This window comes from Lemur catta, chromosome 6 (assembly GCF_020740605.2).
Source record: "Lemur catta isolate mLemCat1 chromosome 6, mLemCat1.pri, whole genome shotgun sequence".
In the NCBI taxonomy this organism is placed as follows: domain Eukaryota; kingdom Metazoa; phylum Chordata; class Mammalia; order Primates; family Lemuridae; genus Lemur; species Lemur catta.
In genome coordinates this window covers 44,466,451-44,538,539 of record NC_059133.1, presented here as the reverse complement: position 1 = coordinate 44,538,539, position 72,089 = coordinate 44,466,451, and the positions used below count along the sequence as shown (strand labels likewise).

General features: G+C 39.2%; 1 protein-coding gene across 3 annotated transcripts; it reads right to left on the bottom strand.

Annotated features, from left to right (window-relative positions):
- Positions 1 to 18,511: 18,511 nt before the first annotated feature.
- Positions 18,512 to 47,214, bottom strand: MDM1 (Mdm1 nuclear protein). Of its 3 annotated transcripts, XM_045553410.1 has the most exons (15): positions 47,058 to 47,214; positions 45,957 to 46,071; positions 42,205 to 42,575; positions 41,016 to 41,150; positions 38,615 to 38,782; positions 37,382 to 37,485; positions 37,201 to 37,300; positions 32,454 to 32,483; positions 31,946 to 32,121; positions 30,644 to 30,943; positions 29,599 to 29,711; positions 29,095 to 29,204; positions 22,387 to 22,636; positions 20,711 to 20,770; positions 18,512 to 19,310 (listed from the first exon to the last, which is right to left on the bottom strand). In XM_045553410.1, exons 1-15 carry the CDS (start codon positions 47,073 to 47,075, stop codon positions 19,198 to 19,200), a joined length of 2,163 nt encoding a protein of 720 aa, XP_045409366.1. In that variant the 5' UTR covers positions 47,076 to 47,214; the 3' UTR covers positions 18,512 to 19,197. The 3 variants fall into 3 exon arrangements, with proteins under 3 accessions (XP_045409366.1, XP_045409367.1, XP_045409368.1); XM_045553411.1 differs by lacking the exon at positions 32,454 to 32,483 and having other exon boundaries at positions 47,058 to 47,189; XM_045553412.1 differs by lacking the exons at positions 18,512 to 19,310; positions 20,711 to 20,770; positions 22,387 to 22,636; ... (7 more) ...; positions 38,615 to 38,782; positions 41,016 to 41,150 and having other exon boundaries at positions 41,185 to 43,063; positions 47,058 to 47,189.
- Positions 47,215 to 72,089: the final 24,875 nt, after the last annotated feature.

The following is a 72,089-nucleotide window of genomic DNA, read 5'->3' as shown; positions in this document are numbered from 1 at the left end:
CACATATTTTAAATCACTACATCTTCCACGTTTTGTTTTCCTCATGGCATTCATTACAACCTGACACAACATATTTTACTTATTTGCTATTGCCTGTCTTAGACCACAGAAATGTGGTCTAAAATTCCAAGGGAATTTTGTCTGTTTCGATTACTGTTGTGTATATCCAGTTCTCAACAAAGTACCTGGTACACAGTAAGTGCTCAGTTTGGATTTTGCCCTGAGAAGATGGGAAGCCGTCAAAGAGTTTTAAACTGGTCTCTGGCTTGCACTGGTTGGGCATTTGAACTCCTTTCCTCTGAGGTCACTTCTGGCTTACAGTGTGGCCCCAGTGGCAATGGCACAAGCCCTCATCTGCTTCACTGCTGGAGGTGCCCTCCCACCCCCACCCCAGAGTTCCACGCCTTATCGAAGTTGTCTTACAACTTGGAAATTACTTGCTGTAAGTAATTGGCAAATTTTAGCGTTTTGGGAAATCATTATTCAGAATTATAAAGATCTAAGACTTTTACAGTATAATCATATTATTAGAGAATAACATAGCCCCAAATATTTAAACAAAAGATACATGCCAGACTCAGCTATGAACTGAGGATGGTACACAGTTTCTTTTGTAAGAATTGGTAACATTTGCATGGAGAAAGGACCAAGCTTGAAGATAGTCTTCTTGGTATCAGGGCAGCAACAGTGATTAGCCAAATTGTTAGTTGATTGTTTTAGACAGCATTTCCACTCTGAGGATGAAGAGAAGGAAAATAGCCCCAGAGATAAACCTATAAATAAAAACTTTAACCAGTGTTTTCTGCGCATTTTTTGCGTAGCAAAACCAGAAATAAGTAATGTTAAAAGTGAAGGTCCCCTGTAATCCTGCCCTCCAGGCAAAAACTCTTTAAAAACCAAGTGCATATTCTTCTACTTTTTTCTAAAATATGCTAACAAGATTATTCATATTTTTAAAAATGGGGTCATGCTATACATATTATTTTGTATTTTTATTTTTGTATTTTATTTTTCAAGTTCTGCTTAAATCATCATTTTTTTTTTTAAAAAAAACATCCTGTTTAAACCTGCTTATAACCATTTCAAAAAATATTCTACCATGGGAAAGAAATGTTTTTTTCCTTAGTGGCTTCAGATTATTACCAAAGGGCACTGGGCATTTGAGTTCTCCAACCCTGTGGTTAGCGTCACCAGGAGGAAAGAAGAATAGATAGGAATTTGTCTATGGCCATACCACCCTGAACATGCCTGATCTCATCTGATCTTGGAAGCTAAGGAGGGTTGGGCCTGGTTAATACTTGGATGGAAGAAATTAAAACATAAGCAAGTCAAAAATAACATAGCAACCAGTAAGCACATCATATTTTCATGAAAAAAAATTAGTGACATAGAAACACTTTGCATTATGCAAAAGGTCATTTGTTGCCTGCTTTGAAGCTATTTGGAATTTTCTTCAATGCTGAGGATGGTTGTTATCACTGAAACTCAGAGGATGAGAGGAAGCGTGGCTGAGATTATACATGTCTCTGAAGGCACAACGGACAGTATCAATAAGATTCTAGGGATGTGGTTTTTCCAGGGAATGCAGAACTGGTTACTGGGATGACTTGCGATCCTGTCCATTGGTCAATCAAATACATACTAGGTCGACAGTGCCATGGTCAATACCTTCAGAAGCAGTTCATTCCTTAATTCAGCCTGTACCTCCTCACCTCCTCCATGCTGGCCCCTGGGCTATGCTCTAAGGATGATACACAGTTCCTACCTGTAAGGTGTTTAAAGTGCGCAATGTGCAAAGTCAGAGGCAGAGCTCTCTGGAAATAGAGGAGACACTCCAAACTAGAGATCCTCCGAGCCAAGTCATGAAAAAAAAACACAATTCATACAGCCCAAGAGGAATCAACATGCACAAACCCCCTTTGAAGAACTGTGAGTAGTTAGATGAGGCTGAAAGACTTATATGAGGGAGAGAAGCAGAGAGAGACAAGGCTGGAGATGAAACCGTGCAGGACTCTGTAACGTTTCTGAGCTTACACCTTATCCGGCAGGCCATGGAGTGACTGGTGAGATCCCATTTGTTCCTCAGAAATAGCACTCGGTTGAGAATGGACAACTGTTTTGGCAAGAGTGGAGGTAGAGAAACAAGTTAGGAGGATGGTACTATTATGGGGTGATCTGAAATGGCTGATTGGAGTGGAGAGAAAGGTGATGGGAGCAAAACATATTAATAGGATAGGCCTAGAATAAATAAAATTTAAAGATAGACAGGATATAAAGATAGAATTGGGGAGGAAGTTGACAACTCCAAACTTTTTGGCTTGAGGAGCATACAGATAGGGTTTCATTCACTGAGCATCTAGAGGAAAAGCAAATTAGAGAAAAATATGATCAATTAGGTTTGGGCCCTTCTGGTACAGAGGTCCAGCAAATGGTTAGATACAAGGATATGGGGCTGAACAAAGGCAGCCGAGCTACAGTACTGACTAGGGACTCACCATCTTATCCACAGTCATAGAATTCACGGGCAAGGAGAGCTCACCCAGGGAGAGGAGGGTGATTGTAAAGAGAAGAGTATACACAGGGAAAGATGTCTAAACAGCAAATGTGGTAAAGCGATGCTACAATAGAAGTTTCTGCAGAGTATAGTGAGAATAGGAAAAAGGGTGTGGCCAGCTCTACTTAGAAAGTTCTGGAAGTTTTATTAAAGCCAGTTTGATGAAGCTGAGTGTGGTGGTTGAGTAGATTCTTATCATATAGACAAGAAAAGAAAGATCACGACACGCCAAGGGCATAGATAAAGAAGGGCATGGATGTGGAGCGACACAAAATGTTTGGGAACCACAAGTAGTTTGAAATTGCTGGAGGGTAGGGGGCACAGAGAGGTACGTCTGGAGTCCTTTCTAGCAGAGAAGAGATTGTCTTGGAGAATGTGTAGACTCAGAAGAGCAGTGAGACCAGAACAGGGTCCCAGGGAATGACAACATCTAAGAAATGGTAGGGAAAGAGGAGCTGGGTTTCCCAGTATGTTGATTCTCATTCTTTGTGGCAGTTATGTTCTCTGAAATCATTGTGAACACTGAATTAGCAAATACCGAACCATTTCTCCTAGGGGAAATACAGAGTCAGGTTCCCACAAGCCTCTGGTCACAATATTTTTATCAACTTATCAGTCATAACTTTGTTTTATGTGTGTTTATGTTTAAAGACACCTTATTTAGTCTGCATCATTTATTAACTCAGAGCCAACGGCACTATAACTCATGCCTGAGCTCATCTAACACATGTATTCTCTCCGTAAGGCCCAGCACGGCTTTCTGTTGGGAGCACTGAATGGCACTTCAGCACTAGGATTTGGGGCCTTTTTAAACAGTAAAGTCACCAATAAAAATCACAAAAATGTGATTTTCACTAAATAGATTTTGCTAAGCAAACTCGTTTAAAATATGGGAGCTGAAACAAGAAGGCAGAGTGTCACCTTGTTCAACCTCAGCTGAGAACGTGCATATAGGGCAACTCAAACTTTTAGCTACTCTGCACGTGTTTGTGAATGATCTCAAAAGCCCCATCAGTATCGATTTTGGGGTTACAAATAAATTTTAGCATAGGCAAAGTTGCAAATACAGAATCCACAAATAATGAGGGTTGACTGTATATATATTCAGAGGAAGGAATGTTCATTCTCAAGAGAAATCAGTTCCAAAGGAGACTATTAGTAAAAAAGAGAAAACAAATAATAGTGTCACATCCCACATAGAGCTCAAGTATGAAGACTGGGTGTTGTGAATGGGAGGTAATTGCTGGCATTTGCTAGAGCACTTTCATGGGAGTGGTTGAAGCAACGGCTTAGTTGTTATGGGTTGGAGGATAATTGGGAAGTGAAGAAATGGAGGGAGAGTAGACGGTTGTTTTAGGAAGCTTGGTTGTGCTATTCAGAGGAGGGTATATTCGACATTGAAATGGAAGGTCTGGAAGGTAGGGGTTTTCTTCTCTTGTGCTCATTGCTGTTCTCTCAGTACCTAAAACAGTGCCTGGAACACAGTTGGTGCTCAATACGTATCTGTTCCTCGGTAACAGATACGTGTTGAGCACCTACTATGGGTGCTGGTCTTGACAGAGCACCTACAGTGGCCTGGTCTGATAGAGCTAGGAGGGGCTTTCAAACCCATGCGCCCAACCAACCTTTCAACTTTACAAAGAAGAAAACTGAGGCCAAAGAGGTTGAACACTCTGTCTACAGTCCCACAGTTAGCTTGTGCAGAATTACCCCAGAAACCCAAGACTCCTCACTCTCACTTCAGTGCATGTTGTTTCTATAGCATGAGGCCAAAGATAGGAGATAAATGGAAATGGGTGGGAGCAAAACTATTTTGCCTCACCATGACAACGGGATTTCCACATGCGGAGAGGCCGGATAGGGTTCCTAAGTGAAGAAAGAAAACTGCAAAACAGTGTGTACGCTGTGAGTATCCCACGTTTGTAAAGTAAGAGTAATCTAGCTGGCATACCTAATTAAAATATTGGGGATCTCAAGACTGTTAAAGTGGTTTTCTCTGCAGGGTAGAATACAAGGGACCTTCGCTTTTGATTGTACATATTTCTGCAGTGTTTAAATTTTATTTAACATACATATTTTTTTTGTTGACCAAAATAAATAAAAGAAACATTTAAAACACCTATAGAGAAAAGTCCATTGCTACTTGAACTTGATTGCCTGATGTTGTCTACATAGGAGAGTAGTGGATCTTTGGCCAACATGTAGAACAAGTTTTGTGAGGAGGCCGACCACACCCCGGAACAGCTGTTGAAGGTTTCTTCCAACACCAGAGGGATTTAGAAGGCACATGGGAGGAGATGGACTTGCTACTGCAAAGGAGAGAGAGGTGATGGGAAGAAATAGGGAGGAATTCCCACCGTGGGGGGTCCAGATGCACTGAAAACAAACCACAGATAATCTAGAGATTCATAACAAAGTCACCTACTGAGGAAAAACATGACTCAGAGATTTGTAGTATCTAGAATAGAGGGTTTCCTGCCCACTCCTACTCCCACCTCCGTGCCCAACTCACATTTGCACAGACACGCACAGAGAGCTCTGCCATGCTCCTGCTGGGTGCAGTTTGTAAGTTGCTAAACTGCTGGGAGCCAACTCTAGCAGGGCTGTTGGAGGCTTCAGGGAAGTGATGCACACCAATAGTTAAGTACAGAGGCAGGTTCAGAACAGGTTATTATGGCAGTCGAATGAAAAGACACCCTCAGATTGCACACATCTTAGAGAAATTCGCAGATTTATTTTATGCCACACATACGTTTTCTCTTAAACATTGTTCTATAGCATTGTTTGAAGTGGGAATAGTTGGGTGTACACGTGTTCTGCCTGAAGACAATGCCAGAGAGCTTCCCACACAGTGGTTATGTTTTTTGAACATGGAGAACAAGAGATGGGTTAGGGGCTTGGTAGCCAAAGTAAAAGGGGCATCTTTTCTTTCCCCCAAGATCTAAATTAATAGTATCTTTTTAAAAGTCAGTAAGCAAAATGTTTAGAACTCCAAGAGACAGGCATCGAGCATAAGGCTTTCAACCTAAATAGCATTTGGTAGTGATTAGATATTCCCAGTATTGGTTTCTCAGTGCTCTTCTAATGAGGTTTCTTTCCTGGAATTGTTTCAAACATGCAAGTAGAACAAAGACCACCCTACCCACACCTCGAACCCCACACGCTCCTCATGCCCTCCGGCAAATTAGGAGGGGAAAAAGAACACAGACTGTCACCCGCTCCAGGCATGTAAGCGCCCACTGCTGCTTCCCTTGCAGGCTGATTCGTGGTGGAGGCACCTGGTACTAATATGTACTGATGTGTACAAAGGTGAGACTTTCATACTCAAGGTAATTCATAGGGGCGACTTTGTTTCTCATTGCAAGCACTAAGAGTTCCACTTCTGTCTTTCCTAAAAGAATTATCACAAATTATAAAAATATGCTAAGAAGTTTCAATAATTAAAATAATGTGATGCTATTAATACTAGGTGAATTCACAAATAGACCATTGGAAAAGAATAGAAAGTCAGAATTAGAACCAAAGGCCTATGGGGATTTGGTATATGTTAAAGGCAGAATCTCAAATCAGTAAAGACGGACTTTTAAATAAAACTGTGTGATGCAATCAGGTGCTCAGGTGCAAAAAGACAAAGTCGGACCCATAACTAACATGATACTTATCAGAGTAAACTCCAAATAAAGATTTAAACATGGGGGAGAAAAGAAACTCAAAATACGATAAAGGTGAATCCCTTTGTAACATCAGAGTACATAAAACTACATAAACAAACAAAAGCCCTTGGAAGACAAAATAATAGTAATAACAATAATATACCAAGAGCAAAGTCAAAAGATAAATGGCGGGCTAGGTGTGCTGGATCACGCCTGTAATTCTAGCACTCTGGGAGGCCGAGGCGGGTGGATGGTTTGAGCTCAGGAGTTCGAGACCAGCCTGAGCAAGAGTGAGACCCCATCCCTACTAAAAATAGAAAGAAATTAGCTCGACAGCTAAAAATGTATATAGAAAAAATTAGCTGGACATGGTGGCACATGCCTGTAGTCCCAGCTACTTGGGAGGCTGAGGCAGGAGGATTGCTTGAGCCCAGGAGTTTGAGGTTGCTGTGAGCTAGGCTGACGCCACGGCACTCTAGCCCGGGCAACACAGGGAGACTCTGTCTCAAAAATAAATAAATAAATAAAAATAAAAATAAAAGATAAATGGCAAATGGGCAAAAATATTTGTCACTCATCTCAGGCAACATAAACTCCCAGCAAATATTTTTCACAGAATGAAAATACAAATGCCCTTAAACATCTGAAAAGATTCTCAATCTCAGTCATAAAAAAACTACTGTAAGTCAGAACTATACTAGGAAACCATTTCTCGCCTATCAGATTGGCAGAAATCCAAGTGTGACACACACTCTTGGCAGGGCAGTGGAGAGAAAGGCTGTCTTACCTAATGCTGGCAGGAGAGTCCTGTGAGGGACAATTTGGCGGTGACCATCAAAAGTGCATTTACTCTTCGACCTAGCAATGTCACCTCTGGGAATTTATACTACAGATACAGCTGCATAAGAAAAAATATCATTTGTACAGGTTTATTCATTGTGCTGCTTTTTGTAATTTCAGGACTGCAAACAACCTAAATGCCCCTTTAATGGAGACTGGTTGGGTAAACTGTGGTGCAGCCATATAGTGGAACACTATGCAGATGGAAAGAGTAAACCGTGGATGCTCTTTATGCATTGATATGGAAAGATCACCACGATATATTGTTAAGTAAAAAAGCGGGGGAAGGGTTTGCAGCTTTTGTGTAAGAAAGGAGGAGAATACATATATAGTTACATTTGCCTATATTTGCATTTAAAAAGCATATGATGAATATGCAAAAGACTAATAAAAATTTTTACGAATTTGGAGGGAGAGAGAATCAGAGTGGATGGGGACAAGGGTGGAAATAAAACAACTATATATCTATGTATAATCACTTTATATTGTTTTGATTTTGAACCATATGAATATATTACCTATTCAAAAAATAAGTTAAAATTTTAAAGAAATATAATGGCTTAGAATAAGATGTAAAGACTGAAAAAAAAAAAAGCTCCATGCTTCTGCCTCCTCCTTTTACTGTAACATGTAAATCACATGCTCAGGTAAAGATTCACCTTGCAGAACCATGCTTTCCTGGGGACAGACTATGGAGTCCCTCTTTCTCCCACAGACGGAAGGTTTATAACATGACAGATGGACAGGAGTCTCTACTTACAGAATGGGTTTGTTTAAGGAGCACTGAGCACAGGAATGGGATCAAAGACAGACTTCATGTTTGAAGGCAGGACGTTGCGTGCGTGGCTGGGGACAAACACCCATGGTAACCCCTGACCCGAGAGAGGGCAGGACTCACAGTCAAGGGACTGCAGCTTGCAGATTCAGTCTGGCTGCGTCCTGGTTACATTTTCTACAAGAGGCAGTAGACCATGGTGCTCAAGACGGAGGCCTCCAAAGTCAGCTAGGCACAGGTTCCAGCCCCAAGTATACCATTTATACTGGATGTGAGCTTGACAAAGTTACTCAGTTTCCTCATCTGTAAAATACAGGTAATAATAGGAAAAATTGCATAAGACACATAGTAAGTGCTTAGTAAATAGTAGCCATTAATGTTATTCGGCCTGTATTAAAGGAGGCCTGTTGCTCTGTATCTCATCAGGCTGCACAGCCATTGCAGTTTTGAAGGAAGGAAATCAAATTATCTTCACTGTCTCCCTCATCTTATTTTTCATTTCAGCTGATATTTTACATTAAAGAGAGCAAAGCCCTCATTTTCACAGCTCCTGTTGGAGCACGTGTGTGAAGGTGTGCACGTGAGGGTGGCCCGTGTTCCGAGGGAGCCTCCTTTTCATGTGCATGCCTGGAGGGGGACCCCTCATAGCAGCAAACGGGTCACTTGGAGCAATTTAACCATGTGTGGGAGAAAAGCTAAACTAAGGTTGGACATCTTTGATCAAACTCAGCAAATCCTTTACAACCAGTTAAATCATCTGGCTTCAGAAAATCTTTTCAATACAAGCACCAAATAGCCAGTTTGGCTTTAGCTTGTTTTATAATCACCTTGGTTCCTCAATTTTCTCATCCCGTTGTTCATGATAACAGTAACATCTGTACCCTGGGGAAGACTCAGAAAATACTGTGCATGGTGACTAAGAATTGAGCCACCACCCAGAGAAATCATTTCACTGCCACGTCAGTGCAGGGGCGTTTATCTGTTATCTTCTGAGACATCGCACGCTCTAAGAGGCTAATGCTTATCTGAGAATCTGATTTAGGGAAATCAAGCATACTTGACTCTAGTGGCATTTCTATGGCCATTTCACAATTTTACAAAGGGGGAATCAAATTTAGTAAGACCTGTATTGGAATCAATACACTTGATTGGCCTAGTTTCACAAGCACTTTGACAATGCTACAGTCTCAAAAATCAGCGACAACTGCAATTGATGTGCATGCAGGATGTTTATCAAGGACTCAGTGAGACTGGTTAAATTAGCAGAGAAGATGGAGGGAGGCTGCTTTGGTTTGGAAAGGCAGGATGGAAAAAGCATAGTACGAAAGAGAGTAACTTCATAGTTATGCACTGAGGCCCAGAAGTGGACCAATCTCGTTTTAAATTCCTCTTCTGCCCCCTGTTAGTTTTGTGAACCTCAGAAAATTTCTAAAGCTCTCACTTCAAGGTCCTTCTCCAAAGAATGAAGAAAGCAGTAGTGTGTATCTCATAGGTAATGAGATCATTTGTGTAGAGCATTTAGTACAACGCTCAATAAATAGCAAGCACCCAAAACTACAAATACTTTTATGACTTAATAAAGCTGCCATATGTAACGTGATAAATCTGTCAAATAGAAATAATAATAATTTTTACTTCATATGGCTATTGTGGTGCTAAATGTGCATAAACACTTAGACTAGAACCGAGAGCATCGTAGGAGCTCAGTAAGTACAAGGGCTACAATAACAAACACTCCTCTTATTTCTATTAATGTAACTATTATCCAGTCCTACTTTGGGGAAGAAGAAAAATTAACCTGGAATTGAAGTTTTAATTTAATCAATAGTTTGAACCACATCAATTGCTAATATTTAACCATTTTATTAATAGTAACTGCAAAAATGTCAATTTCTCGTGGTTTAATCAAGTTTAATTTAAGCCTCATTTAATGTAAAACCTGCTGTGCCGGAGAAGCAAGTGGAACGTTGCCCAAGTACAACCCAATCTCCTATGTGATGTCATAGGTCGTGCTCTTAAGTACAAGCCACTTAGACTGGGTATTTCCATTGAGGTCACCACTTCGGATATTTACGTAGCTGCCACCAGGTGAGCAGCGGTGCCTCAGCCTCAGGCTCCATGGGACACCCAGCTGAGCTTTCCCAGGCATGCCTAAAACACAACTTTATTAAATTCCCAGTACCAAGCTCTAATTGCTTAGTGAAAACAAAATAATACACAATTTAGATTAAGGTATTTGTTTTAAATAAAAATAAATACCTGGGTCCACTGTAGCACCATTCTTGTACAAAAATGGTTGAATGCCTCTTTGCCTATTTAGAATAAACTTGGTTTTCTTTCTTCTTCTCTAATGAAAACCTTTTCATTTTTTGTTCTCGATCTTAGAGTCAGATCTCTTGCCATCAGTTGAACCCCAGCATCTAATTCTCAGTTTGTCTCTGATTTGAGAGGATGCTGGAGGTGTCCCTCATCCTTCTCTTCACAGCAGTGGAAAGGAACGTACGTGGCTTTGAAGGCCAAAGACCTGAGTTTGGATTCCAATAGACAGTCTTCACAATATCATTCAGAAAATTGAATTAAATAATGTAGGCAATGGGCAAGTCACCTAATATGCATGGATTACGGTTACTTCCCTTCTGATAATAGCGAATGTTTACTGAGTGTTTGCTGTGTATAGGCGACTATGTAAGAATCCCACCTGGATCTCATTTACTCCTTATGGGAGAAACTAAACACAGGCTTGGTGATGCCCAATAACTTGCCTAAGACGACAAGGTACACATGTCAAAGCAGAGATCTGAACCCAGTGATGGTCCACAGCCCATGCACTTAAACACCACTCCACCCATGGAGGTGTTTTTGGGGGAAGAAATCACAAGTGGATTAATACTTTGTTGCTTTCACCTGTCAGATGTTTAGAACTTGTACAGCTAAAGTGCTTGGAGAAGTGGTTCTCAACTAGTTCTTACAGAGACACCCCAAATGGCGTTATGACTTTCTGAAGAGTTAAGGTGTTTACAGAGTGTAGGCTACAATACAAGCTCATGTGTACAAGAAACACAATTTCATTTCTTTTTCTCTATAATGGTACTTAACCTCTCTTGAAAGTCCCATTCAGGTGGGTGGCAGTTTGGAGATAAGTCCCATTAATTGTATCAGTTAAGAATCTCTCTCACTTCTCTATCTTCTCTGTTTTCCTCTACTTTTCTGCCCACCAGTGAAGGAAAGGAGGAACCTGGCCCTGTCCACTCTCTTACCTGCTGAGAGGAGCATTTTACTGAGTGCTCTTTGTCAATGCCCACAGGTATGGCTCCATTTCAATCACTTCTGAGCTCCTCTCAAAAGTACAGGACAAATTTGAATGCTCTTCCATGCCCCTCTGTGGCCATGGAAAATTCCAGAATGCTGTCTTACAACCTTTCTGCAGAGATAGACCACAGACCACACAGCCATTTCTACTTTTTGCCAGATGTAGGACAAGGGGGAGACAGATTTCCAAAACTTTGCCATCTTTCTGGACTATACCCAGGAAGTGGGACAGAGGTCCTTTTTCTTCTCAGTAGCTCCCAGACCAGTGATGTGCTGGTAAATGCTTAACAACCAGCTCTCCAGAGGGAAAAGCTCTGATTCATAGCAGTTGCCAATTTCTGTGGTGTAAATACACCCACCATGGCCAATTTCGAGCTACCAACATGAGAACACTGAATGTGAAATTGGGAAGCGATACCACAATTGGCTCCCCTGAGGTTCAAGTTGGCTCCAGCACACCATTGCCCCAGACTAAGTGAAATGTCTATACTCCTCACTCAATTAACCCACAGCTCCATTTAGGAGAGTCTCAAGGAATAGCCCCGCCTAGAAACCCACCCACGTCTACCCTTTCTCTTTCCTATTTTCACCCCCAGTCTGGCCACTTTTAGTCTGGTGGGGGCTAGAAACATCGGCTTTGCCCGACTACATCCAATTTTTATCTTTTGAAAACAAAATCCTATAGCTTGACTTTCTACTTCTACAGTTAAGCAATGACAACTCTCCTATTGTAATGACTTACGTAGTAGGTAATAATGGCTTCTGGCCTAGTGCTGAATTGGGAGAGAAAAATAGCATAACAGAAACTATTGTATTGGGGATAGGGGTGGGAAGAATCTATATTTATTGTATCAGAATAATATCTCACTACATTGCCGAGAATTTACTCCCTCTCTTATCTCCCAAAGCCCTGCCAACACCGTCTGCAAAGATTAGACCACTTGGCCCCAGCGCTTCCCCACCAGCCAGGAGGTGAAGGCACAGCGTGTGCTGCCGTGGGCACCTCGAGAGTGGGCATGGGGTCTGGACGAAAAGATGCCAATGCACTGCAGATCGCCTGTTAGGCCTCCCTCCTGGCCCTTAGGCCACAGCCCTAATCTCACTTGCTAGTTACAGTTTTTTTAAATACTAAGTTAAAAAATATTTATTCCTCCTGACTTCCTGTAAAATAGAGCTATTTGTAGGAAATAAAATATAAAACAACAATAATAGTAACAATTATTGAGGTCTAAGTGCCAGGATTATATACTTCACAGGCATGAAACGGTTTACTTCTCACAACAACCATTTGAGACAATTTATGATCATTATTCCTATTTAACATACTCAGCACGTGGAGCTCAGAGAAGTTAGGTAACTTGCCCAGGATCACACAGCTAGCAAGTGACAGAATAATGTCTTCTTGTCTTCCCCAAGAGTGCAAGCTCCGTTTAAAAGGAATATTTGTGGCTGTTTTTTTTTTCCCAGCCCCTTTGTGGTCTTGTTAAGACTATTAAAGAAAATCTATTGTAGGAATATTTGTGGAGCTTGAATTATTCACCCAGAGAAAAATATGATAAGTGAATATATTCTAAACACATTTGACTTTGTGTCACTACCGTATCTGGATTTGAGCTGCTCTACGGAGGCCAAGGAAAAGGTGAGTTCTGGAATCCTTGAGTAACAAGTGCCTTGGACGCAGAAGACAATGTTCTCCATGTTTCCCATGGAAAACCAGAAGGGCAAAGACAGGGCAAATGTTCTTTAAAGCATGTTGGTTTGGAAGAGGGATACATGTACAAGATATGTTATATTTTTATCTTACTCTTAGTGCACACAAAGGAATTGCAGTAAAGGACACACGGCAGTGTGTTGTTGTCATTCCTCATTAACACACATGCAAACATGTACTTACGCGCACGCGCAAGCCACATATCTCGTATATTTACTGTGTCTTAGGCAGACTTCATTGCTAGCAACTAAGAAAGACGTTTAACGACAGCAACCTGACATGGGAAAAAGTGACACTTGCCGGCTATGCTGTCCTTCAGAGAGAAGAAGGAAATGGAAACTGCTTGTCACAGAATATCTGAAAATCCATGAAGCATAAATGGAAAATGATTCTTCTTTTTGAATTAACAACAAAAAAAAATAGTTAGATGTCTAGTAAATTATTTTGTAACTTGCACCTGTGACTTTTTAAGATTAAGTGGATTACTACTCAAAGAGATACTAAGATTAACGTGTAGTACATAGTAGGAAATGTCTGTGGAATTTGTGCATGCAGTTTGACTAAGTGAATGAAAATAACCACTATATCTGTATAAGAGGGGTCTTCAGATATTTTTCTAGGAGTTTTTCCAATCAAAAATATTCACTGTTTCTAAATTTTATTTTTATTGTTATTGAATTAGGTAGTGACTGAAGCTATATTGGTCTCTGCTATTCTGTATTTTTATATTCCTTCTTCAAATTATATAAATAAATTTGAACAAAATTTATTTTCTTCGTCCTCACATTTTGATTCTGACTGATAAAAGAAGCTGACATGTTCTTAGAACGTTGATTCATAATGTTTTTAAATTCTTGGCATCTGCAGTTCATGGGAATTAAGTGATCACGCTAGGGCAGGGGTGGGGAAGCTTTTCATGTTAAAGACCACATTAATTTAGCTGTAATCAAAGAAGCCCACATTCAAGAAACTTCCATTAGATATACTTAAAAAATGCATATTATTTTGTAAAAATCTAACTACTATGTACTTAATAATTTCAAAAAGTGAAAACTATTTGTTAATTTTAAAGTGAACTAATCTTTCAATGACTTTGTTGTATCTGCTTTTTGCTGGAAAGCATTTGAATATTTGGTTGCAACATGGAGGTCCGAGTTTCAGTGGATCCTCTAGATGGGTATCAATTATTTGTGACCTTAAGGGCATCTTGATTTGAGTTAGGTAAGACAATGTAGATTGGAAGCAATAAGTAGTTGAAAAGCAAGAAAGCATTTTGGGGCATGTTGCCAAAGGCCTGGGTATTCTACTTCAATTTTCCGTATTTCGACTAGATCTTTCTTAGCATCAAACAATGACTTTAAAATGTCCTCTACTGAGAACTCAATCAATTCTATCTGTAGTTCTTTAGGTGCCTTGGTGGTATCAACTAGGTGAGGCTGAAATGCTAATTTGAGTTTGATGTCATGATTCTCAGAGTCAGTGAAACTTTCATTGTATTCTCCAATTAATAGGTCTATAACAGCTGTGTATCCTTCAGATGATTTTCATATATCATCCTGCTCCTCAATGACCTTTTCTAACTGGGAAAAATATCCATCTGAAATTTCCTGCTGAAGAAATGTTTTGAAAAAAGTTAGCCTTTTTCAAAATGCTTGGATTTTTTGCCACATATCATATGTAGACTTAGTTTTACCTTGCAAAGAAATATTCAAGTCCTTTCAATTTGGCATGATATCACACAGAAATGCTGCATTCCTGCAGAAATCTTGTTTCAATAATTCATGTTGCTGATTCTGTTCTTCATAAAATTTAACTATCTGTTCTCACAGAGATAAAATTTTGGCTAACACCTGTCCATGCGATAGCCAATGCACTTTAGAATGATATGGCAAATCCACACTGAATACCTTATCATTCAACTTTAGCATGTTACGCAACTGGGGATGCTGTTGCCCTGTTGCATTTTCAAGAATATAATTAATAATACTTATAGCTTGTTGCAAAGTGTCACTTAAAATAGTAGCTTTAGCCCAGAGATTTTGCTGATCCAAGATACAATGAAAGAAATGAGAGCATCTGGATCTGTTAATATTTTTTTTATCTGTGCAATAAACCCTTCATGTTTTCCTGTCATGGAAGATCCACCATTTGTACATACACTCACTAAATTTATCAAATTCAGTCCAACTTTATGACATTTATCTTGAAAGTTTTTGAAGATATCTATTTCCAGTGTTCTGTTCACAGGAGTGCCCCAAACGAGTAACTCTTCATAGCAAAGAAAATCTTCTGTTATGACCCAAATGAAGTACAAAACCTGCACCAAGTAAGTAGTTTCAGTTGATTCATCCAAATCCATTAAATAATATATATTTTCCTTTTGAACAGTATTTCATGAAGTTGTTCTGTGAGGTTGAAGGCTAATTCATGTGGCCGATCAGTTATAGTTCTCCTTGAAAGAGGTAGTTGTTTGTACTTTGAAACATTATCAGGGTCTAAGCAGCCTACAACTTCGACAATGCATTCTTTCACAATTTCTACATCACTGAATGGTTTCCCATTTTTCCTAAGTATATAAGCTACTTTATAAGTTGCATCAGTGGCATTATTTACAGGTCTTATTGCTGCTTGAAAGAATTGTCTTTGATTTTGCTTTTCATCTTTTAATTTCTGCACTACAACCTTTCACGCTTCTCCCTCTAATTTAAAATATTTGTGGTCCGTGTGAATGTTATAATGCTAATGAGCATTGAATTTCTTTAATGTTGATATTACAGCATCATAAAGCAAGCAAATCATCTTATCTTTAGCAGAAACAAGATCATATTGCAATTCCCAATCCTCATTTAAAAAAATCTGTTTTCTTCTTTCTGTTCTCTTGGTCTTCGTTGACATGATGGGCTGTTAAGCAGACAGAATTAAAAAATACTGTTGAGCTGTGCAACTATTCACAAACTCCACTTCAAACAGAAACACAGTTCACGGTTGTCAAAAGCTGAAAGCAGACAGGCGTACTTGACCCCCATAAACTCCCACCAACCAGCCTCATGTGGTCGTGGCACCAGTTAGGTGGGGAAAGTTAGAACTGTATCATGAACGTAGCAGCCATCAATTTAGCCCTTACAGCTTACTAATGTTCTAATTGTGCGGGTCAATCTAGGAGGATTATTTCATTGAAACTTATTTTATTTTTTGGTATTTTAAATAAGTTCATTTTAAAAATAAAATAAAAATACAAACAAAAATGTGTTAATAAAAATAAAGGGATTTTTTCTGTAAAAGTTGGATTCAGTCAAAAGGCTACACTTAAGGACCTAGAAGGCCACATGTGCCCTGAAGGCCAGCCGCAGGTTCCCTACCCTTGTGCTAGGGTGTTTATTAATGCCAGGTATATGTTCTCTAATTTGAAAAGCTTTTGGATGTTTCATCTTTGCAAAATTACAAGTTAAACTTTATAACATTATTGGTTCTTTATGGAACTAAAGTGTTAGTGTTGTCATACAACCTATTTTCAATTTTCTTTTGGTTTCCCCAGAACCTTAACTGTTTTGACCTGAATAATTTTTTAATAGGAACATTGAATGCAAAGGTACTCACTGTCAGCAACATTTTCCTGAGATGCCCAAACTCTGACTATAATAGAAGTTATGAGTGTAAAGCACCTACATTTTCCCATGTGTGGCATTTAGGTTAGTTTATATTTTTTTCTTGAAACTACAAAACTGAGTTTTATTTAATTCATCTTTTTAACAAATATCTTACAGCAAACATAGGAAATCTTTGATATTGGACGTACAATCATTTAGGGACTAACCTGGGCTATCTTTCCTTTCATCGGTAATTATCATGAGTCCTTCATTTCCGCATTTCCTGGCTCATACGTGATAACATCTCCAATTCATGGTTACGCTAATATAGTTTGCATACATCAGGTAATTGGTTCCACCTTCTAGAGTCGCTGAGTCACAACACTGTAGTCACAGTCTTTTTTGCTTCACCACATAACGGAAACAGACAAATCATTTCGGCAACCCGACCCAAAACTGCCTCTGTGTGAGCTGAATGTAGGTCAGGTATGTGACTAGAGAGGCCACAATTTCAGGATACCCTGTCTTCTGCTTGCTAGATTTAACCTTAGGCTCTCTAAAACAAACCTTTTTTTCCTATTGTTTTGAAGAAAATTTGTCAACATAATAAAACTAACATTTTGAATTGAATAACATATACGAAACACCTTTGCAGACCTTATGTCATTTAATCTTAAAACTAAATTGGTGAGTTAACTATTATTTTCATCAGCAAGGTAAGGAATATAAGCTCAAAGAAGTTTAACCAGCTTGATCAAGGCAGAGTTGGGATTGGACCATAGGTTACTATAAATCCAAAGCCAATGGTTCCCAAACTATCCGAGTATCAGAATCACCTGGAAGATTACACAGATTTCCTAGGCCCCATCTCTGGGTAGTTCCATGGGTGTGCCATGGGTAGTCTCCCTCTATAAGTCTATTATATTTGTGGCTTGTTTTTATTTTCTAAGTGAACTTTAGTCAAGAAAGGAAACTAAACCAAACTATTTTTTATCAATGTAAGCCAAGAAAGATGTGAATGGTATAATAAATCTTATAGTAGCTTATCTTGAGCTACCTCGTCTCTTTTCTGAAAGATTGTTTTCTCCGTTAGACAATGAAAAGGAAAGAAAAGGAGAGATGGTAATACACCGCGGAGCTAAACTGTCACACAGAGCCTGGGGTTATGACCTTGGCCCCATGAAAACCATACCTTAATCCATCCATCTAGCACCTGCTTGATCAAGTTCATGTGGTGTGATGGATCCCAATGTGTGCACTCAGATTTTACACTCTGTAGCTTAGGTAAAATAGACTGAATCATGCAAAATTCCCTGCAAGTTAGCTGTAATTCCTTTCTCTATCATAGATCAGTGGTCAGCCATTGAAAACTCTGTCCTAACCAACTAGACTAACCAACTTTTGAGGAAAACAACGATACCTCTAAGCTTCTAGAGACAAGTTGCAAACTTACTTTAAAACTAATATGCCTCAGTACACATTTGTATAGAAGCCAATTTATGTTCTAAAGTCCAGTTATACACTAATTTTAAACTTCTCATGTTTAGTGCCATGGTAACTTTTTAAATGAACTATTTTAAAATGTCAGTGGAATGTATGCAAATGTTTGTATGCCTATAGTTTTTTACAACCCTGCAATAAGATCTTTAACTTATATGAACCAATGATTTGCACTTTTGACCAAAAAGTGCTAACAGATTGTTCACTTGTTTTCTAATCAACAAGTCTGAATATTCTGTATATTTTACATTCAATACTTGTTATTATTACAAAGAGTTGATATATTTTACAGAATTCATACTTTTTAGAAACTTAAATTTACCATGATTTGCAAGATAAAGAGTAAGACTGTCCTATGAAGTACAGTCTTTCAAAAAGTTTGTGTAAAATTTTTTAAAATGGGTCTGCCTTGGAAATTCTTTTCTTGTCCTACATTTGTGCAAAAATGTCAGGGACTCAGCTTCATTGCATTCTGACAGCTGCAATAAGAAGTATATAACATTTTATTAACCTGTTATGAGTGGAATTCTTCTAAAAGGTAATTATTTGTTCCATGTAATAACTTTCTGGAGAGGCCAAACACACTTGATTAATTTTTATTTCAAAATGTCTACAAAGTTTTAATTATCCATTATACAAATAATTTTTCAAAACCCAGACATTATTCAAATGTAAGCCACAGTCCTTATACAAATAGAGTGCACACAAAGATCAAAAATATACATATCTCTCAGCAAACTTTGTTACATAAATAAGAAAAATATATACAGCTGGTATTTTCAAAGTATAATTATATTAAATAACACTGCAACCACATATGGAAGGGACCAAATAAAAAACACTACAGCAAAAGTTAAAGGAAAAACAAATTCATTTTGTGACATCTATAATTATAAAGATACATATAACCAATCTTAGGGGACTACATACTTCACACTGGGATTTTAATTTTTACTTCACTTTATCTTCTTGGAATATTCTCTGGATGGGCAAAATTCTATCCATGGCACCTAATACAAAAGTTATAACATAGGAAGAACTCTATAATCTATGGTCTTTGTACTTTGAGATAGACATAAAAAGAATTCTTTAAAAGTTAAATTTGTATAAGCCTGTGTTAAAAATTTCCAAGTAAATTGAATTGACTACTGAAAATCAAATATTTCTTTTTAAGTAGGGAGTGTCAGGAAAAAAATTCAAACAAACATAGTAAGCAATAAAGAAAAATTATGTCAATTGTTCCCTATACACAAGCAACTCAACTGGGTTTATGTTTTACCCCAGAAATTCTCCTTCCTTTTCTTAGCTCGTGCCAGAGTTTGAAAAGCCTGAAGACTAGATGCTGCTGAGCGTGCAGATATCTCAGACAATCTGTCCTCATCTGCAATGAAAGAATCCCATGATTATATTCAGGGCACGAATATCTGTTAAACAAAATTATGTTTTATATAACAAAAATTTAAAAGTATCAAGCTTTGTAATATCCATGTTGGGTCTGTCAGGAGAAAGTAATCTATTAAAATGTAAGATACTAATATTTTCTTAATAGCTCACAGTTTTCCAAGTTTATCATACACAGAAATCAAATATTTTAATGTTAAATGAGCATTTTTTTCTTTCTAAAATCGCATCGTCATTAAGCACACAGCCTATGATTTCAGTATTATTTGAAACAATTCATCATAATACTGTTTTTTCCTACTTTAGAAAGCACAGCTGCTCTGAGTATAAAGCTTTTCTAAACTTTTTAAAAACCAAATGCCATACCTTAACATGGTATTCCCATCACATTTCTGAAATAATCTCACTAAATGTAGAAATAATGTTTGACTTTAATGTGCTACCCCTGCATTACTACTGAAATTCTTTATTCTGAATAAGCAAAATGAGGAATCTATCTAACCTAATAAACTATTACAAGGTTATTTATAAACTTTGTTCTCCCATTAAAAAGAAAACAGAAGTGGATTCAAAGTTGCCAGATATTTCCATTTAAAAACATAACAACTTGGCGACTTCTCAGACTTCTCAGGTCTCTCTCTCCCCACTGGGACCCAAGAACCTCGCCCTGGCCCTTCTCTTGGGACCCGTTACCCTAACAACAAAAAAAAAAAAACATAACAACTTCATTTCCAGCTCACTGAATTCTGATGAAAAGTCCTCCAACTTGCTGCTAACAGGAAAGAAAACTTTTAATGTATGTGAACTTCTAATATATAAAATATTAAATTCAAATTTACTTTCTAATTCAAAATTTATAAATTCAGTAGTTCCACAGTTCTAAGAATGAATTAAAATAGTGATTTCAATTATTCACATCAAGAATTTAAAATTCCTCCTGCCACTATTAGAAGAAAATTAATTTGTCAGAATAAAAACTACATAGGAGAAAAAAGTCCATTTTCCCTAATCATATATTTTTTTGAGAATTGAAAAAAATATACAGACGTGAAAAAAATGACAGATGTAATGCTAGGCCAAATTCCTAAACCCCGAGCTAGACAGGGTGGTTAAAAACAGAAGTAGTACTGATCTAGGTACGATCACTTATCATCTGTCTGCCTTAAAAAAGATTCCTCACTACTTCAGGTCCCAGCTTACTCATTTGTAAAATGAGGATAATTTCACCCCCCCTCACAAGGTTTCAAGGATCTAACGAAAAAGTATCTGTGGAAGTACTTCATAAACTACAAAGTGCTAATCAAATATAAGGTCATTATGCTATTGTAAACTACCATATAATAGAATTCAAACTTTTATGTTATGAGACTATTGAAATACCTTCATCATTAAAGGCTTCATGCTGAGGTAAGTGGAAATTGTTCATCCTCATTTTTCCCACTTAAAAAAAAAAAAAAGGTAGAAGAAATTTTCCTTCAAAGCTACCAAACAGCCTATCTTAATTATGCTAACCCATTAATAAAAGCTGTCAGAAATTTTATTAATTTTATATTGACAGAAATGACTATTTAAGGGTCATTCATTAATTTATAATATACTTAGCAAGTATATAAACTATGGATAACTTCCTAAAATCCTTTTCTAATGATAATATTGATCTATTCTAACTTTACAGAAATGTACTAGGCTTCTGATTAGAGATGGTAGCTTCAACCACAAATGACATACAAAATGACATTAAACTCATAGGACATAAACTCACAGGACAAATAGAAGCCAAGAAAAACACCAGGAAAATTTTGGGAAAGAGGAAAGCAAATGCAAGGGCAGTGAGTATATAATTATACCCAACCAAGCTGAATTCTAAGCCAGCAGAGGAGTGAAACCAAGAAGCAACCGATTTGTTTCCATCACGACTCGGAGTTTGGAGCACCAAGTACCACTGAAAGTTGGAGGGAAGGTTAGACTGAACTAGGAAACTGGCTGAAATCTCTTTACAAAATAGTTAGAGCACCAGATCCTTTCTTAAATTTGCACATTTGGATAACTGCCTCTTTTGTAAAAGAGGAATGGAAGTTTTGTCTCTTAAGATTTACCAGAGCTATTCTGACTGAAGGACACCAGCTTTAACTGAGGGTAAGAATGCCATTTTCAGAACAGGGCTGTTATAGATATCATTTATCTCCTCAAAGAGATCAAACATTCCATCCATGAAATAAGAATGGGGTGCTATATAAAAGGAGTATGAAGTGTTAAAAAAAGAATCCTAGAAGTTAAAAATATTACAGCAAAAATCTTTTTAACAAAACCAACAGAAGAGGTAGAAGAAAATTAGTAATAAACCTTTCAAATTAAAAAGACAGAGATGAAAAATAATAAAATCATGTTCAACATCTGAATAACAGGAGTACCAGAAAGAGGAAACAGAAAATGAAGGGGAAATTATTGACTGAATAATTCAATAAAATTTCCCAGAAGTGAGAGCTTTCCAGATTCAAAAAGTTGACAGAAGTACCAGCAAAATGAATGAAAAGGGACGCCTCCCCCAGGGATATCATTCTGAAATTTCAGAACATTAAGTGTGAAGAGAAGATCCAAATGCTGCCAAAAATAAAGCACCACATACAAAAGATCAAGAATAAAAACAGCATTAGACTTCTCAACATTAATCGTGGAAGCTATAAAAGAGCTGAACAATGCCTAATAAAACTAAAGGAAAATCATTCCTGACCTTGAATTCTATACCCAAGCAACACGTGGCAACATTTGGGGACATCTTTGGTCTCCTGGAGAAGAGGTACTGCTAGCATCTAGTGGGCTGCCTGTACGTGCAGGGAAAGTGCCTGAGAGACGCCTCACACGTACAAAAGCAGAAAGTGAACTTAGGTTGCAGCACAATTGAGTGTCCCAAAGAGAGACTCTTCCTATTTAAAGAAATCTATTACATTAACTAAAAATACCAATATATTAATATTTAGTACATAGCTATAGTCTTTATGTCTATCAGTATAACACTTTCATTTTAAAAGATGAAAAATTAAAAACCAAATAATTACCATTGTGCTGAAATTCTGGATCTCTCAGAGAGCCCTGAATTCGACGGGAGGGATGCCAGTAGGACGGCACGTGGGGTGGAGAAGGTGACTGTCCAGGGGTGTTTGTTGGATATTCTAGAATTTTTGAAACTGGAAGAGTTGCCTCAGCTAATTTGATATTGGCTTCAGAGTCTTCCCGCAAAGGCAAGGGATCAATTGTTTTTATACCAGCAGCTGGAGAAGTCAGTAGGGATATAGCATGACTTTCTTTCTAAATGATAAAAAAAAAAGCATACAAATGTATATACATACACAAATAAACCAAACATTTACACGTGAAAAGCAGGAGGAGAAATGGGGAAAATTTATGTAAACTTCATGTGGGGAAGATATAATATAAACAGATTTGGCTATCTAAAACAAAATATGTATACATTTAAAAATTAAAAGAAAAATGACAAAGTTGGGGAAAATGTACAACTTATATGACTGACAATGAATTATCATTGCTACTTAAATATTTCTTTTAAAGTAATAAGAAAAAACTAATTAAAAGGTAGAAAAAGGATATGAATCAGCAATTCATATACTGGACAAATTGTTCTACCTAATAATCAAATAATTATAAAATAAAAGCACTAAGGTACTACTTTTTCACTTACCAAACTGCAAAAATTAATTAAAAAAAAAAACACAATAATACCCGGAGCTGGCAAGAATATGGAAAAATTGGCAATCTCATATAGACTGTTGTTGGGAGCACAACCTTTCTCGGGGGCGGGGGGGGGGGGGGGGGGGACTGGCAAGGCATAGCAAAAGCCTTAAAAATTTTGTGTTCTTTAATCACACAATAATACTTGGAGAGTATTTACACAAAAATAATAATAACATAAATTAAAATGTAGCTAAAGGATAGATTTCTTTACAGTATTTTTTCAAAATAAAATAATTAAGAAATAATAGGAATCTATTAAAAACTGGGTTTTAACAATAAGCATCTGGTTTAAAAAACTATGGTATAACTATAGATTGTATATATTTCCATTAAAGATTATAAATGATATTAATGATATGGAAATATATTCACAAGCCAGTGCTATGTAAGAAAAAATAGATCATGAAATCTTATCTATAGTATAAAATAACTAAATACACTAACATACACACATACCCTACGTATCTCAAAAATTTAACAGTGGATGTCTCTGAACAGGAGGTGTGAGATCATTTATTTTCTTTTTCAGTTTGATCAGTATTTTCTGTTTTCCACAATGACAGTGTATCACTATCCTAAAAGTCCCTGGCAATTTTACTTTTTAAAAGAATGCAAACCAGCAAAATCAAATACAGTTCCAAACTTCCCATGATTATTCCTTGTAATTTTTGCCTTCCTTATTGTCTTTGAGTCTATCAATGCAACATTAAAAACACTGCTTTCTAAACTTAGGTATCATTTTCTGTTAATATAGAGCATATTGCTTCAAAGTGAAGATGGTCTGAGGTGGTTGGTCTCAACCAATTAATATATTTTAAATCAAGATCTAACATAAAACCACAAATCTCCCACTTGCTTCCCTTTTTAAATGAGTATCAGTACAACACAAATAATTCCAAAGAGAAATTGTTCTTTTGATTATTTTTTCTTTTCCTACATAGATTAACAAAATTTTGGATCTCTGTCAAATTTGTCTTACTATTGCTAAAAAGACCCAAATGAAACCTATAAAATACTTTTAACACGTGGGTTTCCCAGGCTTTTGTGATCTGTTTATGAGTCTAAAGTTTCAAACGGCCAGTAAGTCTCGCTGTTTCCATTCTGCCCTGCACACAGCAGTTCTCAGTGGAGAACTGAGCAGCCACAGTGATTACATTTACCTTGTTAGTCAGATCCTATTTGCTTTGTTGCTTCAGATCTTCCAAGGGCTTCCCAGCGCCATTAGAATAAAATCCAAACTCCTTACCCAGCCTCCCTTTCCAACTTCATTTCCTGCCCTCTCCTTTTCCCTCTCTTGGCTCCAGCCACATGGGCCTTTACACTCTCTAAAACTTGCTGCTGAACTTATACTTGCTACTCTTTCTGCCTGGGAAAACACCTCTGCCCCAGATCTCTGCATGAGTGCCTCTCTCGTTAGTTAGGTCTTAGCTAAAATGTCACCTCCTCAGAGGTGTCTGTCCTGATGACCCACACTAAAGCTGCCTTACCTACCCCTGGGAGGTCATCTACTGGTTTATTAATTTATAGCACTTACTACTACCTAGAATTATCTTTTAAAAAATGTCTATTTCTCCCAGTGAAAATATAAGCTCCATGAAAGCAAAGGTTTTGGCTTGATTATCAATGAATTCCTAGATCCTAGACCAGTGCCTGGCTCATTTTAAGAACCCATTAATACTGCTGAATGAATGAAATAAAACTCTTGATACTCCCTTCCAAAGAGGGTCCTCATCCAGAGTCCTCTCAGTGCATGGCACCTCCACAATCTTGTGGACAAGCCAGAAACTTAAAAGTCATCCATAATGTCTCATCCTTGTCTCTCATCCCCCATTATCCAACCCAGCACCAAGCCATGACATCATTCCCCTTACACAATTCTTTAGTTTCAATCACTTCTATCTGTGCCCACCTTCCTTCATCCAAGCTATCAACATCTCCTATCTGGACTGCCACATTCTACTCCTGCCTTCTATGGCAACCAGAGAGATCTTGCAAAACACAAATCACAACACTCCCATATTTAAACTATTTCAATGGCTTCCCATTGCTCTTGAAATAATGATAGAAATTCTTGATGTTGTTCTCTTTTCCAGCCTCGTGTTGCACCACACTCCTTAACACACTATACTGGTCTTTGTTTCCTAAAACCCTATGTTCTTTCTCTCCACAGGATGTTGGCACATGCTATGTTCTTTCTCCCCATTCTTTTTACATGGTTAATGCTTCCTCTTCCTCTTCATCTCACTTCAATTATGGCATCTTCTAAGAAGCATCATAGACTTTCAAGAAGCTTCCTAATCTCCACGATTAGGCCGATTCCTTCCAGAATAGCACTATGTACTTCTACTTTGAAACCCTTATTAGTTTTAATTTTACTTTTTTTGGTGTGATTGATTAATGTGTATCTCCCTCACCAGACTACAGGTTCCATAAGGTCATGTCCCATGTCTATTTTTATTAACTATCACAGCCACAGCATCTAGCATGTGGGTAAATTTGCTGAATGAATGAAGTGCGCTAATGCATGCTCAGGTTTTTAACATAATTGTAAAATCTGAAAATGCTCCTTGATGATCAAACCAATCTCATGAGAAGTCTAAAGTTTCGTGAGAGACTGATAATTTATTCAAAACTGAATGAATTATGGGCCTAATTTTACATGTAATAATAATGTAATTTCTTATGAATGCTTTTATAAGAAAATAAAGGGGAAAAAACTGCTTATGTATATCGAGTTTAATGACTCCTATGCCTACCAATAACCAAGGGGTAGACAATCAGAAATAACCAAATCTAGCTCCTAGTATAGCCTCTACTGGTGCTGGTGGCAGAAAATTCACACAGAGGGATTTCCAATCAAGTCAACACGAAACCTGCTTATTTTACAGGAGTTTGTAATTAAAACGTAACAGTTGTGTGCAAAACGAGGAAGAGATTGGCATTAAAATGTTAAAGGAAAGGACAGTATTACTGTATTTAGATTATTCAATAAATTAATTCCACAGTAAATGAAAATAATGCATATAAATCCAGCTGCAAATATGAATTAGTGTCACCCATTTTGGCTGAGTCAGCCCTGTGTGTACAGTTACCCAGAAGTTCACACTTTCCAGGTGACTGGCTGGAATCTTGCACAGGGCAGAACACTCCATGTGGGCAAGAGAGATTCCTAAGATTTGATTCTAATAAGTCCTCTGACTGCATTCCCTATTATTCCTTTAATAAACCAACAGGAAATGCTTTAGATATTCTGTCATTCCAATAACATTCATTCAACACATTACCTGCTAAGAGCTGGACTCTGTTCTAAGCAGTGGGAACTAAGAGGTGGGGGACGTTCTGATCCCATCTCCTACCTGTTCTCAATCCTTGAATACTCCCACTGTGTACCCTGGAATTCATGAACAGCCACGAGGAAAATCTCTTATAGATTTTCAACCTCTTCTCTGAATGTTATCTGTTCTACTTCGACCACTTACACCCGTGACTATATGCTGCTAAGCCTTGTCATTACTGGTAACCTCTCCGTAATCTCAATTTCTGACCACTACCTCCTAACTTTAAAACTAATTCCCACAAATACTCCAATTCCAACAAGTCTTTAGTTCTCAAGACCTGCCATCCACTGATCTTATCACCTTTGCACCTTACCTTCTCAAGACCTAGCGTCCCTTCCCAACCATCTCAACTTCCATGGCCAATCATTATAATCACTTCCTCACATATACCCTAACTCCCTTACCCCCTTTCTCACTTTGTCTTACTCTGACAAACTAAAACCTCAGTTAAATCCACCTCTCCATCTATCCTGCACCTCTGCAACCAAACATACAACCCATTCTGACTAGTCTTATATCAACTTTGTAACCTAAGGGTTACACGTTTCCCTGACCCACTCAACTCCCACTCTCTGAGAAGACTATTTCATGCCCCCTTCTCTTTCCTCAAACCTCCAACATTTTCTTCCCAGCCTCATTCTCAGAAAGGATCTTTTTCATACTTCGGCAAGAAGCAATCAGAAGAGGCTTTCCAGAAGCCCCCACATCTTCCTATATTCATCAGCAGTGCCCGCTTGTGACAGTGAAGAAACTGTCAGTGTCACCAGATCCGAAGCTCTTTCTCCTACTCAAGAGCACCTTTCCAACAACTTTCCCTTTGCTCCTGCATCATCAACTTTTCTCTCTCTCCAAAATTAATTCTTGTTGACATATAAACATGCTATTATGTCTTCTATCTTGATCTCACTCCTCCCAACTACCACTGTATTACTCTGCTTCCCTTCTCAAGGAAAAAAAAAAAAAAAGCAAAACCAAAAGTGCTTGAAAGAATTGTCTGTGATGGTGGTTTCCAATTCCTCTCTCTCTTCTCTTGAACCCACCACCTGCACTTAGGCTTTTGTCTCTCCCTTCCACGAAAACTGTCCTTCATCAAGGTCACCAATGGCCTTCATGTTGCTAAATCCAATAATCAGTTTTCATACCTACTGACCCTCATTAGTAGCCTTGACACTCCCTCCTCCTTGACACCTCCAGGACAGCACAGTCTCCTGTGTGTCACCATCTCACTGGCTGCTCTCCTTCAGTCTCCTTTGCTGGTTATTCCTCCAGTTTCCAAAAATAAAAAACTAAGGCTCACCCATGTCCACACCTTCTCTTCTCTGTCTATACCCTCTCCCTTGATGATCTCTCTTCCAGTCTCGATACTTTAAACACTTGTCCACCTACATTCTAAAGAGCCTCAAATCTATATCTGCAGTCCAACTTTTCCTCTACACTCCAAAACCATATAGTCAACTCCCTTCTCAACAGGTCTACTCACATGTCTAATAAGCATCTCAAATTTAACATTTCCAAAACAGAACTCTTGGTCTTCCCTCACAACTCTTTTCCTCACACTGTCTTCCCCATCTCAGTTAAATGGCAACTCCATCCTTATTGCTCAGGCCAAAAGTCTTGAGTCATCCTTGATTCTCTATCTTATCCATCAACAAATCTTGTCAACTACACTGTCAATGTAGATCCAGAATCACATTATTACATGACCTTCACTGCTACTACCACGATCCAAAAGACCATCACCTCTTGCCTGGATAGTGTAACTGATTCCTAATGGGTTTCAGGCCCCTGGCTCTTGCTTTCCTATTGTCCACCCTCAACACAGTGGCCAGAATAACCTCGGAAAAATCTAATTCGTGTTACTCCTATGCCCTTCCAATGGCTTCCCACCTCATTCAGAATAAAATTCAAAGTCATTGCTATGATTTACAAAGAGCTATACAATTTAGCACCCGATTATTTCTCTGAACTCATCATCCATACTTCTCTCTCTCTCTCTCTTTCTCTCAGTTCCAGCTACACTGACCTCCCTGGATGTTCCTCAAGGAATCAGGTATCCTTTAACCTCAGGGACTTTGTACTTGCTCTTCTCTTTACCTAGAATGCCTTCCCAGATATGCACATGGATCAACCCCTCACCTCCTTCAGATTCTGCTCAAATGCTACCCTGTTAGTGAGGACTTCCCTGGCCATTTCCTATTCCCTTCCCCTGCTTTATTTTCCTCCTTGGTACTCATCACTACCTAAAATACCACATATTTTACCTAGTTATCTCGTATACTGTCTCTCTCTCCTCCACTAGAGTATAAGTTCAGTGATGGCCATGACTTTTGTCTCTTCTATTCTCTGCTATATCTCCAGTGCTAAAACAGTGCCTGGAACATAAGTTGGAATACAACCGCTGCACAGTAAATGCTCAATAAATAGTACTGTTTTTCTTCTCTCTCTTCCTGTTAAGTCACTACCGACAAGATCTAAAAGTATATCATGGAAATGCAATGCCACTACCAGAAAAAAAAAATTCAAGCCTTCTGCCTTACTAAAAGTAGGTTAATTGTATCATCTCTACATATGATAGCCAGAATTTTCTAAAACCTGAACATATCATTCATTCAATACATGTGACTAAAATAATCAATTCCAGAAGAGATGCTTTTTTCCCAAAATATAAGTATTTACCTTAGTAAAATCATTCTTTGAAGTTTCTAAACAATCCTGAGAGGACATTCTTTTCCTCTGTTCTGGGGCTGGAGGCTTCACCTTAGATGGAGACACTAATACAGCACCACCTGGAAAAATGCAGAAGATGACAGTTGTTTGTTTTAGAGACAGCGTCTCACTCTGTCACCCAGGCTGAAGCACAGTGACTGAAATCACAGCTTACTGCAGCCTTGAATTCCTGGGCTCAAGCAATCCTGCTTTAGTCTTCCAAGTAGCTGGGACTACAGGTACAAGCCACCATACCTGGCTAATTTTTTTTATTTTTTGTAGAGATGGGATTTTGCTATGTTGTCCAGGTTGGTCTCAAACTCCTGGCCTCAAGTGATCCTCCTGCCTCAGCCTCCCAAAGCACTGGGACTACAGGCATGAACCACTAAGTCAGACCACATGAGTTTCAATTAAACTAAATTATCATGTAGAAAAGGCAGGTTAAATAAGAACTGAACAGTGTTTGCCTATTACCAACAGCTGGAGTAGTAAGATCATGATGAGTCCTTTGGATTCCACCAAGTTCTCTCAGCTTTGGAGTAGGAAGCCTGCCTCCTTTTCCTGAGGAAACAGAAGAAGACTCCGACCTACAAATTGAAACAATCTATTATGAAGCATTTTCTCTAAAAAATGTGATCAAAAATACTTTGCCATCACTGCATAATAATAAGGTATAAAACTTATAAGCATTGTGTTTCTGAAAAAACAACCACAAAATCCACATGTAGGTAAGAGGGACTGGATACTAGAAGAGGAAGATCACTGCAAGTCAGCAGCACCACAGCAGAGAATTCTGCCAGTAACTCATGGCCTAAGTTAAATATTAGCTGTAACACCCATGAATGAATAAGAGACTTGGTCTTTAGACAAAAAACACCACTATCAATGGTAGGGAAGAACCACTCCCCAAAGCAGTTTCCACACATAGAAAAGGAATTAGCTATTTTCAGAAATCACCATTTTTTTTTTTTTTTATTTCAGCTCTTCATGGGGGTACAAAAGCTCAGGTTATATACATTGTCCATGTCCCGTCCATCCCCCTGAGTCACAGCCTCAAGCGTGTCCATTCTCCAGACAGTGTGCCTGGCACTCACCATGTACACAATCACCTTTTTAAAAAATATTACTAAACATTCTTTCCTTTCTTTTTTGATAGAACCATCTGGTATTAAAGAACACCAGTTTTTTTCATTAAACATAAAGAAAGTCATTCTTCCAGGTACATTTGCAAATCTGGCAAATCATAATTATAGGACATAAATAAAAATAACCCTAACTACTTCCAAAGTAGCCCAGTCAGTGTTCTAGTCTTCAATTACCAATTAGTGATGACTCAAATACCTGAGTGAATCAAATTATAAACCATATAGCAGTGCCTACTTTGTGGCACTGAAATGAAATCTGTTCTTTATTAGTTATAAAAGCAAAAATATAAACCACTACACTTAGAGACAAAACAAAATACATATTAACCATGTACAACAGTGCTTCTCTATACTGAGTAATTTGAAACTCTCACCCTTCTATCTTGTCTGCCTTAGATTGCTCATGTACGTCCAACTTCTCGAGCTCTCCTATATATGTCTGCTTGTCCCTTTTCCCATCCTCCTCCTCCTCTTCCTCCCTGGGCTGTTTCTGTACGTCTTCACTGGTATTCTCTGCATCCCAGGCCAGCCGCCTTCTAACCGGTACAGTGGGAACACCTGACACACCTAATTTCTCCGTAGTAGTTTTCTGGTGCTCTTCTTCCAAGGTATGTTGTTTTTCTTCTAGTTTTGTAGAAGGAAATTTCTGCAAAGTCTTATGGCTTGTAGTATCTCTGCATAATAAAATAAGTTTTACTTTAAATTTGAGTAGTTTGCATTTTCTAGTTTATACTAATTGTAGTAAGTCCATCATTTCCTTCCATGTGGTTCACAACTACATGTATTTTCCACAGATACTACCTTGCCCAGGTAATGAAGAAAGAAATCAATTGAGACCTCATTTTATAACAAATGAAAGTTATAATCTGAAGTTTCTATTAAAATATCCCAAAATATAACTTATTTATCTTCTCTTACTCCTACCTTCACACATATGTGCCTGTACCTTTGCTGACAAAAGTCATACTTAGCCCCTAAACTGGCACTTAGACACATAAACTAGGACCCCAACTTGTTCAGTTACTCAATTAAGGTTTGTGCAAAAACTCAAGTGTATTTGTGGTCAAAGAAACTAATTCAAATTTGATACTTTAGATTCACCTTTTCAACCGATTATTAAAGAATAGATTTGTAATGAACTTTTTAAATCAGATGTCACATAATTAGAGTTTATAGATTAATTTGGTATGCATGGCTACTGTCACAACTAAACACTATTTTATTTGCTACAAATCAATGTAGTATTTCTCTTACAAATAGTTAAACCACTTTAAAACCCAAGAGGGGCCAAGCTCTGTATCAGTCATAAAATCTATTAATAAATGATAATGGATATGTACTAATAGCTTATATTCTCCGAGTTTTTATTATTGTTGTTGATTTTAACTCTTAAAATCCTTTTATATTTACCACATAATCATCCCTATTCTGCTACGGGTAACAAAGAATATTACAAAATCCAGCCTTCCAGATTTACATTATGTGTTATTTATGCACAAATACACAAAGTATATATTGCTTTATTTTTCACAGAGAATAAACTACAAATAATGACATAAATGGCTGGCACAGCTCCATTTGACTAGGAGGCAAATTTTGAGTAGTCAGGTCATTTTCCTATGTCATTCTATAGCTACAACATACTTTGTTACAAACATCCACAAGGAATAGCTCACCCAGCAAGATCTAATGCTCTGATGTTGCTACTAATGCTTCTTTCTGAGCTTGCTGTCGAGGAGACATCCCAACAGCGGTTGTTATCAGACAGAATCTGATTCAGATGGTCCCGAGAAAAATGTGTTCCCTGAACTCGTTTCCTATAAAACTCAGCCTTCTCTCTCAGTTCTTTAACCTATGCAGGAGAATTCAAATATATATTATTGTAAACGCTCCTTGACAATAAATAGCACTAAGCAGCGTATCAAAAACATTGCACAAATACAGACAGAGACCAAGGAAAAAGGCAGGCAAAAATAACAACGTATGGTCATCAGACTAAGTACACTTAAGCAGAAATTAAAACAATCAAGCTAAAGCATGATGCAGTTATTTTATTTTAGACCAGCAAGGTAGGGAGAAATTCATAGCAGCTAAGAAAAATAATGACACCTACTTTTTACTCCAACTAAAATTACAGAAGTACTCTATGCATTATTAGTTTTTAAAAACTCAAAAGCAACCAACCTCTGCATACCACATGGCATTTAGAGAACCCTAGGGGAGGAATACAGAAACACACTTAATGACAGGTTAATGCCATAAATGAATATTAATGGAAATCAGTGAAATACTTCATTTTCCCCCTTCTAAATATATACCAAACTTGTCAATCAATATTTCTTAGTATTTTTTAGTAGTATTTAATTCAGTAACCAAGATATCTTAACATTACCTTGAAAAGCAGCCACATCCTTGCATGACTGGGATACTGTCCATGACATAACACCTAATTACTATTCCTATTTCCCCACCTCTGGAAGGGTACTTACATTATTTCCCAGCTCTGTATGCAGCTGCTACTACTATAGACCCCCACCAAGAGAGTTATGAGGCTTCCCTCTCCAAATTCCTCAACATTCCCTTGGAATCAGCATAACCTCAACTTCTAAAAAATGTACTAAAAATATAATTAAAGAAAGTACTCCCACAAAATAATTGAAATATCTTCAACAAAGTGACAGGATACAAAAAAATGTTCTAATCAACTATGAAGTGATTTGCATTCCCTAGTATGCAAATAACATATTTTCATATGAAAAGGAGTCTTTATGCCCATTTGAAACCCTTTCATTTTATACATCATACTGCCACCTGCTGGTTTCTCTAAATACAATTCCACAAATGTAAAGAAAAAAAAAATTAAGTTGAAGCTTCTCTCTTAAAATTCTGTTTAAAATCTTTATTCTAGAAAAACTATAATTTTTATCAAAATATAGAATATCAACATTAAAAGGATATCAGGATACTGTCTGTTGGAAGTGTTTTCCTTTCACTTAAAGGCAAAAAAGCAAATAATGAAACTTGGCAATGCAAAAGCAACTGGAGAAATATATTCCTCAGCTCCTTAACAAGACGCTATTTTGAATGCAAAGAGATGAAAGTATTATTAATACATCTCTAGGGAATTAGCCAAAGCAAAAGATAGCACCTATTATGGCATAAGAAACCATATGATCCCAGCAGAGTCCTATGGCTTCAATGAACCAAACCTGAAAAAATTCCAAAAGGATAATTCAAAATATTGTTTTCTTCACTGCCAAAAAAAATATTAAGCTATTCATTTATCATTTCTATCAACCCTATAACTTTCAATAAAATTGCTAGCAGTGGTTTTTGCATTTAACAGGTAGAACTGAGACACATGAGTTAGGTTTGTTGAACTTCTAACCAGGGTATTGTGAAGGCACAAAAACCTTGTTATAAAGTGTCTTGATGTACTCTAGATTTTATTTCTAATGAGTGCCCCCATGTTTCAAATGTTTCATGGCCACTCCATCACCTCGATGATAAAATCTGCATGCCTTACCATCACTTCCTCCTCTGTGTTCTCAAAGTCCTTTGTGCACACCCCCATTAATACTTATTCTGTTCTACTGGAATTAATTGCTCACATCCTCCTCCTCCATTAAGCTATGAACTCCTGAGGTGAGGGAAAATGCAGCAGTTAAACATTGAGTATACAACCTGTCCTGAGTATGGACTAAGTGGTAGGTCTGAGCTAGATGTGGCAGCAAAGATAAGCAAGAAATTCCCTGCACTCAATGAGCTCAGTCTGATAGAGGAGGCTGACCTGCATACAAATTCTTATAATATTGGTGTGGTCTATGCCGTAATAAACAAATGAAAAATAAGTTGAAGTATTTCAAAAGGGGGTCCTATCAAGCCTGCACTATGTGTTAGGTAGAGTGGGAAGGAGTAGCATAGGAGGCTGCATTCTACCCATGTTTGATGAATGAGAGAATGGATCAATATCTCCTCCATGTACACAGTTATCTAGTTTTCTTTAATATCAATTTTATTTAGAAAGGAGGGTGAGGAGATACTTCACAGAAATTCTGTAAACTTTAGTTTATTCAGTTTCATTTGTTACTGATATTTAAAACTGAATGCTTTAAATTTACTTTATCAGCAATCTTTGTTAATAATCTTAGTGCTAATGTTGAATTTTACAAATATAAAATTTTAAATTTCTATAATCCTAAACTAAGATGAAAAATTAGGAGGCTGACATTTCCCAAAGTAATATGTTCTACTAGAAAGAGAAAAAAATCAATGGTGTGAACTCAATATTAACAACAATCCCTGCAGCCAATAACCAGAGCCACTGAAAAGGAGAGGAACAAACCATTCCCAACTCAAAAACACACACATACACACCCCTTTCTGGGCCAAGTAATGCCATCAGATTATATGATATAAACACTGTAAGTAGAATGTTTTCACTTCCAAATTTCTTTTCCCAAATTAAGAATTCAACTAAATTGTTTAAAACTTATATGAAAAAAATCAAATTCAAAAAACTGGAGATAAAAGTAAAATCTCATTTTTACCTAAAAATCATCCCCCCAAAATGAGGAGTTACTTTATACCCAGTCTTTACAATGCCTGTCAAATTACAGGATGTCTCTCAAATGTGGGACTTTATCTTGAAACACAGTCCTATTTTTGCAAGACACACTGGAATAAAATTACCTCAACCAATGTAGTTTGGATGATTAAAAGATTACCTAACAAACAAGGAAAAAAATTTTTAATACAGATTCAGTAGTTATTCTGAGGATAGGATCTAAAAATTGCAATTGCTAACTATTATTTAAAAAGTCCTTTAAGCAAGCACTTTAAAAAGCAATAAAGCAACAGTACAAGTTTTTATATAATGGAGATGACAAATATACAATCACTGGACAAATAAAACCACCCTCATGTTATGATAGGTATTTGGGACTTAGGATAAAATACCCAACAGATTCAAAAAGTACAGTATCTCAAACAACATAGAAAGAAAGGAACAATACGTGGACCAGAAAACTGTAATGTGACTGAAAAAGTGAGTTAACCTTCTAATAACAAAGTCACTGATGTCAAAATGCATTTGAAGAGTGTGAATACACTCCTTCAAGAAATGTTAGGAGTAGGAAAATGAAGGAGTATTGTACCTCATATTTAGGCACCTCATAATCAGCCACATATAGTAAATGCCTTCAAGGAGATTTAAGTAAAATATGGCCCGTATTAAATGTCTATAATCTGGTCAACTAAAACTGTTATCATCAGTGATCACTGACTTCTTAGCTAAACATTCTTATTCTTTCTAACTCCAGTTTACTTTTTGAATGATTTTGCCCAAAGTAGTTAAGGCAAACTATCAATATACCACTATCTAATATTTACTACCAACAATATAGCAATTAAGAAACAAAAAAAGTCATGTTACCAAGATGTCATAATGGGAAACCTTGAAAAAACAGACCTCAAATTAGCAACATTTTCTTCCCTCAAGGCCAGATAATGAATTTCACCTTATCATGACTTCAGATTTAACAATCCTCTCAATCCATTAAATGTTTAGCTCTGAGGCCTAAATGCATCTTAAAGAAGTCTCAGAGATGAAGAGATAGTTTTTCCAAAACAGTAAGTTTCTCCTGACCTCGACCTAGTGAAGTGCCTAAACGCAACAGGCCAGCAGCTGGTGCCCATTTACTGGCCATGCTCTGTGTCCTGCCTCTGCCCTGGCATTTCCTCACTTCCCATCCAACTCCGCAGACAGGGACCCCCTTGCCAAGATCTGGGATAGCCACAAATTGCTCAAGAGCTTACTGGATTTGAGTCCTTTCTTCCATCATGACTGCTTTTGATGCTCACAGTTTTAACTTGATTTCACCAGGGTGAATATACAAACGTGGCCCCAGATAATACCTGGGATAGCTTCGAGCTTTGTCTTTGACACTGCTTGTTTGAGCCATGCTCCCACAGAAATAGAAAGCACCCAGAGCAGCCATGCTAGAAGGAATCACCCTGAAACAACAGGCAGAGCACAGCATCGCCAGGACATATGTCTGGGAGCTGCCAGCTCCAAGAACCAGCGCCTCAAAGCACCAGCACTTTCCCCCAGAGGCTGATTACATGTAATCGTCAGAAACGGTTTTAGGTACTGAGTTAAATGAAAGAGTCATTCCCTGTCCAGATTATCCCGCTGTTTACAATGACGGGGAAGTGGGATGTTTACCAATGTCTAATTTAAACAGAAATGTTTTAATTTAGCTCATTCTTATAGAAAAGACAAAAGACTATCAAAATACGGTTTAAAAGTTGCTAATTATACAATAAAACAAAAATGTTCCATTGTTTGTCCTTTGACTATAAGAAGCTAGGACTAAAGCAGCACTTCTCAACTCTAGGATTAATTACCCTTTTCCTCAAACCTATCTTTAAATCCCCAGAGTTTCTCCCATATGTCAGGGTACCCCAACACTGTAGCTCAAACTTCTAACAGCACACGCTGTACCTTTCTTTTGCTTACGGACTGCAAGAGTATGCACTGACAGCAGATGCCACTATCAGACAAATTATCTGATCTTGAAAACAGTCATGAGAGAGGAGAGGTCTGGATGTTATAGAACAATCAAATCTATAAAGCTACAATTCTATAAATCAAGTTTATTAACACAATCAGATGTTTGATTAGAAGAAATTTTTAACTTTAAAGACTTTACTAATAATATTAATCTCTAAGGAACCAGTAGCATAAAAAAAATACATTTATAACTTATTCCTAATATATACAAGATTAAGTTCTTGATACTTTTAGTGCCATTATTGTATCATACTTCTTGAAATTGTAGTCTCTATTACTACATGAAACTCATTGTGAAATTAAGTTGTTATACAAGCTGAAAGAAAATATGGGCTTATTGAGCTTAGGTACACTTACCTGATTTGGCATGTTTTCCTTCACACATGTCCAAACTCCAGCTTTATATAAATATTGAGCTGGGCTCAGAAATTTTGCTCTATATTCAGAATTCACCTTCCTAATAGAAATGAAATGAAAGTAAAAATTTCATCATGTTGATCATCTAAATACCATGATATTTTCCTACTAAAATACATACCCAAGCCTTTGATGTTTCCAAGGAGTAAGCTTCTTTTTAGGCTGGTTTGAGTCTTTTAATTCCATCTCTGCTTCTAATTTTAAAGGATTGTCTGTTTTATTACACTAAAATGGAAATAATTTAAGTTTTTTATGCTTAATATATATAAAGTGAAAACAGAGATATTATAAAGTTAGACTTGGATATTGTATTACGTTTCTGTTTGTAGAAGCTTTAACGACTAAAGATAACAAAAATCACAAGAAATCAACAAGCAAGTTTTGAAACTCATATATCTGGTTAGTTTTTTGAAGTATAGCTCAGGATAGACTTTCATTTTCTGACAATAAAGATTTTAGAACCTTGGCTAGGGAAGAAAATTTTTAAATTAACAAATACACATCTAAATAAACAATGTTATTACAAACTGAACAGTGATCTCACATTTGCTCTTGATAGTCTAAATTTGCATTTAATTGTGTTACATAATTAAACATACATAAAATCCTGATGAATAAGTTACCACATTGCTTTACTGAGTAACTTAGCAACTTTTTTTCTCCCCAAGAATGTCATAGTTCCAATATATGCATTTATATATAAATGTCAATTTACTTTTAGTCGTATACTTTCTATTTTTAGGACCCACAAAGTATCAGGTATCAACATTTCAGGAGATTCAAAACTAGTATTTATACCCCATTTACCTACAATTTACAATGATTTGAGCCTCGTGCTGCAACTGAAATGGCTAAAATTTCACAGAGAAGCAGTTATTTATATATCCTGACATAAGTCATGTGAATTATACTTGCTATAATGTCATGCTAAAACTTTGGTTTAAAATACAGCAGTGTTTGTGTGTGTTTAGTTTCTATTACCTAAAGTGTTTCTATCACTACTGCTACCTCTGGAGCTCACATTACTGTAAGTCCAATCATTTGATATTAGACGTAGTAGACTTACCTGTTCTATTGTTAGGGTCATCATATTGTATTTTTATTTATTCATTTATATATCTGTCTCCCCACCAGCCCAAGAGCTGCTTGGGGCTTACTGTGTGTGTTAGCCTTGCATTCTCAGTACCTACCCCAGGCCTGCTGCTCCTAGTAGGTGGCTCAATGGACATTTGATGAACAAACAAATTAATGAACCAGCTAAAAAAAAATCTCAGATGTACTATGTAAAAGAAAATGTATAGAGTCTAAAATCATGGGGATTTGGTTTTGTTTAAGGTTAAGAGTTAATGAATACCTTTTTTTCAGGAGATACTGTTTCAAGATTTCCGTTTTCTCTCAAATCATTTCTTAATTTTGGTTCTTTCACTGGAGATAACCCCTTGAAATTTCTTTTGTATTCAGTTTCGGGAATGATTGAGTTACCTCTGAATTGTGGAACAAATTTGCTTTTATTGTGGAAAACCTTAAAACAAAAATTATTTTAGTTTAGTTTTGTTGGTTACATATGGAGAACTTGGGTCTTCAATTTGCTTAAGAAAACTCATACATAAAGTTGAATTATAGGACACAAAAACAGCAAAATTATATATGATTGTTTGTGATTCCACTTCACATGTCTAACATCCAAAGGTCAACTTTCTGTACTCATTTTGTTTTGAATAATAGTTACTGTAATCAGAATAACACACCAAAATAAATAATGAACCATTATTGTGTTGGAGCTTTCCTCCCTAGTGGTCCTCATATTTCCTCCCTTCAGTTTGTTAATGGGATGAGTATAAAATAGGCATAGTTTCATAGCATGAACATAGACATTAGCTCTATTAGGACAACTTTGTTGTCAGTTCTACAGGTTCTTTTCTCTCCTTGACATGAATTTTCTTTCTTCCTGAAACAATAGGATATTCTTAACATTTTTAATACCCTATATATTCAATTTATTTAGTTTTCTTTCCTTTGCTTATTTTTAGCATTTTAACACAAGGAAAATTTCTGGCAATTACTACATTTCCATTTTAAATGTTTCCTTTTATCCTTAATATTTCACAATATGCTTCCTATTTTATGGGACATTACCAATGATTACAAGGAAAGCAAATGGAAAAGATAAGGAGCTCAAATGAGGTATACTATTGCTTTATAACGCCAAACAGTACATCCTCATACAGATCAAATCCAAACAAATAAGACCTCCAGGACTTTCCTGACAAAAACTGTTCTGACTTTTTTACATATTAGTAAAAGACATCCTTTCAGAAAGCAGGTGTCTGACAAAATAGAACTGAACGGCTCCTTTAGAGGTTCCAGTATAGAAAGCTGTCTCAGAGCTCTTCAATCCACAGACCCTGAAATTGATATGCTTTGAACTAACAAAGAGCATTTGCTTCCAAAAAATTTCTTTGAAACCCTCACTAATGATAGCAATAAAATTACTCGTGAAAATACTGCTAGTGAATTATTTTACATTGTACTTTCAATCCTATAAAAATAACATTCCTATACAATGCTTTTACTGACACGTAAAAGTTGACGGTGAGGCTTTGATTTGAATCAGCTCTACCTTAAAAGTCAAATACTCTCCAAAAACTGAACAATCACAATTTTCAGGTTGTAATTTTGTAGGTACACTTACTATCCAAGAACACCTATGAGCAAGCAGTACTGATCCCATTTACTAGGTTAATAAAGGGTACATATCACTTAAAATGTTATATAAATTTCCAAGTTACCTTAAAAACTGAATAGTAATTAAGCCTAAAGCTGGCATAATTTGTAGGATCACTGGTATTTTTATTGTAATGTAAAATGACAGATGTTATTGTCTTGCTGAATCTAATTATCCTCTCAGTTCTTACGGGTATATAAAGCATATAAGTGAACGTTAAAGTACAGAAGACAATGAATGTGAGGGTACGTGTGTGTGTGTGTGTTTATAAATAAAAACACAAAGACTGAGAAAAATAAAAGACTAAGCTGTCATAAGCCTCTGGAGATATTCTAAGTGGAGATATTTTCTACCTAGGCGTGAAAGTATTGTTAAGAAAATAAATGAAGAGTTAAAATCCTAAGCACTGTCCAGAGGATGGTAATAAAACAACAGAGTATTTATTAGCAATGGTAGCTCAATTCTAAAATTGTGCAAGAGCACAATGAAATCTCATATCACATCATTGCAGCTTTTGAATTTTGTAAATAGAGTTAAGCTGATAATTCCTATTACTGTTCCTCTGGTACAAGGACAAAATTATGTGTCACTTTCAACATATTTTGTATTTATTAAAATAAATATCCAAAGCAGTTATACCTTTCTTAAAAGACAGAAAACATGCATTAGTCAACTAAACACAACGTTTTAGAATAAAACCAATTTAAATGATCTTTTTAATATATGAAAAAATCTTATAGCATGCAAAAACTTACCAGTTCCCCAAGTTTTCATTACCCTGTCTCATATTTAGTATATGTGATGGATCTGGCAACAATGATCATCAGTAGCCTAGGACAGCATAATATTACTACTATAAATCGTAAGTAATAGGATGATTTCAGCAAAACTCATTTTCAGTTTTCTAGAACTTACCTCTCCAGGCCTACTTAAGTACCTAATTTCTTTCAGCTCTTAATTCTATGTAAATCTACATCACTAGATCAGATGATGATACTCAGAAACATATTAATTACATCCATTAAACTACCTGATTGGCTGCAAAAACTGGAGCAGTTTCTTTAGGGGTCTTCCAAACAAACTGCCTTTGATATTCAGAATTTCTCAAGGCATTTTGTGAAGGAACAACAGTCAATCCAGCTTTTTTACGTAGAATTCTATCCAACTGTTAAGGGAAAAAAAAAATCCACTCAAAGCCATTACAAATTTCTATTCAAACTTTAATTGTGGTAAAAAACACATAACATGAAATCTACCCTCTTAACAAAATTTTAAGTGTACATTACAGTATTGTAAACTATATGCACATTGTTGTACAGCAAATTTTTTTCAACTTATCTTTTTAAGGTGTCTATTTAAAATTCCTTTCTATCAAGGGACTATTACACATCCCAGGAAAAGATAACATCTCTCAGCCCCTTCCTATCAATCATTCATAATTAAATATATAACCAAAAAATTACAGCACCTTGTCTTAACTACATATTGCTTCTGTGGACACCCCTTCCCCTGCCCACCAGACTCACACATCACCTTCCTTGATTCCCCTGCACCCCCTGCCTTTCTCAACAAGCCGCGGATTCTTCTCCAACACTCTGAAATGCCTTTCCGGGGTTCCAGTCAGTGGTGGACATGAAATGGGGACAACACAGTGGAGTAGAGAAAGAAACATGGGAGGCAGCGAAATCTGCGCACGGGTCCCTGCAGTCTCTGCTTATGTGCTCGCGGGGACCTGCTGCAGGCCAGCTGCGACATAAGAGAACAGAACTGCAAGATCTTTGAGAGCCAGCCAGAACTCTCCTTCCTTTTGCATTCTGTCAACTGAGATTCTGTTTGTTTCTTGCTGGTACACGATAAGAAATTGAAAAAGGGCTAGGCAGAAGTCAGCTCAGCACCCCTGCCAGAAGTAATGGCCTACTCCCCTTCTCTGTCTCAACTTGATCTCTCCCTTAGGACTCAGATGTTGATATATGATGAATAAAATCCAGATGCAGGGGGTCCACCCAATGAAGGGATATCTTAGTATAACCAGTACAAAACAGAGAACATTAAGACTAGAACTAATTTGCAATAACTAAAGTTAATAGCTTATCAACTATTCTATAGTTATTAGACAACAATGGAAACATTTTAAACACAAAATGTAGTATTATTGAAATGATGATGAAACCCACACAGAATTCTATACTTCTGAAAAGAAATATAATAAATATGCCTACCCCATTATCTACATTTTCTGGAGGAATCTTGGTAGAATGTTCCAGTTCCACATTTGCATTAACTGGTGTATGGTTTGGTATTACATCCTCATTATTTTCTACAACATATGAAGTCCCTTCAGCTCTGGAGTCTGTAGAATGGGATCTGGTTCTTTTGGGAACCCTGGAGGCTTCTAGTGAGAGAACTCTTCCTTGGGTAACATCTTTTTGTTCTTCCTCTTGTGATTTTGGTGTTTCCAGGGCTGCAGGCTGCGGTGCTACAACCACATCTTTTTCTGAGATAGCTCCATTCCACTTAAGAGATTTGGAAATCTGTGGGTCATGGTAAGGGACTCTTCTTTTTGAAATAAAACTTGGCTCTTTCGTGATCCCTACAAAATACAGCATACAAAAATAGCAGCCACCAAAGCAAAAAGTTACAAAGACAACTTTTAATAACACCCATGAGGGGGGAAATGGAATTTAAAATTCAGTTGAGATACATATATCTATATACACATACACAAAATATCCTTCATATTACAGGATAGAAAATAAGTACAGTTTTTCAACATAAAATGTTATTTTGCTTAAATATTAAAAATTTGACCATAACAAAAAATTAAAAATTGGGGTCACAATGTTCGAGTTAACCTAACAAAAGTCACCAGAATTGCAACGTGATGGACCTGGCAAGCTAGGCAGCACACGCTGCCTCCGTTTCTGATTACTTTTCCTGTGCTACTTAACAGAACAATGGGCCCTGGTACTGTCAAATTTTGGAACTTTTCACAAAGCTTCTCTTATGCAGGACAGACCAAGAAGAGAAGGGATGAGATGTCTTTATGCTGGATCTTGGTTCTACATCTGCCTTGATTTCCTGAGAATTAAAAAGAATGAGCCCTTTTAACAACAGCTAAGATACAATTTCTCTATATTTCTGTCTGGAAAGCAAATGTCCAAAAACTTAACCTTCTACCAAAGTAAGAAGAGCTCTGCAAAATGACAGCCACTGAGATACTGCCCTAGTTTGGGGCCATTCTTTAAATAGAAAGACTGATGTACGGTGAGGAAGGAAGATTAAGACCAGAACAGAAGGAAAAGGAAAGTAGACAGAAAATCAGGCATCCTCTATCACAGATGTTGTGGCCATAGAACCCAGGGTTCCCACCCTTTTACAAGGCTTCCCTAGACCAGTGGTCTTCAAACTGGGTGTTTATGTCCGAGGGGGGCACACAAAGATGTTCCGAGGGTAAACAGAAATGGACAGCTTTCCCAAATCCTCAACACCACGTGTGCTCTTGCCTGACACGGATCTTTCGGCCTGAGAGCTGCATCTGCCATCTGCAGTTCCATTTCCCACCAGCCCCTTAGTAATCTCCCTCTTCCCTTTTCTTTTACAAAAGAAAGACACCTCTCTCAAGCAGCCTGAAACTCCAGTCATCAACCTAAGGTACAACAAAATCTCACAGGTGGGGGAACAAAAAAAAGGGACAATTCAAGAAAGCATAACTCCCAAGGGAGAATATTTGAGAGCAAAGCAAAGAAGGCAGAGATTAGAAATAACAAAGAAACAGTGCCTTATCTCATACACCTCCACATATTGCCCTTCACCTATCTTAGCATTAAAATTCAGGTGTGAGAGGGATGTCATATGAAATGTATATGTGCATATTAACACATTTGAATTGGAAGATAAAGTTAGACTTTTGTCTCACAGAAAATAATTCTGATTTGGCTGGTTAGTTTGCCAATGAAGGCTGACTTTGCCAATCATATGATGAACCTTTTCCAAAAATTGAATGAGCTAAGTTGGCAGCTCCAAAGTTTTAACAAAACATATGTAAAACATATAATATTCAATATGCCAGAAATTACACACTTCAAAACTATTCATAAAAACTTATGATAAAAATATTAAACATCAATTTAAAAATGTGAGAGGAGGGTACAATATTTTTCTAAATGCTTTCAGTAAAAAAGCTTGAAGATCACTGCTTAGTCTTCTCTCTGCTTTAACACAGAGCTGGGTTTCTGGCAGAAGAGCAAAATGAAGGGATGATTCTCAAGTGGTCTGCCCTTGTCTCCCAGTACCAACAAATCCCCAGGGGAAAAAGCCTCTATGTTAAAAGACTGTCCAGCCAATCCTGGGTAAAACTGCTCTTGTTCGTTGCTAACATCTCGCCTCCTTTCTGAATATCCTGGAGTTCTTGCTCTGCCCCTCCCCTTACCTAAAATTCCCCACTAACATTCCTCCACTAGACCATCCCTTCCTTCATAATGTCCCATGCTCCCAAGTGGTTTTGCTCCCACCGTCTCATTCCATTACCCTCCCCTCAAATGTAGCTGAGCTAAGCTGAAATGTTATGGAGGCAACTACCTGGCTTAACCAATTCCCCAGCGTTATAATACCCTCTAGGCTCTCAGGAGGGTATCTACACATAAGGAATTTATTTTGGATCATTAATGTAATGGTGCCTCAAATGTGTGGAATATCTGGTCATTTGGAAAAAGATTATGAGCAGAGGGGTGCTCCCAGCACCCTCCCTGAGAAGCAGGGACACAGTCTCTAAAGTCAAGCCCTAAGTGAAGGATCCTGATGCTTCAGAGGGAGCACCCACTCTAGCCCACAGTTTCCTTTGTTCTCCAAACCTAATCCTGGAAACACTCTTCTCATCTTACTAACTCCCCAGGCTTGGCACCCTATCCATAAGTCTTTTCTTTTCCTGGCTTCAAACATCTAACAGTGGAAGGACTTACATACCACACGTGAAGCACTCTCACACACATCACACATGTGACGTGGGGCACCAAGCACCTATCTGTGTATATGCAACAAGCCCTTAACAGGCAACATCTCATTTAATCCCTCCCAGCAATCCTGTGCAATAAGCTTCCTAAAATCCCACTTGGCAAAACAGGCTCCATTTGCCCAAGGTCACACAGCTATTGTGGATTCAAACTCAGGTTTATACATTCATTCAAAAATTAGTTTCGATAAGCAGTAAAGTGTTCCAAGGCCCTGTGTTAGATACTAGGTAGGAACAAGGTGGGACAGACAGAGGATAAGACAGAGCCCTGCTCTCCGAGATCTAACATCCTAGTGAGGGAGAATTAAACGAGCAGGTACGAGGAAGTCGTTCTGTCTGTTTTCTCTTCTACCATGCTCTAGGAAACCTTGACCCAGGGCTCTAACTTCCTTGGGATATAGGGCAGAAGCATGTGTGATGACAAGAACATGACATGACCTCTGAAATCGTGGGCTGTGAATAAAATAGACTTGATTTCAAATCATGGTTCTGCCACTTACTAACTGCGAACCTGGGGCAAGCTACTTAATCTAAGCTTCCCTTCCTCAAGACCTTGGGAGTCCTCTTCCCCAGGCCTGCCCCCTATCAGCTTTCGGGTCTCAGCTCACATAACACTTCCTCAAAAGAGCCTTTCCTAACCATCTAAAGTTTTTTTTCCCCTCCAATCAATCCCTCCCCCATGTTATCTATCAAACTTCCCTACAATTTTATATAACAACCTGAAATCCCCTTGTTCATTTATTGAGTTACTTGTTTACTGTTTCTCTCCACAATTAAGGGACTTTGGTCAGGGGTATATCCCTAGCAGCTGGGAATGGTCCTGGCCCACAGTAAACCCTCAATAAATATTTGTTAAATAAATGAACAAGTTAACCAGGCCAACTGAATTCTTAATAAATCATTTTGCAAACTTAGTCCAAGATTTACTCAAGTTACAATGGCTATTGAGTTTGCTCAACTTACCTATTTGATCTGATCTAAGTCCAGCCCATGGGTACTTTCGCCCCACAGAGGAATTACAGGACTCTGACAAATAAGACTTTTTCCACAGAAAGTTCCTCTGGTATTCACTCAGCCCCTGTAATGAAAAGCACACTTTAAGTATAATGCAATTAATGAATGTTGTTTTAAAGCAGACATTTTTAAAGAGAGTTGAAAATCTTAAGATTGATAATTAAACACACACAAGCTCCTTAATAGAAGCTCATGTTTACCCAGCCCTGTACTAAGCAGTTCACACGTGTTATATCCTTTAATCCTCACTACCACTGGAGGCAGATGCTAGCAGAAATCCCAGGCTCAGAGAGGTTACACTTTCGCTGGGTGTCTGAGTCCAAAGCATAAGCTCTTGTCTGGTAACCAGTGACGATCTAAATTCTTATCACCACAGCTTTATCCCAAGTTCTCACCAAGTACACAATATTATGTATTATGCCTAGCACCTTTTGCTATTTTGGTAAAGTTAACCAAAGAAAGACAAACTCCCCTCCCATTCTGGATACAAGCCTTTAAGTTAAAAGAATAAGCGTCAGCTGTGGTCACCCGTTATGCTGCAGGGTGCCACCTGACAGCTACCAGCTCAGGTCCCTGGAACTTTTAACAAACCCTAAAACAAATGCACAACTATGTAAAATGCGTTTTTCCTATACCCTGTCTTTGCTAAGAACTCCATTTCCCAAGCCTTTAAAAGACACATACGCTTTAAAGTTATAAAGGGAAGGGCGGGTTCAATGCTAACTAAATGGGCCACAGGTGTCCCAATCTGAAGTCACTTTCATTTCCCATTATAAGCGCCCTTCTGCCATCTCCACTCCTCGGAGTCCCCCAAAATAAACCCATCTCCATCCTATCTAACTCTCTGACACACGGGAACTCGGAAATGTGCGTGAACGGAGAGGAAGCTGGGTCTGCGGCGGCGAACGTCCTCCGGGGCCGCGCAGGCGGGGTCGGGGGCGGGCAGCCCCTGCGGGGCCGAGGGGAACCGCGCAGGAAACCAGCGGGGCCCGCGCACCCCGCGCCGCGACTCCCCCCCGCCGCCTTTGGGCTCGGGGACCCCCGTCTCACCTTGAAGCGCACCGGCATGTCGCCCGGCGGTGAAGCCCCCGCCACTCCGACAGTTAGCGGGACAGAAAGCCCCGAAGGGGCGGGGCGACAACAGTCGGTTCCCTGGCAAAAGCCTCGGCCTGGCGTCCCCGACTACGCGCCGGCGCACTCCGCGCTTCCCTCCCTGAGCCCTGTCGCTCTGCCTTTCCCCGCCCACTGTGAACCTAAGGACCAATCGAGGCTCTCAAAGTCCCTTACCGACATTACAATTCGTCCAATCAGTGCCCCAAAGGAGGCCGCCCACCTCCCGCGGCCAAACCCGGAGGGCTGAGAGAGACGGCGGGCGGAAGGCCGGCCAATGGGGTCCCGAAGCCGGGGTGGGCGGGGCCCGCGGGAGCTCCGTCCTGTGAGCGACCGAAGGGTCCCGCGTCGCCGGCTCCTGCGCGACAATGGGTCTGCCTGGCGGCCACTCTCCCGCGGCCGGCGCGCTGGGCCCGGGCTCCTGACATCATGAAACGCGAACGTGGGCCCTTCGTTCCACAATGTATGACAGAACCGAATGTTTTCGGTATTCAGGTCTGCTCTGCTGATTATCAGCTCCTACAACCGACAGCCACATTGCACTAGTTATTGTCATATCAAAAGGGATAGGCCAAAACATAAATAGAGCTTTGGCAGGTTTCAAAAAAAAGTTATTGATTCTCAAAAGACAAACTGCTATCTTCCTCCAGTGATGTTCTTCCTGCCCCAATCGTCACCCTCCCCCCCAAAAGATGTACTTACAGCGCTTAGATTAGAAAACATTTATTCGAGATGCTCGGGATTCTCAACTTCCAAACCTTAAGCCTTGCCTCTCCTCTCAACATTTTTTTAAAAATAAAATTCCATCCGATTTTAATATACTATTGCCATCATCATCCATAAATATTTCTTGCAGAACACTGTGCTGATTCTGAGAATTGGGAAAGAAAGAAATTTGTCCAGATAGTTCTCTGATATACTTAGAAAGGATGTGCATATGTTAAATATTTATTCAATAATGGTATAACGTGCTAAATTTCCAAATGAGAGGTGTAAATAATAAGGAATCAGGGTGTAAATAATAATTGGGAGCAGGGAGTCATCCCTAGGGTAGGGATGATTAGAAAAAGCCTCAGGAGGAAATATTCAGATTCAGCCTTGTAGACAGAAGGACCACAATAAGTAAACAGGAAAACCGGATGCTCAAAGGGCAGATGTCGGAATGGAATGCTGCCAGGCTTCTTCCAGGAACAATGAACATAGTGCTTTTTACTTTTGTCTTTTGTTGACTCAATAAAAGTGTACCTCTTTTAAACTTTCAAATATTAACACCAGTCCTTGATGCACCTCCTTTAAGCATCTTCTGCAAAGGCTTGTCTTCCTGAATCCTGATTGATGTCTCTGTTCTTCTTCATCATCACTGAGAAAGTTAAAAATTCATTTGAAGAAGCCACCTGATATCTGAAACAAAGAGAATATTAAATTAGTCCCTATGCAGCCATGCATCCAGGGGGCCCTTGATTAATGTTAATTGGTGATGACTGCATCTCTGTCGTGTAAATTAAGATGGCACAAACAAGACACAGTGGAACCTAAAACAAAAGTCGTGTGCAAGAAAGCAACCCAAAACAAAAGTCGTGTGCAAGAAAGCAACCCATCTTACATGGTAGGAAAGACACAATTCTTGTTGTACACATAGCTTTGTTACCACATAACAAAGGTGGCAAGGTGAAATCAGCAAAAGCAAACACATAGAATGTAGCCTGTCTGCTAAACAAGGGCAATGATAACTGCAGTAGAACTCTGCTGAACAAGGAGTAAGTGATAGGAAAACCAAACAGTAGATGGTAAAAGTAACTTAGGTACATCCTATGTTTGCTAGATATCTATCATATGGACTCAAGGAAGAATAATATTGTACTTTGTCATTGTTAAACAAAAACCTACCCCAGTTTATGAAGCAAAGATGTAGAAATGAAAAAAAGTGACCGCCTCAGTAAATAAGTTGTGTAGCCTGTGTTTTATCAGCTCTTACCTTTTCTGCTACTGCAGGAAACAGACCCAGTACCCTACAAAGTTCCACCCAAGTGTTTTGGGGAATCCCTAGGAGTTGACTGATACACTTACAGCTGTTACATATGTTGTGCCCAGCAGCACTGCTGCTTGTTCCAGTAGTCACACATCTGTAGGTGTCACTCTTGCTGCTGGCCAGCGCAGCCACTTAAGCTTGGTACTGAGTCTCCACTGGGCACAGGTACTGGGCACAGCTACTCCTCACACCACCCAGCCCTGGTGGTAATCCATGGCAAAGTACCTGTCTCCCCTTTTCGTGTTACCCTCTTGTGAGTTTCAAAGTCTCTTAGAGAGCTTTCTTTTCGTTTGTATTTTAGCTTCCTTATCTCTAAAGGGCTCAAAATGAAATTAATGGCATCTCTAAGCCAGAGAGTAATTCCTCAAGTGATAGATCTCATGCTGTGCTTCTCTCTTCTGCTAGCTAAGGCCCTCTTATGGGAACAAGGTTCTCACACCAGCTTCTTCTTCCCTTTGTTGATTTCTCTGTTTCCCATACAAATAGATTTCTGTCTATTGCCTGTGAGAGACTGAATTTGCCCAACCTCTACAAAGGGCAATTTGGCAATCCTTTTGACCCAGCAATTCCTCTTCTATAAATTTATCTTCCAGATAGACTCACACGTATGTGAGAAAAATATTCATTTAATTTTGCATTGTTTCTAATAACAAAAGGTTGGAAACAACCTAACCATCCATTGACAGGGGACTAGTTAAATACATAATGGTTCATCCGAAGCCCAGAGCAAGAACAGGCTCTGCAGCAAGTCCAGATGGCGGTACAGGCTGCTCTACCCTTTTGGGCCCTCTGACCCTGCACAGATAGGTTAGTCCAGCCAGGAAGACAGGAACTACACTAGGCATTTCAACAAAGAGAACTCAATATAAGCTATTAGTTAGTTATTGAAGAACTTCAAAAAGCCACAGGGAGAAAGAGAGAATAGTAACTCAGGAAGCAGCTCACACTCTAATGCTGGGAGAACAAAGGGGAAACGTTGAGATGACTAGAATGCAGAGGTTTGCAGGAGAGGCCTCGTGGAGCTGGTCAGACCCCTGAGAAAGGGTCACTGCCCAGCTGGTGCGGGTCCCTCTGAGGGGACAAAATGAGGCTGCCTCTGGGAACACCCAAAAGAGAGAATAGCTAGAGACTGCAACCAACTGCCACTGTAGAGTAAAAAGTCACTGCGGAGAGAAACAGCAAGCCAAAGAGAGCATTCCAGTCTCTCTCGAGTGTCCCCTCTTGGCAAATCTGCCATGTGGTTTGCAGAGTAGTCTGAAGGGTGAGGCTTATTAACTTGCACACACCCATACAACCCTGAAAAAGAAAGAGGCACCTCTTTATGAGCTAACACAGAAGACTTGCAAAGAAAAACGTAAGGCATAGAAGAGTGTTTACAGTATACCATCAGTTGAGAGAAAAAGGAAGAAAAGAAAGGAAAAAAATGCCATATGATGTCATATAATGGCATCATTCCCAGGCACTTTCTCCCTCACTCATGAATCTGGCTCTGTTAGCAGCAGCTGTAAAGATGAAGAGCATTTTATTCAGCTTACTGAGAAGATATGGAAACTTTAAGGTATTGATAGTTAGTTACCATTAGGGCTATTCTTTCTACATAAAAGAATTCCTTCCATTGGCCCTTTCTAGATTTATCTTGATTTATGTACATCACAGTAAGGCTGCTGCTTCTTTTAGAGACAAAAACATATCAAAATCTTTTAAAGCAACTTTCTTTTGCAGTTGAAATATAAATGTACTCACATACTGCTCATTCTATTAAAAATAGGAAGTCAATTGCTTCACAAATTTAACAGTCTCTCATCATTTTCTCAGTAGCAGTTGAAACATTGGAAAATTTGTATTGACCTCTATTTATTTTTATTTAACAACAACAAATAATTATATATGAGCAAAACACCATCAGACGAAGGTTGAAAAGGGGAAGCACAAAGATGAGTAAGATGTGGTCACTTCCTTCAAATACGATTACAATCTGATGGAGGCACAGACATGTACACAAAGAACATAGGAAGTGAAAAGAAAGGAAGAAAGGAAGAAAGGAGGAAGCGGATAACTGAGCACCTTGCTATTCTAAAGATGCTTTTAAGTCTGGTGCCAGAAAGTTTGATCCAAGACAGGGGGTTAAAGAGTAGGTAGGATAAAAGAGCCACTTTTAAATTCCATTCTGGGAAACACCTGATCTAGAGGGCTTTCACTTTTTTTGTTCTACTGTAGGTGGCTGAATTCAGACCAGATGTTCCCCAAGAAGATTTAACTAACATTTGCTCAGGATCGGTTCCCAAAAAGGTAAATTACCTGCTGTCTGTTGTCTCTGTTTTTTTTTTTCTTGTTGCATCAGAAATCAGAGTAAAGCTGTTTTAGAAACTACCGTTTTATCAACACAGTAATACAACAGCCTTGTGTTTGCATATATGTATAATAATTTTCTCTGAAATACCTGATAAAGTAACTGAAATTCCAGCCTCCAGGCTGAGTAATGCTCTTTAGCTCTGTAACTTTCTCTTGGGTCACACTTAATTGGGGTTTCATTGGTAAATCTTGAGCTCAGCCTTTGCCAAAAAGCAATCAGTCTGACAACTGCTTTCTTTTGCATTTTTTTCCATAGGTATTAACTGATTTTTCCTCGAATGAATCTGTGATTACACAACTGAAAAAAATGACAAACTTAAATCGATGGATTCTGTCTCAGAAGAAAAATGCTGATATTTCACATTAATGTCAGTAAGAATGGACTAAATAGAGTCTATGATTAAGACTTACCCATGAGCCAAGTGCAATTTGCCCTCCAGACTTTTAGCAGTGAGATGCCTTTGTTGACAAGGGAGTGTCTGGCTTTTGAATCAGTGGGGCACCTTTTGGAGGGACTCCAGGTTCTCTTGACAACAAGGACTTTTTCTTTTTTTTTCCCCAGTGAGCCTGAGGGACTCCTCGCCATACAAGGCCATGGCTGAGTAAAGTAATTCTCAGTAAGGCATAAACCACTGGCAAGCCTCACATACCATAATAATAATGTTGTGTCTCAGCTGAACAAGACACAGGGAACAAATTTGGGTGCACAAAATTCCTTTCATTTTAATGCCTCCACTGCCTCCACAACCTATCTATAATGATTCTGTTATTGAAGCATTGCCTTCCCTTTCCTTCACTGATTATTCATTGTCCTAAATCGCCATCCCTTTACAAAGCCTCCACAGGGACACAGATTTTTTTCTAGACTTGCTAATTGCAGATTTGGAAGATTTAATTCTCTGACCACATAAAACCAGATGCTATATCTCAAGGCCAGATCGGAGGACACTACCCAAACAGCCTTTCTAAGAACCTTGTAAATCGCTACCCTTATGCCAAAATAAATTTGGAAATATTTCTTTTGTCATATAGTTAATGTATATGCACCTTAATAACTTCACGTCAAGACCAGATCGCTGTTTTTATTCCCTTGGAAATCACTGGTCTTTCTACTAGTAATGCTATATATCAAGCATCAAAAAGGGACCAACAATTTTTCAGAACATTAAGTCAGTTTTCTATCCTTTGTGGTTTATAGTATTGGTTCCCTTAAAAGATGTTTATATGTATTTTGCTAGAGCAATGAGTTCATAAAATCTTAGTACTATGTTCATCCTTCGGTCTCGCAACTTGTATTAATTGAATTAACGATGGTTGACAGTATAGAGAGTGATAGGCCCAATTGTAAAATACTGCACATATAAATTTATAGAAGTTGTTTTAGTGTCATGGAACACTACCTATGGAAAAGTTTTAGGTATCATGCTCATTTTAGTTAACCATTGCTATGGCAATACTGAGACTGATTCACTGCAAATCCATTCCTACTTCTTTCTCAAACTGCAGAAGCTGGAAAGCTAAAAATCCCTTTGACCTTAGACCCCTTTGCAGCTGAAGTACAGGTATAACATATTCTGCTGATCAGAAGCACGTGCATAAGCTAAGATGAGAGAAAAGCAGAGCACAGTCATCTATTGTGATGATGTAGATCTTAGCAGTAGAACCAGCAGCATGGTTCTGGAATTGGCAAAGGTGGAGCCAGGTCTGGTAGCAAAAACTTCTCAACTTAGCAGGCAGCTTCCTGGTTCTACAGCTTCCTAACTGTAGGCTCCTTTAGTGAGTGTGTTCCATGATGTGACCCTAGAGTCTACTTCTTCAGCCCTCCTGATGATGCTTCAAGCCTCTTATATCAATCATCTATTGCCATAATAATGCTGTACAACAAACATCCCCAAATACAGTGGCTTAAAGTAACCACTTATTATTGCTCATGAATCTATGGGTCAGCTGGCCAGTTCTGCTGATCTAGGAGGAGCTTGGATGATGTATTTGTGGTCAGCTGATGGGCTGGTTAGAGGCTGGCTGGCCTAGGATGGCCTCAGCAAAGAGAACTCATCACCAGTTCATGTGGGCTCTCATCTTCTAGAAGGCTAGCCTGGATTGTTCTCATGGCAAAGGAAGGATTCCAAGAGGGAGAGCAAAATATGCAAAGCCTCTTGAAGATTTGGCTTAGAAATGACAAACCATCACTTGTACCACATTCTGTTGGCCTAGCAAGACAAAAGACCAGCCCAGATTCAAGGGCTAGGGAAGTAGATTTAACTCCCTGATGAGAGGAGTTGCAAAGTCACATTGTAAATGAGGAATGAAGAATTGATAGAATATTATTGCAATAAATCTACCTCAGCACTATATACCCTGAAAATACCCTTTCTGTTTTGAATAGCTAGAATAAATTATATTCTCTGCCATTGAACCCTGACCAATATGATGCCCAGTCAGACACATGCATTTATCTCTATTCCCTCTTAAAATTCCACAAAATGACAGTAAATGAATAAAACAGGTATAAACCAGTGAGATCAAAGAGAATGACAGAAAAGACAACTGCAAAATAGAGATATTAATAATTAATGGGGCGGGCACGGTGGCTCACACCTGTAATTCTAGCACTTTGGAAGGCCGAGGTGGGAGGATCGTTGAGCTCAGGAGTTCGAGACCAGCCTGAGCAAGAGTGAGACCCCATATCTACTAAAAAAAAAAAAAAAATAGAAAGAAATTAGCTGGACAACTAAAAATATATAGAAAAAATTAGCCGGGCATGGTGGTACATGCCTGTAGTCCCAGCTACTTGGGAGGCTGAGGCAGGAGAATCACTTGAGCCCAGGAGTTTGAGGTTGCTGTGAGCTAGGCTGATGCCACGGCACTCTAGCCAGGGTGACAGAGCCAGACTCTGCCTCAAAATAAATAAATAAATAATGGAGTTATGGAGAGCAGAGTCTCTTGCAGACCAGGTTCTCTGGAAAGGACTCTCTAAGATGAGGCTTACTGTGCTGAGTGTTGATTAGTGAGGGCCCTTGGGATCAACACCAGTGGAAAGGAGGGTGAGGGGTGAGGGAGCAGAACCGTGTGGAAGATGTCAAGCTGCAAGGCAGCCTGATGGCAGCCTCAGTAGACCTCATGGGGAGCCATGAACTAAAATGATTTGCCAGAGTTGTCCTGCCTTGAGCCAAAATTGGCCTCCTTGGGAAGGCCATGGCCTTGGGCAAGGTGGCCCTCTGCAGTGGAGGTAATCCCTAAAGGGGCTGACAGCAGAGAGCACTTTCAGTAGCAGCAGCCACACATCCTTCCTTGAAGCGGGATGTGGACAGTGCATCACTGAGAGCATGTCACTATTAAGCAATGTTCCCAACAAGCAGCACTTATTTGAAGCCATAGACAAAACAAACCTCGGTTCCTGCTGGGAGTTAGTCTCAATGCAGCTGTTAGAGTCTTAGTCCCCAAACCTTCAGGAGTCAGGGAGATTCCTTTGCCACCAGGATCGAACATTACCTCGTCCTCTCCAGTTCTGCCTTGGCTAAGAACTGACTCCTGGCACCACCAGGATCCTAGACAGAATCCCTTATCTTTTCTTAAACTTTTCTAGCCCTCAGTTCTGGCTCAAAACTCCCAGAAACAAAACACTAGGTCTGAAACTCGTCCTTTCCCTTCCCTAGGCTGTTTCTCCCCTACCTTACCTTGTGGCTAGATGGCTACGTTTTGCACCTGGGGAAGATCCTCCACAGCCTCGTGCTTCCTGAGACTCCGGTGGTGTTGGTGCCAGGCAAACCACTAGGAAATCCAGGTCCCAGGGCCAGCAGGACATTCTGCTTACGACTTCTACAGCAAAGGAAGGATGGGAATTGGGGGTAGAGATGAGCAGAGAAACTCCCACCCCAGAAGGGAGCAAGGAAAAAAGGAACTGGATGTGAGAAGCTGTGCCCAAGACTTGTCTTTTTACCTGTAGGGATATAAAACACAATATGAAGGAAAATTGTCAATATGAGTGAGCCAAGAGGGAAAAAAATATTGGCTTTCTAAAATTAATTTTAATTGCAGTCATTTATAAACCAGCTACTACCACTTATGCCTAATTACCACATGCAGCACAATAACAATTGTACATGTCATAAAGCATGTGATCAGTTCATAGATTGGAAAGCTAAACCCTGCAACTATATGGCTGGCTGATGTGCAAACATCTCATGAATTGAAAAGTATTATAGAAATGTGAGCGTTTTTTTTGTTTTTTTTTTTGAGACAGAGCCTTGCTCTGTTGCCCAGGCTAGAGTGCCGTGGCATCAGCCTAGTTCACAGCAACCTCAAACTCTTGGGCTCAAGCGATCCTACTGCCTCAGCCTCCCGAGTAGCTGGGACTATAGACATGTGCCACCATGCCCAGCTAATATTTTCTACATATTTTTAGTTGTCCAGTTAATTTCTTTCTATTTTTAGTAGAGACGGGGTCTCGCTCTTGCTCAGGCTGGTCTGGAACTCCTGACCTCGAGCGATCCTCCCGCCTCGGCCTTCCAGAATGCTAGGAGTGAGCAGTTCTTGTTATGAGGTTAAGAACATCTCCTCTTGTACCACTCCTCATCTTTGCTGTTCCTGAGCAATGGAACTCACATAGTTTAACTTCAATAGTCTATTAGTCTCAAATTTATTCTGTACTTTTTCTGAATGTTATCATTATTATTACTGGCTAATATTGAGTGCTTGCTACATGTCTTAAGACTTTGTACACTGCAGCACAATGGTTCAGTCGGGAAATCAGAGCCACTATAAGTTGCACAGGAATAGGGACTTCATGTAGAAATGCAAGCTTACATGGGTGTGAGAGAAGCCGGGGAAGTGAAAGTCTAGAAGGTGACATCTGGAGGGCTGGAGAAAAAGATGCTGATGACTTCAGCCTGAAGCCTAGAGCGTGGGTGGAGAAACTCGAGCTCTGGCCGTAACTAGAGTGATGGCTCACAGAAAGGGCTGTGGATTCCCATGTCTGGGAAAGCCCTGTCTGATGAACCTTGGCAACCATGACTCCAAGAACAATGGTCTCCCTTCACTTCTGCCTACCAGGTCTTGCACAAGTCACATACTCAAAGTCTCATTCTCGAATTCCAACCTGGACCCACGTAGGAGAAGGGATTCTGGGAAAGATATTTCCCAGGCTTAGACAGGAGCAAGGCTGGTGGTGCTCAGTGACCAACAGACTATTCAGCACACAGACAACTCTAGTATCTAGGATGTAGGTGTCACTGTTAACATTTTTTGGCAGATAAAATTTGAGATGTTTAATAACTTGCCTGAGGTCACACGCTAATAGCTGACAGAGCTAAAAGTCAAACCAAGCCTGATGTTCATGATTCAACTTTAACAACTCTTCTCTAGCAGCCCTTCAAAAATCGACATGAATACCGATTACCTGTCATAATATTTCTTTTAATATTATGTCCCCATCTCTGTGAGTACCAAAGGCATATATTTTGACTATTCTAGAACACTGAGGGTAAGAGACACAGACCTCGGGACTAAAGTGATGTGTCAGGCATGCACGATTGCTTTGGGGCCGAGTTGTGACATTTCTGCCGCCCTCGGTAGCAGGTGAACTGTTAGGCAGCTCACAGAGTTGAATTATCAGAAAGTCTCTTTTCTTCCTCTGGTTGGAAACAAATTAATATCCATAGTCCTCAATTCTCCAGTCTTTTCCAAACACTGTGCCCTACACGATGCTTCCTTGACCCTCCTTTTGGAGAGAGGGAAGGATATGCTTTCTGTCACCTCAAATGGAGTGTGAAGAGCTTCAGGAGAACCACTTGGGAGAGCCTGACACATGCTCCGCAGACGTTATGAAACAGAATGACTGTTATCGAACTCCTGCCTAGGGGAATGCAATGGGGAAAGATTGCTGCTCAAGTTGCTGGTTTAAAAGCAGAATGAAGAGAGGTAGTGCCTTAGGAACAAACTGTACTTCTGCCCAGAGCAGCAAGACTGTATGAGTTTCCTCATGGGCCAAGTTGGATAGGTAGAGGGGGCCAACTTGGAGCTGTGTTGGGTCCTACCTAAGCGCACTGCCTGGAGGGGAAATGGGACACGGAAGTGCTGGTGCTGATAGTGGGATCAGGGTGGTTCCCAAGGCGCAGCCCCACCCACACCAAGGGAGCTGCCCCCGAAGGTCCTCAGTGGGCAGACCTCCAAAACATCCTTGAGGGAAGGAGCCAGCAATTGTGCACCTGCCACCTCAGAGGAAATCAGTGGATTCCAAACTGCACAAGCCACAAAAGGCCTTTTTTCATTAATCCCCTTTCCTTTTGAGCCTGGCTCTGAAAATGTCAGAAACAACCTCTAGGAAGCAGGAGGAGTCGAAGGGCAAGGTCAAGCAGGGAAGTAGAAAAGTCAATTATGCATCTCTCCTGACACAGGCATCCAAGCCCTAACCATGCACAAGTCTGGGGAGGAAGGGAGACAGAAGGGAGGGAAAAAGGAACCAGAGCAGAGTTTTATGCTAGAAGGAGGCTGTTCTTTTTAGTAAAAGTGACCAAGGGACAGTTTTTTTTTCCCTGTCTAAGAGTAACTGAAAAAGTTTAGAACCTAGCTGTGATTGCAAACAGGAATGGGATTTATCAGGGAGAAATGGGAAAGAATAAAGTTGATTTCTGCTTTACCCTATTCAGTCCAGCTTGTAAGTATTAAGAAAATGATTATACTGATATATTATAATAGGAACAACGGAAGAACATTGGACTCTTAGAAACTAAAAACATTATAGCAGAATTTTAAAATGCCATATAAGAGTTAGAATATAAAGGTGAGGACATCTTCTGAACATTAGAGCAAGAAGAAAAAAGTCAATTAAAAGAAAAGAAAAGTCAACAGTCATTGGAAAGGTCCAGAATGTGATATCATAATACCCATGTTTGGAAAAGAGAAAACAGGGGAAAATGTAGACAAGGAAATTACCAAAGAAACAATGCAAGAAGTCTTCCCAGAACTGAGGACGTGAGTTTCCAAATTAAAAGTGCTCACCCAGCACATGCATTAATTCATTCTACAAATATTTGAAAGCACCTTCTATGTGCTAGGCCCCTATTCTGGAACTACAGAAGAGACAGAAATAAGCAAAGTCCCTGCTATAGAGCTTGCATTCTGCTCAGGAGGAGACAGGTAATAAACAAAGAAATAGTTACATGATGTGTCAGATGGTGATAGGTGTTATTAAGTAAAATACACCAGGGTAAAGGAACATGTGATGAGGAGGTGATGGGGAAGGATCACTGTTTTAGATTGTGTAGCCAGGGAGGACCTCTCTGGCCAGGGGACCACTGAGCAGCAGGAGAGAGATACAGGATGTGCTGGAAAGGTAAGCGCACCAAAGGCAAGGTTCTTTGCCTTGTTTACCAATGTGTCCCAATGACATGGAACAGTGCCAGGCACATGGCAGACGCTCTAGTAACATTTGTTGAATGAATGAACCAAGACATAGGGAACAGCACAGGCAAAAGCCCTGAGGCAAGAACATCCTTGGCTTGCCCAAGAAGGCCAGGGTGGCTGGCGCAGAGGAAGCTTTGGAGGAAATGGTGGGTGATAACCTTGTAGACCGTGGCAAGGACTTCATATTTTATTCCGAGACATGAAAATCCATTGTAGGGTTCTGAACATCAGAGTGTCATAATACAGTTTACTTTGTTAAAGAACTAACCTTGCTTCTGTGAGGAAAAGAGACCACAAGAGGACAAGGGTGGGAGCAGGGACACCACTCAGTCCAGGCCAGCATTATCAGTGGCTAAGAGTAGGGTCGTATCAGTCGAGAAGTGACCAGACTATTGGTAAATCTTAAAGACAGAGCAGACAAGGATTGCTGATGAATTAGACGCCATGTGTGAGGGAAAGAGGAAAAGTTAAGGCTGAAGCCAAGGTTTCTAACTTAAACAACTAGGATGGAGGGAGAAACAGAGGAACCAGTTTCAAGGTGAGAAGTTAGGGGTTATTTTGGATTTATTAATTTTGAGATGGCTACAAGACATGCCAGTAGAGTTGCCACATGTATTTCTATGCTAAATAAATAAATTTGGGCGGGGGCGGAATTACATAATTCAAGTTTATCCTCCTCAGTACAAAGCATCTATGTCGGGGCCACATGAGTGACCAGATTTTCAGGCTTGTTTCCAACCTTGACAAACCAGTAGTTTTCTCCTCACAGCTAGCGCAAATCTATTGATTCTCTCTTTTTACGACACCTACAAGCTTTTCCCCCATAGGGATGCCCTTCCTTTTCCACGTTACATGCTCCCTCTTCCCTCTACCTTCCTGAGGCATAGGTCTCTCTTATTTGGGCTGGGCGGGGAAAGACAAGGAAACTCTTCATTTGGCCATCCTGTCCTTTCTTCTTCATTTCCCTGACAAAACTCTGTTGCTTCCCCCTCCAGTCGTGGATGGAACTATCTGTCACTCCTTGTCCCTGACTTCCATCTCTGGACCCCTCACCAAACCAGTCCTTTCAAGGCCAAACCTTTGGGCTGTTCTCTGATCTCCTTCACCCTCACGGGTCCTATGCACCACTCCCTGGGGATGACTTCTCACTGCGGGTCCCCCCAGGATTCATTCTTGACCAGCTGTTCACCTACCCTCACACTCCTCCCTCAGAAAGCCCATCCACCCCCACAACTGCAATGAACACCTCTGCCCTGGTCACTCCCAACTGTAATTTCCTGTCAGGGTTTGGGCTTCCTGAGAGGCAGCTAAGCAACGTAGTGGTGTAGCGTAAGCACTGGATTCAGATGGCTTGGGTTTAAACCACAATTTAGCTGTATAAACTTGGGGTCGTGTTTAACCTCTTGTCCCTGGGGATAATAATAGTATCTATCTCAAACAGTTTCCATGAGGATGAAATGAGTTTATATGTGTGACACACGTAGTGCATGGCACATAGTAAATGATAAAGGTCAGCTGCCATTATTGGATAGCACGCTGTCACCGCCAATTCAATTTATACAACACCCAACTCCTCATTTGCTTATCTCCCCTTTTAATCAGTTGTCCTCTCATTTTTCCACGGTGTCTTTAATTCTCAGACCCATAGAACTGAACATTTTTAATAATCTTTGACTTGCCTTCTATTTTAATTCCTTTATTCAGTCAGTCAGCCGATAGGTCTTGCTGATTTTCCTACTGAATTTTCCTTTGATGTGCCACTTAGATCTTTTTCTTTCTTTTTTTTTTTTTTCACTTAGATCTTTTTCTTTCCTCTTCATCCCTCTGCCATGCCACAGTCCAGCCCCTCTCCTCCCACAAAGACAGCCAGAGCGACAACTTCTTCCTTCGCCTCCATGGACTCAGCCTTCCACGCCAACAATGGAAACCTTCTTTAGGTCCCAACTGGTGTTCATTCCTTCTTCACTCAGAAACTTTCAGTATTCCCTGTTTCCATTCCCATCAAGTAAAGAATCCTCCAGGTAGAGAGAACTTTCTAAAACTTCCATAATACAGCTATACTCTGTACAATCTTATTTCCTTCCACTTTGTCAGTTCTTTCTCCCCACTGCCCCAAGACCCTGTTACACTCTTCCTGGCCTCTCTCTTTTCTCCCATGTTGCTCTTGTCTGAATTTCTCTCTTCACATTTCTCTGCCAATCTCCATCTACCTGTTCAATCTCAGCTTCTTCCTTGAGGTGCACAAACCCACTTGACCTCATTCTTTCTATATCACCACAGCACCTGAAACCAACATTTGACCCTGATTACATATTGTGGCATATTATTCCGTGTAGTTTCAAACATGTAAGTCATTTTTGTATGCATTAGATTATAAGATCCTACAAGGTTGTGATGTTTGCTAAACTTCAGTGTCCCTGCTCTACCCTTCTTACCCTACACACCTGGGAAAGGCATGAATATATAGAAAAGACTCATAAAATGTTGGTGAGAATATAAAAAGAATAATAATAATAATACACACTATATGATATGCCAAGTACTCGTCTAAGGAGCTTTACATATATTAATTTGTTTAATCCTTGCAATGATTCTATCAAATACAAATATTTTTATCCCCATTTTACAACTGAGAAAGCTGAGGCAAAGAGAGGTTAAGTAACTTGCCCGTGATTGATCACTGACCCAGAGTAACCTTCATATACAGAGAAATGTGAAGAAATGCAAGATACAATGTAGGAAGATTATATTGTTTAAAAAAAAAAAAACACATTGAATACCCAAGGAAAAGAAGTCCAAGGACTCACCCTCACCTCAGTGATATGAAATAGCTGGCTTGTGAAGGGAATGGAATAAGTAGGAATCACATTTTTTAAGATGCAATTTGTTGTTTCTTTATTTCTCAGATTCTAAATGAATCACGGAAGAAACCTGAAGAAAACATCTGATCCCCCTGCCCCCCACCTTTAGGTGAGGTCGTCAGGATTGCTGTGAGAGCTCACGTGGGCACAACCATCAGCTTGTTACGAAATAAGGAGACAGGTGAGATGTGGTGTGCTCTGAAAACCACATACTTCCCTTCTTTGCCATGTCACAAGGAACAGTTTGGGATATGCCCAAATAATGAAGTGCTATATTAACTTGTGTCTGTTCGAAGATCAGTCAAATATTCCCCATAAATAACAGCTGGTCCGCATCCACCTGAACTCTAGGTCCTCACTCTTCAGAAGGGAGTGTGAAGGGGCTGAGTGATCACTCCACGTCTGGCTGAGGGGACAGCACTGTTAACACTCAAAGCAGCAGCCCCCAAATCTGGGCTCTTGCCCCAACACTCATCACCTCACATGCGTGAAGGAATGACCGGAGCTGCTTCAGCAAAACCCAGAGGTAGCAAGTCACAGAGTTGAACAAATCAGTCAATTTCCTGTGCCCCCCAAGTGGGAATTTGTACTTCCTGCCTTTTTGTTCAAAGAGAAGGGAAAAACCGTGGCCTATTACCTCAGAAAACTCTGTGTAGGGAGAAGCCAGCCCTTCAGAGCGTCTGCCCCAGTTGTTGCCACATGGAGGTTTTGCAATTCTGGTCTGGAAGTTCTTGAAATGGTTACCTTTGCTTACAGCAGTGATTTTAAAAAATGAAATGAGAATTAGGAAATGTTATATAATTAATGTTTTACACCACCTCATTGGTATTCAAATATGTTTTTTCTAAGCTCAGATGATTTCCATATGGGTGGAAGACTCCAGCTTTAATTTTATTAAAGACAATTAATATAACTTTGAAACAGTAGTTATCTGTATGCCATTCTACCTCCAGCAAAATACTAGTGTGAGAGGATGTTTCAGCCATCGTGCGCATTCCTGACTGACATTCAAGTGGATTAGTAGCTATCTCGCCCCTAGCATCTATTCTGCCTTAGTGGCTTGCATCCTCCAACGCTCCTGAAAGTGACTTTAGGCACCACAGATTGCAAAGGCAGCCTGCCAGATTAAGCAGAGAAACTGCGGGAAGCACACACATATTGTAAAAGAAAAGCCAGTGCAGTTCCCCTGAGATAGGTGTGCGTTGATGTAACCATGGTTTTTAATCTCCTCAGACACTCTCTCTGTACCTGTACATGCCGTGTACAGTATGTTCAAAAGAAACATGATAATAGCTAACAGCTGGGTTCTTTCTAGCAGTTTCTTATCAAGTACCTTCTAGTTTTCAGCTTCCCAGAACAAAGAGTGTCTCTGATGCTTAAGCCCAGAAGCTTGATTTATAAACTTAGCGTAATGAACCCTGTCACAATTTTATTACCAATTGGTTTGTACCACAATATATGTATAGAGTGGCTATTGTATACAAGGATGACTTATTTTAACACACTGGAAATTTCCATTTGTTAACTTTCTATTAGCCCTAGAATTATAATTTTGCCTTTGTTTTTATTTCAATAGCTGCCATTTGGCCAGACGCCATAAAGATAGCCATCGCCTTCTGATTAATCTGGGGCTACAACTCACATATTAAAATGGAATCCATATCTTTTATCCACCTTGGGTGAGGAACGGAAAAGATCCCGTGCACAACATGTCTAACACATGGGTTCTCTTTCATAAAAGCCAGTTGCCAGGTTAAATCTTGGACTATGTGTAATCATTACAGTCCTTCTGAAATCCATGAATGCCAAGGCATTTGCTCCACAAGGCAGCCTGGAACCGAGGTGTAATCAAGCCTTTCCACTGGTCCCCCTGGACCAGTGAATCATCTTCCTTTCTCACCCAACTGGTACAGATAAATAGCAACTGAACAGCATTTTGTCTCCTGAAAAGTATAATTTTCTTAGATTACCATAAGGTACTAGCTGTTGTATTCACTTGCAGCTTTTATAGGACCAGACATATCTCAGGAAGACCAAGCAAATCTCAAGAAGCAAACTACATGTGCAGAAACCGTGTTGCAGAGTTCAAAACCTTTCAAGGAGCTGGAGCAGTCAGAATTGTCCTCACAGGTCACCTGCCTGGGAAACCTGAGCCCATGGGACCTGAACGGCACCACAGCTCCAAGCAATGACACCATCTTTTGTTCTCTGGTTCACTTTCCTGCCTAACGCCTTCTGTCACCTGCCTCTTCCCTAGGGGCTGAGCTAATAGAAGATTGTTACCTCTCTCAGCAAGTCCATCTGGTTCACTGAAATTTATCTCACAAATGCTAGCAAATCAAAAGATGGGAAGAATGGCACAAAGCGGTCTAATTTCTATAAGTCGCTCCAACTTTGTGGAAAAAAAAAAAAAAAGCAACAGCTTCCCTTTTACTGCAGCAGCAACCTGTAAGGTAATGAATACTTTCAGAGCATCCAGATATGACCTAAACTGGGGCTGCTATTTATCTGGCTTATTCGGGTATTTTATTTAGGTTACACTTGTAATACTTCAATCTTCCACTGGGAGTGACTTTCTTTCTTAATCTTCATAACCTGGAGGGAGTACAAATCATTTAGGCATATACGAAAGGTAATAACATATTCACAACATGAACAAAAGAGCAGGGAAATCTTTATTTTTCCCCGTAGATTCCTGCTGAATATTTTAAGGAGCAGTGGTGGTTGTAGCACTTATTCATTTTTTAACCATGCGTCAGATTTGCAGCATTCCCTGGTCTGTAGCTAGAACAGCGTTTTCCAAGCTATGTGCCCTAGTACAAAAGAACACACATTCTGCCTGAGTTTGAATCCTGGCTCTACTACTCTAGCCGTGTGAGTTTAGGCAAGTTAATCAATCTCCATGTGCCTTAGTTTCCTCATTTGCAACATGAGATAATAATAGTCCCTACCTCATGAGATGATAGTGAAAATTGATTTAGTTTATATAGGTGAAATATTTAACACATTGACTGCCACGCTAGAAAAACAATTTTTCCCTTGGGGCCATAGTGTTTTGTTATGAAAATAGAATAAAAACTTTGAAAACAAAATGATCCTTTCTAATTTAGTGAAAAATGTATTATTTTTTATTGTTTTCTGTGCATAAGTTATATGCAACTTGAAAAATAGTTCTTGTAGCTCCCAAGGTGAAGAGACATGTGAGTTACAGATGCTTCACGAGGCCCCAGGCTCAAAACTAGCATGAGTTAAATAAAATTCACATGGCAGTTAATGTGTTAAATAGTGACTAGATAATTGTAAGTGCTAAATATTACCATTATGGTATTCTACAGAACACTAATTTCAAGAGATGTTCCTGGGGAAACAAGAATCTGGTCAAGTAAGATTAAAAATGCTTCACACTAACATATTTCATCAAATCTAGAAAGCTATTAATTACAAACCACTGAGAAAGAAAAAACAATCCCAACTAAACTAGGACACAATGTTTTCCCTGGGACTTAACAATTTTTCTGACTTTGGTTGCATTGCTCCCTTGGCGAGTGGCAGGCAATCCTTTTGCACCTACCTCAGTAACAAAATACAGCCTCAACTACTGTGTATTTTCCTTACTTAAGTTCTATCAAGTACTTGGTTGTTGCTTTTCAAGAAAATGTGGAATTGTACTGCTATGGTCTGAATATTTGTGTCCTCCTGAAATTCCTATGTTGAAATCTTAACCCCCGAGGTGATGGTAATAGAAGGTGGGGCCTTTGGGGGTGATTAGGTCATGAAGACAGAGCCCCCATGAATGGGATTAGTGCCCTTTAAAAAAGGCCTGAGAGATACCCTTTGCCCTTTCCACCATGGGAGCGCACAGTGAGAAAGCACCATCCTTGAACCAGAAGGCATAAGCCCTTACCAGGCCCTGAACCTGCTAGTAACTTCATCTTGGACTTTCTAGCCTCCAGAACTTTGAGAAATAAATTTCTGTTGTTTATAAGCTACTCAGGCTATGGCATTTTGTTACGGCAGCCGGAATGGATTAAGATATGCAGTTAACCCTGCAATGATGAGTTTTTGCAACTCTAACATCATATTATATATACACCGCGCTGCTCAGTTTCCATATCTTTTGGCATATATGGTAACTTTTCATTTCAATGCCAAATCATGGCGTGACCACTATGAAGACATTTTAAAGAGCAATTAAGCATCATTATATGTTGCGCTAAGAATCAAATTCCAGCTTAATAAATACTATTGAACCCTAAGCTCAGCACCAGAGCTACAAAATGATTATTGGACCTCTGTTTCATCTTCAAAAATTCAATAATAATAACACAATAATATAATAATAGTGTCTCATGCTTGCAATGAGGTAATATACGCACAGCACTTAATAGTTCTTGGCTTGAAGAGTTGCAAGGTTCATTCCAACAAGAGAGGCAGAAGGGAAATGGAGGAAATGCTTAAGGAGCACGCGCCACTGTGAGCCCTGGGGACAACTGTCACTCCCCTGTCCCTTATTCTAAAAGGGCAGATTACCATAGAGGCCACCAAGCAAATGACTTACTGTCCTCTGGTTTAGTTTTAACTTTAGCTTCACCTCATTCTCACTCTTTTGTGCCTGTAAAACCACAAGAACTAAATGGGGCTTCAGCCAGCCTGGCATCAGTTGTCTGCCCCCTGCAAATGCTGGGGGTTAGCAGAGCAGAGCAATGACTTGTTTCTCCTTCAGCTTGGCATTTGGGGTGAGAGCCAACAGTGAGAAGGAGCCCATTTGGCAAGGGGAGAGGGGGCATACGAGCACAGGGAGGTGAGCCAGAGACGGAAAGCAACCCAAGGGCTTTCACGTCCAGCCCAGATCAGCTAGCTAAGTGAAGGCAACACCTCGCACCTCGAGTGCTGAGCCATCCAGGGCTCCGTGAGACATCCAGGCCCACTTTCACTGGTGCCTGAACTGGAGTTAGAGCCACACCAGGTACAGAGATTCTAAAGACAGAAATACTTGTCCCCAGGGACCCACTTCACAACTGTGCTCCCAGTTCTTCCCGCCTGTCAAAGAGGCTTAGCCAGATGCTCCTACGGGACTGTAGTACTTCTCACACTCACAGCCACTCTGGTGAGGAGATGTCAGGTGCTTAAACGCTTAGCCTCCTGCTAGGAAAGAGAAACTAAAGTCAGAGAAAATGTTTTAAAGGGGATTCTTTGGAGGATGAGGAAACCATTAAATCAGCATGCTTTTTCTCCCCTGTCTTTCATTTTAAGTGACTCAAAAGGATGGGGGTGGGGAGGAAGAGGGACACAATTCAACACTGAAAAATGATCGCTGACAGCTGCAAGCAAATCAGCCTGAATGTTCTCTTCAAAGCAAAGTAGTACTGTTTCCTGTTACACAGGGTAAGTAAGTCTCACTGTGGTTTTTTGATAACAATGCTACTTGGTAACATGAAAAAACTTATTAAATATGTTCATTAGAGAATTAATATGCTTCACTGCCCCAGATAAATGTTGTAATAAAGATATCTTGTCTTTATGTGCCAAATATCTCTCAAGAGAATGAAGAATATCAGAGTTTAAGTCTAATTGAATTCATTTACAAAGTGTTAACTAATACAGACAACCTGGTATGATATCCACCTGATACCATGTAGATGGGTAACTGGGGTTATTGATTTGATTTCACTTGCCTCAAAATCACAGACCAATCTACTTAGGGTGACTTTTTAATAACTGAAGAAAAACACTGCATGGACATCGAAGTTTCAGTAATTAGCAGCAATGAAGTTGATAACATTAAGTTGGCTTGGTTTCTCCATAGACATTAATAGGGATAAAGAACAACTTGTTGAATCAACAAAGAGTGTTCCCACATGCAAGGAGGAAAGGACGAGCAAGGCAAAAGAGAACAAAGGAATAGAAAGCTATGCTGTCCGGAATCACAGCCGTGGGAATGAGTGGGGGATGAGACAAGAGAAGGAAGGTGGAGGTGGAGGCAGAGGGACACATTCAAGGAAAAGCTCAGTGGCTAAGGCATTTGCAAACCAGTGGAGGAATGTAGAGATGGTAAGAAAAGGGAGCTAATCATTTTTATGGCAGCCTCTGGAACTGCCTGGAGGATGGAGACAGGCCCCGGAGAAAAAGGTGGCATATATCATTGGTTTCCATGGTGATGATGACAGTGTCACTATCAGAGCATTATGACTTCAGAATAGGAATGAGGATATAATAATAGCCTATACTAACATGTCCCTTTTAAATCCCTCCCCAAGCTCTTGGTATTCATTAATTTTTGCAGCATCTCTGAAGTCGGGAGCATCGTTCATTTTATTTTAGAGATTAAGAAACCAAAATAGGAGCAGTCTACATGGCCACAATGCCTGAAAAAGTATATTGCTGCTAATCTTTCACCCTGCAATAAACTTGTGGGATGATTGATATAAAGATTGTTCCATTGGTGTGGGTAATAAGCAACATGATGAGTATTTTGAGTTAATCATTCTTGGAAAATGTACATTGGAGCAAGGAAGAAAAAATGATTCTAACAAGTGTTCTTAGGTTTTTCCTTTGCTTACAAAACAAGAAAAAGCAGAAATTTCAATCTTGTCTACAGCTCAGCATTGTTTTTCAAATGTTTTACATCAAAGATCGCCTGTCCATCTTCCCCTGGGTTACTTTTATTGCAACTGGCATTCTTTCAGGCCTTTTTATTTTTTTCTGGGCTTTGTTTCACTTTAGACTTCTTCATTCTTCCCCACTTCATTCATCTGCTCCATAACCCCCTTCAAACACACCCTCAAAATCAGGGGTGGGACCTGTGACTATATCACTATAAGATTCTTAGTAAGACACTGATTAACATGGAGAGGAAGTTTGTGTGGCACTTGAGGTGGCTTTGGAATCAGACAAACTGTGTTCTAATTCTGCTTCTGCCACCAGCAAGGTGACTTAGGACCAATTACTTCTCTAACCTTAATTTTCTCCACCTCTAAAATAAGATTATTTTAGTATGTACTTTCCAGGGTTGTTGTCAGGATAAAATCAGATAAAGCATATGGATCATTCAGCAAGAATTATTCCTGGGGCTATGAAAACCCAGGAGTCCCTCTCTAGGTATCTCTCCTACTTTCTCATACCTTTTTTCACAATCCCCATCTAAAAAACCTTTTGAAACTAATCTCCTTTGGGGTTTTCTCTCTGTTCCTATCTTAAGGACAAGAAGAAAGAATGCTCAAAAAAGCTATCCTCATGTTTAGTATCTATTAGGATCTTGGGAAGTGACTGAAGAATTATAGATCCAAAGACCAAAGTTTTTTTTTTTTCTGTAATAGAGATGGGGTCTCACTCTGTTGCCCAGGCTGGAGAGCAATGGTGCAATCATAGCTCACTGCAGACTCAAACTCCTCAGCTCAAGTGATCCTGCCACCTCAGCCTCTTGAATAGCTGGGACTACAGATGCACCCCACCACGTCCCCAGCAACCAAAGTTTCCATTCTGTGTTTCCCCCTTACAAACTGTGTGATCTTGGGCAAACTACTTAACTTCTCAGACCCTCAATTTCCTCTTCTGTAAAATGGTATCACAACACCTACTTCTCAGAGATCTTATGAAGGTTAAAAGGGATTATGAATGTAAAAATTGCTTTGTACAGGAGCATAGCACACAATAGATTGGTGCTCAATAGAGTGTGAATTGAATGTGGCTATGAATTAAAAATTTTCACTACCATTCTCACTTTCCAAGAATTTAACAATAATTAAGTAAATTCTGGTATATCCTAGGATGCAGTTACTAAATTCATGGAATAGAAGAACAATTATCAGCATGGGAAAATGCTCATGATCTATTATTATTAAGTAAAAAGTATTTTATATCATTTTTGTTTTTAAAGAACACTACAAACACACACACACACACACATACACATACACACAGATAGGAAAAAGGGTTGTAAGGCTTTTTGCCAAAATATTAATGATGATTATCTCTAGACAATGGTCTTATGGGGTGGGGGTTCTCTGTTCTCTGTGTTCTGCACTGACTAATCATAAATCCTTCTCTCTTTAGAGACAGACAATAAAAATAAAATTTTTGTGGTAATAAAAAAAGTACGTATGGTGATTCTTGGGTACTGTAAAGCATGACAATGGCAGTAAAGCACTAAAAGCAGCAGGGAATGTGCAGAAAGGAGCAGAGTGGCCAGGAGGGGGAGGAAGGGAGAGGGGAGAGAAGAGGTCAGAGCGAGGGCACGCAGTAGGTCAGGGCTAAGAGTCAGAGGAGCCTTGTCTTCTTCCAAACATGTGTAGCTGGGGTTGCCAAAAAGCCTGTGGGGATACAGGACCATGTCCCAGCCAGCCAGGCCACAGACATTCAAAGTTCACTGGGGAACTGGGAGCTGGTGGATTTCTGAGCCCAAGAGGCTTTGGACCATCCTGACTTTCCTATCTCAGCTCCACAGAAAGGATGATTTACTTGCCTGCTTACGTAAAAGCTAACGGATGACCTCAATGGCCTCCCATGTGGCTTTCAGGCCTAGGGGACTTTGATTTACTGGGGTTTGATTCACTTTCTTCCCATGAGCAATAAAGCAAAAGCTATCACCACTAGGTGGCATGCCCCAAATACTATTTAACTTTGAAACTGGCAGAAAAGTTGGTATCTCAGGGAACCACAGACACCCTATAAGTCGAAAGCATTGTTAGAGGCAACAAGATGAAGACTCTTAAAGGTTTTCAGTTTCTTCCTGTTAAAAACAAACAAAAACAATCAAGTAAAACCACCACCACGACAACAAACACTCCTCTCCTGAATGATAAATTCAAGGTGTTTCTCATGGACAAGCTTGTCTCTCAAGATATTTTATCCTAGGATCCCCTTGGAAGTCTTGCCCCACCCCAATCAGTGCCTATAACCAACAACCTCCTCCTTTGCCAACCAAAGAGGTAAATACATACCCCCTATAATACTCCTAAGGCAAAAGTCTGTGATGTCATCAAAGAATAATGTCCAACCATAGATGTAAGGTTAGTGTTAGTTGAGGTAGGGCAAGAAGGACTCCCATGTAGGATATTATAGTTGAGGAAGGACAAGAATAGTACCCAGGCCAAAAATAATATACTCCTTTTGACCTACTAAGCTTCTCTTTCTAAATATCAGTGCAACTGTCAGGACCTCTATATTAAGCTAGAGCTATCAGTCATTTACACCTTAATGTGGATTAGTTTCCTCTGCTGTCTTTTATCCTGAAAGTTACATGCTATTGGTTATTCTACAAGAACACGATTTTGGTTGGATGGGTAAAGAGAGGAATGATTTGAGAGCAAATGAAAGAAGGATCCAGAAAGGATAGGATAGGGTAGGACCTTGAGCTTGAAGGCTCTGCATATGGCTGCCAAGGGTCACCAAACTCCTGGCATTTTTCAGTGAGGAGAGAGCAAATGGAAAAATAATTAAAGGGAAGTGCTGAAATAAAGGGATGTAGCAAGACACATTTTGCATAATTCACAGATTTGCTTAGGACTGTCTGGATCATAAAGCGCTAGTGATGACATGTGAAGAAATACAGGCAATTTGGTATTTTCCAAACTGTAACAGGAAATTTCCCAAATCCTCCTTTATTTAAATAAATTAAATATATGAGATGTGACAATAAATACAAGGACAGGTTTTTTAAAAAAGCAAACACATATGTATATTCACACAAATGTGTTATTATCCCTTTCAAAGTACTTATCTTAGGAAGCTAATCACTCATTTTAATAATGTAAACCATTCTGGAAACTCCTCCTATTAAAGTGATTTTAGCAACTGACACACGTCTTTTGAAAAGCTACAGTGCTAACAAAACATACTCCATTTTGAAAGTAGATATCATTTGTTGATAGAACCAAAAGTCATCTGGAGCTAAATTTGGCAAACAGATAGGAAAGGTAATGAATAAGAACATTCCATTTCCGGTCAAATATGAGGTGTGGCTTAGAAGTATGGATTAGGAGTATGTGCTCTGGTATCAGGCTGGGCCACAATCCCCATTCCACTGTTTTATTAGCTTTGTGAACATAAGCAAGCTATGAAATCATTCTGTGCCTAGTTTCCTAATCTATAAAATGCAGGTGGTTATAGTACCTACCTGGTAATGTTGCTATGAGATTAAATGAGATAATGCATGTAAAATACTCACATGATGCTGATATATACTATGTGCTAATTAAATAGTAACAGTAGTAATAGTGGCAATAGCAATAATAGTAGAAGTAGCAGCGGCCACAGTAAATATGTGGTTTGTGAATTCTAAGAGGCAATTAAGAAGGAATACAGCCTCCAAAGCAGCAACTTCAATAA

What these genes read in the sequence shown, in the direction of transcription:
- MDM1 (XM_045553410.1), bottom strand. An exon ending in CAGTTTTTGCAGCCAATCAG is followed by an intron (nt 38,783 to 41,015) that starts GTAGTTTAATGG and finishes TTTTGTTTTAAG; the next exon opens with GTTTTCCACAATAAAAGCAA. An exon ending in CAGTATCTCCTGAAAAAAAG is followed by an intron (nt 37,486 to 38,614) that starts GTATTCATTAAC and finishes TTTCCATTTTAG; the next exon opens with TGTAATAAAACAGACAATCC.